We start from the raw sequence: 72,089 nt of genomic DNA, 5'->3' as shown, positions 1-72,089 counted from the left end.
GTGATGCTCGGCGTAGCGTTCGTTCGAGCCACCATAGCCCCCATCGGCGTACCGCCGTTGTCCAGCTCCGCCGTGCCACCATAAGCGCCGCCGCCGTGCGTAGCCCCGACGAGAGGTCCCACCGAGTGGCGCAGTAGATTCGCTAGGTCACGTAGATCACGTAGTGAAGGTGTCACCGCCGACAAAGCTCGCCGTCGATGAGCCGTAGCCGCGCAGTGCCAAGCAGCGCCGCTGCTCTGTTTTGTCTCGATGACATGTGGGTCCAACTGACGTGTAGGTCCCACCGGTCAGCGACAGCAGTGTTGAGGGCTAGTTCAAAAATTCCAGATTCAAGTGTGATTTGTGATTTTTGTATCTTCAGTTTGGTAGCTCCTAAATTTGTGAAATAAATTTTGTAGTGTTCATTAGGAAGTGTAGTATTTAGGGAAAATATGTTCTTGACTTGTACAGTAGAAATTTTTGGAGAATTAAATAGGGATTTGAAATGTGCTTTTGAATGCATTCAAATTTGTTTATTTTATATCTAGAGTTCCTGTGCTCCAAAAATTATGAAATTTTTGTGGTGAGCTAGTCTTAGCATATATGAGCTCTGGTAAAAATGTGAGGACCAGTGCATGTGTAGATTTATAGTTATAGATTTTTCTTTTATGAATAGTTAATCCTTACATGAATTTTTATAAATTATTTATGAGTCCAAAATTCATGAAATTTGTTGGAGGTAATCCTAGTACCATATGGATGCTAAGAAAAATAGGAAATCTGTTGCTTGACACTTTTCAATAGGATTTTCCATTTATGCTATTTCAAGTCTTGCTGCCTTATCATTTTTGTATAGGATGTTCTACTTGGTAAAATGACATGAAATTTTTATAGTAGTCCTTTGATAGCATTAGTAAGGCACTGTAAATTTTTGAGAATTTATGAAGTATATCTAATATATGTTTATTATTTAACCTAGATATCTAAATAAAATAATAAAGGCAATCTAATAAATAGTTTGGGCTTCATTATTATATTATCTTAAATGTATTTGGTAGGCTTAAACTGTTGGTAGATTCTATATTGTCAAATTTTGAATGATTACATGAAGTAGAAGTGTTGCATATTAAATAGTTTCTGGACTGATTCTAGAGTTTGATGAGTTGTATGTTGAAAATGATGTGTACTGTAAAGATGGTTAATAACAAAGTTGTAGAGAATTTGATAAGCTTTCCAAAAAGTCTAGGATCACTGTTTTTGGATTAGTAGAACTCCAGTTATGAGTGAAACAAGTAGCTACTATTTGTGGCATAGGCGATGCATTGTAGAAGTAGTTAAGTAATAATCGAGAAGAGATATGCACCTACTCAATAAACATGATGCACTTGTTAACATATATGCATTCGTAATACTTATGCCATACTCACGCATCTAGGATCAGAGGAAGAGATCACGTTGCTGGAATTCGAAGAAGCAGAGGAAGGGAACCAGCAGGAGGATCCGCAAGCCGCAGCTCCCGAAGGCGTGGAGCAGAACCCTGAAGAGCTTCCGGAGTGTCCTGACCACCGCCCTACTTCTTTTCTGCGAGGCAAGCCCCGGAGCATTATAAGTCTCCTAGTAATTTACAAATGTTTACTTACGTATTTATGATTGATGCATTAGGTTATAAGAGTTGAATGAAACCACTTGATGCATGTACATTCCTTGTCCAGATATTACACCTTTAACCGGTATAGGTCCAGGATCGAATAAATGCTTAGCCATGCTTAGACCGGTAGAAGTCGGGTGATATTCTGTCACCTGCGAGATATAGATGGATACCGGAGTATGGTTGGCTATATCTGCCATCATGGAACAGAACCATGAGGTAAAAGTAAATCAAGACCGGACGGGAGGTCGATAGAGAAGCAACAAGACATGGAGGTCTTGGGTGTGGATCTATCCCCGTCTATGTCGATCAAGGACCGTACCGTTGTTGGAACTTCTGACAAGATTGAACGCATGCCTCTCACTTAGCTGGCCGGATAACTCGTTCCGATCGCAAAGCTGAGTAATTCAACTCAGGCCGGGAATCGTTCTGTTGTGCGCTCCTTCCGGGGAACGATCAGACTGAGCCCAAGGGTAGGCTTGGCCTGAGCATCCTGACATCTAGTGTTCCAGATTGTGCGGCGCAGTACGGACCCACGAAATGTGTACCAGAGTTGTACCAAAGGTGACCTAAGGTTATCGTGGCTGGTAGACCTGGGTTTGTGTTAGGAATAAATTCCCAGCTGGTTGAAATCGATTCGAATCGCTGTCTCTCCCGGATAGTGAGAAACTTGACTAGATCCAACATCGTAGTAACTGTGTTATGGAACATGATGGTTCGGATGAAAATGGAATTACAATACCTGCTATGGTTACTATTGTATGCTTCTAAATGATATATCACATGTTTGGCACAGGATAGTTGCTAATCTAGAAATGGATAGTTATAGTTAACTTGATAAAGAAATTGTAACTATACCATGACTCATTTGCTTTTACGCAAAAATGTTGTCGAGTTACGTCCACTTATACAGCCTTGCATAATCCTTGGAGTCATTTTATTTCTGGTTCATGACGGGTAAGTCTAGCTGAGTACCTTCTCGTACTCAGGGTTTATTTTCCCATTATTGCAGATGGCACTGTGTATCATGGGTATTGCAAGAGTTGCTTCTATCCTGCCGTGGATGAGGAGTAAGCCTTGGGTAGGCTTCTTTAGTAATTCCTATCTTTGCTTTTGTGGACCGTGATCTGGTTTGGCACTGTATCAAACTATGTTGGAAACTTTATCTTCGAACTTATTTGCTTCCGCTTTATTTATCAAACTCGGTTTGTAATAACTTTTATTCGTACTATGATGATGAAAAGTATCTGTGAACTTTATGTAATATGTGGCATGTATGTTGAATCCTGTACGATCTTGGTTGTTGTAAATCGTTTATTGAGACCCGTTGCGGTACTCGACGGACTACCGGGTTTATATGGGTTCAAGTATGATAGTGTGACCGCTTGCGGATTGCCATTGTACTTGTATTCCTATAAATTGGTCAGTTCTGCGACAGTCAAGACGCTGAGGCTTCCTGATGACCCCACTAATGACTATGACCTTGAGATTAAAACACCTATCAGGATGTGTGTGATTGACGATAGCCCTTGGTATTCCGATGAGTATGATTCCTATAGAAACCGGCTACGCTCTCAAGATTACCTCAACGACTCCGACTCCGAGGATGACATAGATTTCTTTGTTGAGCCATTCCGCTACGAGTCACTACTACAGAAATGTTTTTTAGGGGCGGCTCGTAACCCTTTATAGTTGTGGTTTGGCCAGCCGCCCCTACCAAACCATCTCTACAAATCATGTATTTGTAGGGACGGTTCTCAGGCCGCCCCTATAATACCTGTTTGTAGGGGCGGTTCTTGAATGAACCGCCCCTACAGTACTTTTTTGCAAAAAAAAATTCAAATTTATAATTCAAATTTGACCAGAACACTGTTTGTTTCCACGTATTCCATCCCGTGTTCGCGTTGCCGAACGCCCCGCGACAAACGTTCCGAACCATGTTCGCGTTGTCGAACGCCCCGTGACCAATATTCCAAACCGCGTTCACGTTGCCGAACGTCCTGCGACCAGCGTTCCAAACCCCTTAGACTACAAGCACAAGAGTATTATATAAACTACAATGACAAGTCCAATTCATAAGAATATATACAATTCATCATTAAATAGACATAATTCACAAGGTAAAACCAATGTTAAATTCCATACATATTGTTATCAACGTCCTACAGCTAGCCTTTTAGTCTCACAAAGGTGTTGATACTGAGGATTACTACCTAAGTCAGACTCTCGGTCATGGTAGGTGCCTTTGACGTGTACAATCTGGTCCAATATGAAGTTGCAAAGGTCACCGATGAGCTCTAAGAGTTGGTCATCCTTGTATGGGTCTCTTTTCATTACTCTCTCTTCTTTCCACTACAAGAGAACAAGTTTCGGTTTAGTATTTCATACCATGTATGAAGTTTTTATACTACAGGTGAAGAGGTTCAAACTTACCCTTAAGGGGTGTCTCCTGTAGGCACCGATGTTACTCATCATAGAACATATATAGTATCCACAATGTACACTCACAGGCTTCTGCTTGGTGCACTGTGTGTTTTGCATATGAAAATGTTAAGTAATGCTTTTAATAGCCATGTAATGGAGTATTGAAGAAGTAAGTTATACTTACCGCACATAGTGTTTTTATAGCCAGCTTTTCCTTCCTTGCTAGATCATGCCTTCCGTGATGTGTAGTGACATAGAACCTAAATGCCATGTTTGAATTATTTTAGCAAATACAACTTGTTAGTATCCAAAAGTGAACGTTACAAGTATGTATACAAACATATAAGCTAATGAAGATTGTCGATATGTATACGTCTTGAGAATCGATATGAAGTCTTTGTATGTCACTAGGTCCCTATCTATTGAATCAAAGATCCATGCCATGCTCCTCCCGATATCGATGGCTATACAAATCCAGTGGTTGCTGTATGAATTTAATCATAGAACTAGATAAGCTCTTTTGCATCGAATAAAATATATCGAACAAAGCTTTAAGTATAGAGTTGAACTTACTCGACGTTGTATGATAGCCATATAGTAGAGTGTTGTTGGAGAATTTTGAAAGCTAGGGCAATGTATGCTGCAACCTTAAGGGACTCTTCCCTTAGTTTCGCCGTACGGATATGAAAGCTATGACGTTGGTTAGTTACAACAAAATTCAAAGATTACATTCATATCATATCGGGAGGACAAGGACTTACAGGCACCACGTGCGAATTAGATTCATCTCCATTGCTCCCAAGTGAAAGCATGTCTGCATGTCATTGAAGTCAAAGATAATTTTCTCGGCTGGGCTTCCAAATGTGCTGGTGGGGAAGCATGATTGTATGAGGTCTATGCTCGTTGGGAGAACACACAAGTACCAATCATGGAACCTTCTCATTCCAAGTGGTAGGCGCTGAATGTCCCGGTTTGGTAGGAAGGTCTTGCCTCTTTCATATGTTTTTAGGCAATCCTTTGACCATTTGATGGCATCAATATTTGGATACTGCTTTGCAATTTGGTGGAGTTTGCTAGTGACGGCCTCCTCAGAATCCTGTGATGGGACTTTTTTAACTTGGTTCTCAGGCTTGAACTGGTCATGGGAATACCACTTGGACACCGATGAGACGTCTTTCATTGGAACATAAGCTGGCCTTATGGTGATTGGATGCTTCTTTCAAAGTTCCCATTCAGGCACATCCTCATCTTCTTGTGCATCACCTTCTTCAGGAGGCACTCGTTGTTCATGTATCGACTGTGCTTGTTGAGAAGACTATGGCATCTCATCATGCACTTGCTCGATACGAGCTGGAGAAGATTGTGGTATCTCATCAGGCACATGCTCGCTAGGAGGCGGGGAAGAATGTGGCATCTTAGGAATGTGGTGGTCATGAGACGGTGAAAATATCTCCTCGACCTCAACAACTCGCTCCAAATTTTGGAGAGGGGGATACGATGAAGAAGCAGTCAATATAATGTCCCGTTTGTGCCAGAGGATGAACTACCCAATAACGTCTCCAAGTAACACCATCCCCTCGGGAGTTACGTAGTCTATCCTCCACTGCATGAACTCAGGCTTCATGGTATGTACCTCGACCCTAGTGTAGTACGGCGATATCTTATTATTATGGTGTAAGCCACCAAGAGGATGTGCCACACCCATTGCCACCTCCATCACAATGTTCTACCGGCCGCTGAGAAACACCAAGGTGTAACTAGTTGGTTCCTGTATGCGATCGATGGGGGTTGTGGCTGCAGTGGAACCTTGGCTGCTAGGAACTTTTGGAGGGCTGCCAACTAATGCTAGTTCTCCTGGCGGCATCACTAATATCCGTGGCTCCGTAGATAGTCCTTGCTCCTCCAGCGCATTCACAACTAGAGCCTTCACTTGGAGCTCAAGATTAGTCTCCCAATCTCTGCCATGTTTCTTGTACATGTGCCTATCCTCTTCGAATCCTTGCTTCTAGGTTGTCCTTTTCCCAAGCCCCCTGGTGCGGCCTATGTGCTCCTTATTTCCCAAGCCAAGGCTAAGCTCGTCCCTCTCTTTGGAAGGATTGAATGAGCCCTTCTCCTTGTCTTCAACATATTTTAGTATCCTTGATACTGCCTCTTGGGTCTCTGGCTTATCAAACTTAAGATTACCGCTGGATGATTCTGTACTCCTCGCATATATCTAATTCCTTGAGCGTACCTTCAAATTCGCCACATCGATATTCCCAGTAGTTGCGGCCTCTTCGTCCATCTTCCTAAACTGCTCTTCCTTGGCATAGTCGCCACCGGGGCCTAGATGATGGTGGTGTTTGTTCCTCTTCACTAGCTCGGTGTTACAGGCACTGAGCTCCAATGCCTCTGGTGAAGTCTTTTGAGCCACGAGCTCCTCCCATTGACTAGGAGTTATTTTGCCGAACTCGTTGAAGGGAGTTAACCCCTTTTGGATATACTTCGTGTTGAGCTCCGACCTCCAACGTCAGAATGACTCCCCATCATCCTGAAAGCATTTTTATCAGTTCATGCTTACCCTCTGGAAATCTAAAATTGATCTTTAGCTACCTATCCCATAGTTCAATTCTCTTACTAGGACCTCGATCGCATTACGGAATTGTCCTCTTAATTCCTTCGGCTCAAGGATCTCCCCTGCTGGCACAACCTCTGTTATCACATAACATGCCTTATCTGGATATAGATTTCCTTTTCTATCCCCTCGTTTCCTCTTAGGCTTGGTAGTCGTGGTTGTGTCTTGAGGTTGTGGAGTAGAGGCACCGTGATCCGTCTCTATGGCTATTGTCTCTGCTCTCCTTTCTTCTACTCCATCTTGTCCAGTGAGATGTCATGGACATCGATGTCATCTTTTCTGAGTTTTAGGAGGGACCTGTATATATGACAGGTCAAAGTGTTAGCAGAGGTAACACAGCAAAAGCTTTAGCAAAATTTACAAGCTAAGGCTTTTTCCCTACCTCCTCGTTTGGGTCAAAATCCTTGTCCAAATCTTCCTCCGTTGGCCTCCTTCTGGCTTCACGTGGGAAAGGATCCTCGGGACTTACATATCCCTCTTCATCATGATCATCCTCTTCTTCTTCCTCGCCTTCATCAGCCTCTCCTGCTCTTCCTTCTGCTCTCCATTCCTCCTCGTCACACTGCTCCTGAGTAAGCATCACTTCTAGATCCTTTTCTAACTTGTTATCAAACTGCTCCTGAGTAAGCTGGTCCTCTAGTGCTTGCTCCTCATAGGTTGGCTGTTCATCATGCTCGGGGCATTGGGCTATACTTTTTGGTGTCCGCGACATTATTTTGCACTTTGTTCTAATAGATACAAGATAGTGTGCTTTAGATATGTGAGAAGGTATAAGAAATAAAAAGGTCTATAAACCAAAGTAGTCCTATAAAACAACAATATAAAAAAATGAGTAGTAGCAGTAGTAGAGGCCTCAGAAACATGTCAATCATCATCTGATCTTGAACTTGGAGCATCAAGGCATCATAACAGAGAAGAGAGGAGAAGGTAATGTAGGGGCAGCTGCTAATGATGCCAAGTTCCTCACAAGTTCTTGATCGTCAGCTCATACTCCATATAATGTATGGACTTAGACAATTTCATCATCGACAAAACAAAGGAGAGGAGAGGAGAGGGGAGAGTTGGCAAAAAAGCAACAACTGCTTAACAAACATAGAGCAACAACTGATGGCAAAAGTAGTCAAAATGTTGCTTAACAGACATAGAGTAGTAAGTAGTAAGTAGCAGCCATAGTTTGGGCTATTGGCCCATGCATAAGCCCACCTAGTAGTAGGAGCAGGAGGAGGAGGAGTAGTAGGAGTAGTAAGAGGAGGAGTAGTTGGAGGAGGAGGATTAGTAGGAGTAGTGGTAGGAGTAGTAGTAGTAGTAGCAGCGGCGGCGACAGCCATAGTTTGGGCTATTGGCCCATGCATAAGCCCACCTAGTAGTAGAAGTAGTAGGAGGAGGAGTAGTAGTAGGAGTAGTAAGAGGAGGAGGAGTAGTAGTAGGAGTAGTAGTAGAAGTAGTGGTAGGAGTAGTAGTAGTAGCAGCAGCAGCAACAACCACTACACACGAGCAGTATATAAGCAAAAAAAAAGAGGAGTAGTAGTAGGAGCAGGAGGAGTACTAGTAGGAGTAGTGGTAGGAGTAGTAGTAGTTGTAGTGGTTAAGTAGAAGAGAGTAGATCTACATATCATCACCGACAAAGCTGCTGTTTGTCAAAAAAATAGAGAGGGGGCTGCATATATGGTCAACAACAGATAAGAGAGGAGAGCACACTGCTACTATGGTCAACAATAGAGAAGAGAGAAGAGAGCACCAACAAGTAGTAGGAGTAGCACTAGAAGAGAGAATAGAGTAGTAGCACGAAAGCCCTTTGCCTCAGATTTCAAGTCACATTATTCATCACATGAGAGAGGGAGGGAGGAAGGTTCCAGAAAAATCTCAGATTGCATTCTTAGTTGGCCTAGGACTACTAGGTCCTCCCCCAAACTAAAAAAAAGACAACTCATAGCAGAGTAGTAAATATAGGAAAGCAGAGTAGTAGTAGTTAGGTAGTAGTAGCTGCACAACAAAGCAAGCAAAAGAGAGGAATGGAGTATAGTACAGAGTAGTAGCAGTAGTAAGAGAGCAACAGTACTATAGTAAACTGACTATAACTGGAGATTTATAAATCCAAATGACATGCAACAAGACAATTTAAAAATCTTATGAAATTGCTTAAAATTCATTTTCAGACCTCAAGGCATGATTCCAAATTTACTAGGTCGAAATCACTTAACAACAGAAATCTGTCTTCACAAGACAGAGAGCAGCCAAAACTGGACTCAAACTGAGAACAGCCATATCTCCTAAACTACTTGGCCAAATGCCACCAAATTTTAACACAAGCTAGTTTAGTAAGTCAACTACAACTTTGGAATTCACATGATTCCCAGCAAACACCATTATCAAAGCCTAATTCACCAAGTGCTAGAAACTATCCAGAATTATAAAAATGCTAAAATTAAATATTTACTTATATGCCAAACATGATTTCTGACCAAACCAAGTGCATCACAAGTTCACACATGATATAAGATCACTAGAAAGTAAGGTGTTCACCACCAATTCATTTCTTTTAATGCCTTTCTTAATTTATTTAGTTATTTAAGTGGAATAATGAACATATATGAAAACTGCACAGTTTAATCTACAAAAATTACAGTTCATACTAATTAGGTATGGTCTCCTAATTAGGTACATAGCAGAGTAGTAAATATAGGAAAGCAGAGTAGTAGTAGTTAGGTAGTAGTAGCTGCACAGCAAAGCAAGCAAAAGAGAGGAATGGAGTATAGTACAAAGTTGTAGCAGTAGTAAGAGAGCAGTAGCATGGGTAAGAGAGCAATAGCAGTATAGTAAACTAACCATAACTGGAGATTTACAAATCCAAATGACATGCAACAAGACAATTTGGAAAGCTTATGAAATTGCCTAAAATTCATTTTCAGACCTCAAGGCATGATTCTAACGTTTACCAGGTTGAAATAACTTAACAACAGAAATGTGTCTTCACAAGACAGAGAGCAGCTAAAACTAGACTTAAACTGAGAACAGCCATATCTCCTAAAGTACTTGGACAAATGCCACCTAATTTTAACACAAGCTAGTTTAGTAAGTTAACTACAACTTTGGTATTCACATGATTCCCAGCAAACACCATTATCAAAGCCTAATTCACCAAGTGCTAGAAACTATTTAGAATTATAAAAATGCTAAAATTAAATATTTACTTATGTGCCAAACATGATTTCTGACCAAACCAAGTGCATCACAAGTTCACACATGATATAAGATCACCAGAAAGTAAGGTGTTCACCATCAATTCATTTCTTTTAATGCCTTTCTTAATTTATTTAGTTATTTAAGTGGAATAATGAGCATATATAAAAACTGCATAGTTTAATCTACAAAAATTACAGTTCATACTACATGCTCCAAATAGGCTACTGTAAAAATTTGACCCAAAGTTACCAATAGAAACATCCTACACAAAAATAACAAGACAACAATGCTGATTTTGGCCTAACTTAGAAACCCTATTGAAAAGTGTCAAACAACAGAAGCAATATTTTTCCTAGCTTCATATTAGTGTCATGGAAGAATGAAAATGAAAACCATAACTGTATACATTTGAAGATGGAAATGAAAAAGGTCAGTGATGAGATTAAGGGCAAGCAGCAACAGATAGCACATTTAGAAAGGCAGATTAAGGGGAAGCTTGACCAGTTAGAACATACACCGATATATTATCTGCAGTCAATTAGTTTTCAATTACCTTGTCTCTGAATTGGTCCATATTAAATTGTTGCAATGATTTTCCAGTCTCACACTAAGCTACTGGAGCAGGTCGATGAGAAAGCATTTAAACTTGAGGTACCTAGAGTAGAGAACTACGTGTTACGACAAGTTACAAGTTACGACGACTTCCACAGTGGATCGTCCCGGGCGTGCACTCCACCGGCAGCGTAACTACGTGTCGGTTTGTTGGGGCCTAGGTGCCTTTTTGGTTTGGTGGCAGCGATTGAGCGTGTTTTTGGCGTGTAAATGTGAGTGATGTGGCCGCTCTCGCTCTGGATCCTTTTGGGGTATGTGAAAGTGGAGGGGCTCCAGCTTTTGGGATGATCCACTGTGGAAGTCATTGTAACTTGTAACTTGTCGGCAAACGACGCTGCCATCCGGCTATCCAAGTTGGTGATGTTTCAACATCAGAGCTACTGTAATGTCGGCATAAGAAGTGCTTAAGGTAATAACCTAAGAACAGACAACCTAGTACAATGTATGCTCAAATCATCTGCAACATTGATGAGAGAGTTATACGAATGCTGTGTTAGCCTAAAGAACAGATATGGATCTACGTACCTACAATCTCTATTGCTCTAAGAAAAATATTATGCGGACACTACATATAGAACAATCTAGCAATAAGCATCTAAGACTAGCCCATGCAAGTAAAAAGATCAATCATAATCAACACATATCCATGGGGCTGGCAGCTCAATCAATCATCATCAAACCCTAACAAGGGAAACGGGCTGAGGAGAAGGGGATGGAGGAGGGGATGAGACCAAGGAGGACACAGAGGACATACCTGTATCAAGCGCAAGCCATCTTGGCATGCACCTGGCGCGTGACCCACGGCTAGACGAGCACGCGCGTCCGGCGCATGAGGTCGTAGAAGGAGGCTGCCCACACCCACCCGGCCACCGCCGCTAGCGCCGCCGCCTGCAACCTGGTTAGGCCTGCACCCGTGCCCACGCCCGAACCCACAACCCACCGCCGCCACCTGGTCATAGACAAGGGAACAAGGAGGTGTACGGCGCGCCAGGCGGAGGTGGAGGGCGGCGACCAGCAAGGAGGCAGGAGGACACCGCGCGCCAAACCCTAGGCAGCCGTTCGCGCCGCTGCGACCCGCTGCCTTACGTCATGCGGAGGAAGGGGAGTGGTGGAGGACCAGGAGGAGGAGGAGAAGGAAGAGGAGGAGGACAAGGGTGGCTGCCGCCGTGCGGAGGGCCAGCCACCACCGAGGAGGACAAGGGTGACTTGGGCAGCCTGACGACGTCGGGACGAAGAAAAGAGCGCCCAACATATTTTCACCCGTGCGCCCTTGTTTTTATACTCAGGACGATTTGTAGGGGCGGTTCCTGAACCAGCTGTCCCTAAAAATACATTTCTAGGGACGGTTCCTGATCCAGCCATCCCTACAAATTTATTTTTAGGGGCGGTTCCTGATCTAGCTGCCCCTATAAATGCATTTATATTTTATTAAATTATTAATTCTGTATTTTTTAAATCACAAAAAACACAAAGTCAATGTATATAATATTTTATATTATTCTATATATGTACAAATATATATAAAAACAATTGTAGTCATAAAAGTTGTAAACATAACTCAATCTTGTCATGTGACTACAATTTGAATTTTAAAAATTTAAATTTTAAAACTTTGACTACAATGTTAGGACATTAAATGACCTAAAATGAAAATATTGTAAACATAAAAGTTGTATAACTCATCAACATATACAACTTTTATTTTGGCCATCTTGTCATGTGACTTTGTTTAAACGATTCAAAATTTAAAATTAAAATAATTTCAATTTAAAATAATATTTTAAAAGAGTAAATGATTTCAGCTAAAAAACTCATGAATACCAAAGTTTTAGAACTCAGCAATATGTATAACTTTTATTTTGATCATCTTTTTATTTGAACAAATTTGAACAGTTGAAATTTTGTATTTCAATAAATGGCAACTTCAAACAAGATTTTAAAACCTTAAATGATTTCAACAATAAAAGTCGTGAACATAAAAGTTGTTGAACTCATCACTATCTACAACTTTTATTTTGATCACTTCTTCATGTGCCAAAGTATTAGTAAACATTGTTTATAAATTCACATATGACTCATAGTTTCATGAACTATACGAGAGACATGTTTACTTATGAACAATGTTTACTATCACTTTGTTAGATGAAAAAATGACCAAAATAAAAGCTGTAGATCTTGATGAGTTATACAACTTTGATATTCATCACTTTTTCAGCTGAAATCATTTAATGGTTGAAAATCTCGTTAAAACTTGTTATTTTTTTAAATTTGAAAATTTAAATTGCTCAAACTTTATCAAATGAAAAGAATGATCAAATCAACACAGTAACTTGATAGGGCATGATTTTAGGAAATTTTAGAAAAAAAATCATCATATTTGGAGCTAGTACGAGGGAGAAAGACTAGTTATAAATTTTACCCAGAGATTAAAAAGAAAAATCACAACTGTTCATGATGATCAATGATGAACAAGTGTGATTTCTCTTTTTAATCTGTGGCTAAAACTTGTAACTAATTTTTCTTCCTCATACTAACTCTAAATGTGATGGTTTTTTCCCTAAAATTTTCTAAAATCATGCTCTATCATTTTAGTCTAGTCATTTATCTTTGTCACTAATTTTGAACAATTCAAATTTTGAATTTCAGAAAATGACAGCTTCAAACCTGATTTTCAACCACTAAATGATTTCAGCTGTAAAGGTGATGAATATAAAAGTTGTTGAACACATCACTATGTACAACTTTTATTTTGATCATCTTTTTATTTGACAAAATTTGAACAGTTCAAATTTTGAATTTCAGAAAATGACAGCTTCAAACCTGATTTTCAACCACTAATTGATTTCAGCTGCAACGGTGATGAATATAAAAGTTGTTGAACACATCACTATCTCCTACTTTTATTTTGGCCATTTTTTCATTTCATAAAGTGTTAAGTGATTTCATAAAGTTTTAGTAGTAATAAAGTGGATGTTGAAATAGATTCATCTGGATGTTTCAAAGGGTAGTCTCACACATGCATAAATGTAGTCTCACACACATACATAAATATATAGTCTTATACACATACATAAATATATAGTCTCACATGCATGCATAAATGAAGTCTTATAAACACACACTTACACAAACACTCCATGTTCAACAACTAGTTAGCCCGCTGTAACGACTTTCCCCTTGACACCTTTTTATTTCCATAGCAATATGTCTTTGGGTAGGTTCTTTTCTACAACACTGATCTTCTTAGGAAAGTCTATGAATAGCGGCATCTCATCGTAGTTATTGTAAGCTTCAACATCGTCCACGCCATCAACTTCGATAATGTGTTATTTCCCAGAGGCAACCACGTGCTTTGTCTTCTTCTTTGAGGGGAGGTTACTTTGTGGGTCAGACATATAGAAAACTTGTGCGACACGTGAAGCGAACACCCAAGGGTCATCTTGGTAGCCTAGATTCTCGAGGTCCAGGACTCTCAATCCGATCTCGTTCAGTTGGTGTTGTTTGATCCAGCGGCATCGAAATAGGGCTACCGTTATATCCCTTTCATAGTCAAGTTCCCATATCTCTTCAATGATGCCAAAATATTAGATCTTTCACCCCAATCCATCGAGAGCCTCTATTTGAACGCCACTGTTTTGGTTCACATATTTACTTGTCTTTAAGAAGCGTCGGTTCCTTAGGTAAACTATCTTCTTGGATGCATCCAGGTATGCCCATGTAGTACCATCCAAGCAAATCAAGCATCCTGCCTTCCCTTTAATCTGTCCAGACAAAGCAAACAACATGGGGTAATCATTGGTACTAACAAATATTATTGCTCTACATATGAAGTCCTCCTTTCGGAACACATCGTACATCGGCTCCCCATGCCTCCATAGCCTCTCCATTTCCTGCATCAAAGGCTCGAGGAACACGTCTATATCAATGCCTGATTATTTAGGGCCAGATATAAGAATAGTGAGGAGAAGGTACTTTATCTTCTGACACAACCATATTGGGATGTACATGGTCAAGATCACTGGCCAAGTGCTATGGTCGCTTATCCTCTCATTGAAGGGATTCATTCCATCGGTGCTCAAGCCAATCCGTACATTCCTTGGGTCATCGCTGAATTCTTTGTGCTTCTCATCGAACCTTTGCCACTAACTACAATCAGCTAGGTATGCAATCTTATCATCATCCACCTTGCGCTCATCATCCCACCATGTCATGAGTGCAGCTTCTTTAGGGTTTAGGAAGATATGTCTCAAGCGGTCGGTCACTGGCAGGTACCACATTACTAAGGCAGGAATTCTTCTCTACTTTGCATCGTTGCCTAATGGAGTATCCTCTGAGGGCTGAGATTCTTGTACCACCTTTTTTGTACCCTTCTTATTCCTCTTTTTTTCCCGTGGAGGATTCTTTCCCACTGCAAAGTTGTTCTTGTACCAGCTGGCCCCACACCGGGGACATTTACCCAGTGACTTGAACGTTTCATCACGAAAAAGTATACAGTGGTTGGGGCATGCATGGATTTTTTCAACCCCATTGTCAATGGACTTATGACCTTCTTCGCTTGGTATGTGTTGGCGGGAACTGAGTTTGGTTGTGGTAGCACCCATGATAGGAGATGCAATAGATCATTGAAACTATAGTCTGACCAGCCGTACTTAGCGTTCAGGATGAGTAGCTCAAGCACAAAACGTAGCGATGTCCAATGTATCGGACAACCCTTTTCAACACCATGCACAATCTCCTTCGATGCTTTTGTCACCCTTTTCAAATTTTCTAGACCTTTCGGGCTATTTAGTAAAATCTCTGGTCTAAGGGCTCAAATTATATCCTCCAAATCATCTGCATCCCCGACACGTACTCCACCATCATTATTGGCACCACCTTTGTCGTTACCATCCCAACCACCAACATCACCACCTTGTTCATTGTCAAACTCTGAATCCATTCGTGCATCAAGCTCTGCTGAATATTGTGACAGGGATTCTATGGTTTCGTCGTCGTATTCCTCCTTATCCTTGTCGTTAACAATAACCATTTCACCATGATGAATCTATACTGTGTAGTCCTCAACAAATCCTCGCATAATCAAATGTGATCTGATGATAGTCACATATGTCCATGCCATACGGTTCTTGCAATCTTTACAGGGACAAATAATTATATCCTTATTCTTTGTTAATATCGTTGCATGCTTCTTTGTGTCCTCAATAAATTTATCCACCTCTTCACGGAAACATGCCTTGAACCTTAACGAACCATACATCCAAGAGTTCCTGTACTCCATCTTTTACAGCAACAACAAAACAAACATTAAGGACTACTTATTCAGATATATATAAAAATGAATCAAATTAATAATTACTTGAGAATAATTATATATACTATGAATATAAATCAAATATAATTACATGAAGCATACAAACACACTATGGTAGAAGAAAATTAATTAATGGCCTATTTATCCATAAATAATTAAAATACATATTTATTGATTACAATAAACAATTTCAAAGACAACAATTAGCAACAATTATATTTTACCCAATATCTTTCATGCATACCCTAGTCTAATTTCATCAAACACAAATTTACAAAACCAAAATTAATAAAAAAACCAAACCCTAGATCTAGATCTACATGTACATGAAACATCCATAAAACTAACTAATCATTCACTAGAATCAAGAAACATGGACCAAATAAGGGTATGATATTTTCCCTCTCTAATTTACCCTAGTACATTCAAAACTTAGGTCTAATTTGCTTCATAAGTAGCTTAAGCACCATAGAAGAGAGAGAAAAACAAAACTCTAATTACTCACTAACCAACCATTAAAACTTCAAAAAAGTGTGAAATAGCATTTTCTTACTGTTTACAACATCTCCACCAAAGGATTTGAGACCAAAACCTTCCCCTCTTAGTAGAACAATTTTTAGGAGGTGCCCAAGGCCTCCCCACCTTTCTTTCACGGGTTGGAGTGAGTGACCCGAGGAGAAAAAAGGTGCTCCAGTTTGCTTTATATGTGGGTCATTTGTAGAGGCGGCTGGTGATAGAGCCGCCCCTACACATCGAAGGTATTTATACGCGGATATTTGTAGGGACGGCTCAATCACCGGGGGCGGCTGGTGAGTGAGCCGTCCCTACAAATCCGACTTATTTGTAGGGGCGGCTCGTATGACCAGCCACTACTGCTGTTCCATTTGTAGGGACGGCTGGTCTCTGGGCTCCCGAGCACGTCACTGTAGGAGCGGCTCCATCACCAACCGCTCCTACAAAAAATTTGTCCCGTTGCTACGAACCGTTTTTTACGTAGTGTGACCTTGACAAGTATGACAGATGCTTCCAATGAGCACGCGCACGTTCCTGAAATAATAGGCGATCTGCATACTGAATTGAATTTCATGGAAGCGCTCAGATGTTAGTATATCTCTCTACAGGCAGGCCCGTATCCTTTGGGTTTTTTGTTGTTGTTTCTGCATGACGATGAAATCTGTCTCCGCTTGAATCGTTAGTCTCAGCTTTCATGTTTGTCTATTGATTGATTTTGTGTGCGTTAGTTTCACAACAGGGTGGTGAGAAGTTCTCCTGTAAACTTTAGTTTGTCCGTCGTGAAAAGTGAACTCACTCTGAATGCTTTAAAACTGAAATAAGTGCCAAGTTGTTGGCCTATCTTTCGAAAGCACCTGTCCCTGTGTACTGTGGTTTAAAATCAAGGGATTCCTAGATGCTCCCATCTCTGCCGACGTGGACAACCAAGGTTTACTCCAGATGTTCCACATGCGCCGCCTCGTCACCCCAGCTCCCGTTCACCCCATCTCTGCCATGTGGACAACCAATGTTTCCTTTCCGTAGCATCGACAAGTAGACATGCTGCAATCGTTTTGGCTAGGATTGGCAATCATTTTCGTTAGGACTAAAGGAAAAATGTCAAATCAGGATCTGTTTGATTTGCTAAGACTAATTGTTAGCCTTGGATATGATCTTGTGCATCATATCATCCAGTGGCACTGATATTTGAGGGCTTCAATTGTGCCAGCTCTTTGATGTTCACAGGATGATATCCTCCAAGTGATTATTCTTCAATTTATTATGTGGTGGGCTCTGTCTTCTCATGCTGACTTATTGGAGTCCATTGCATGATGCGGTGAATGCTCCGGTGAGGAATCTTCACAATTTCTTCTACTTTTCAACTCGAATCTTGATCAAACCTTGTTCTTGCAACCCTAGACCTATTGTAACATGTCTCTAACACATCTTCAACATAGAATAAGCAATAGGGGCGTTAGGCCTAGGTCCACCCTTGAACAGAGCTATCGGTCACTCGGTCAGTTGCCAGAAGCTATGAAAGGCATGTAGCTTATTGGTCACAAGAGGAGCAAATATTCCAAGATTTAATGACTCTGTACTTTCAGTGGTAGGCGATATTCTTGTCAACAACGAAGCACCTATGATGATTTCGTCAGTCTCGTCTCGAGGATTTGCTACCCAGTCTTCGATGGTGCTCATAAGGGTAGGGTTTGCTTGTGTGCGTTCATAGGGGTGAGTGTACGTGCAATGTGAGCGTCTGCGTTGTATACTAGGTAATCTAAAAATAAAGTTGCGAGCAACTTCGATGGATATTTCACAGATTATTGTATTGTCAAATGCCACACTCGGTTAGTTGCCAGCAGCTTCATGGATACTTCACAGATTATTATATTGTCAAATGCCACACCTTAACAGTATGCATAAAAAAAATTGGTGCTATGAATTATGCATTTATGCATTGTGAGCATACTGAACCTGGCGCAGTTTTCACAATGGTGCGAAAGAAAATATACATCGTTACCAACACATTGTTTAAGCACTCTCATAACGTAGCATAAACAATCTATTGCAAACTAATTCTATTAATACGCTGTTCCATATGAAAGATGGTAAAGTTGTACAACAAAAGGTACATAACACGGTAGTATATATGCAGAGTGAACCTCATAACTCTTGACCACTCCTTAACATGATTTCATTTCCATTGACCAGACACGTCAAAAACCATTGCAGCAAAAAAGAAGATCGGACATTGCACACTGCTTGGATATCATTCAAGGAAGAAACCCATAATTTATAGTCTCAGTTTGTCAAATTAAGATGGTGATGACGATGATGAGGCAACTGTATTGATATCCCCCACATCACTACACTTTGGAGATTTCTAAAACAATGCTACTGCTTTCAATCATTTAGCCATGGATTGAGTATTTTGGAATACTCAAGTTCCTCACTCTATCACATTTTTTCTGTAGCACGTCATCCATGTTGTAGTACTCAAAAGAGCCAGTGATGTGTAGAGATTGTAGTATTGGGCAGTTGTCAAGGATGGCCATCAGTCCCTTTGTAGTCAGATCACATTCAAACAATTCTAGTGACTGTAAATTTAACATCATTGGAATTTCTCTGTCAATAATCTCCAATACCAACTCCTCATCGACACCACAGTTATCATTACAGGATGCGCTGAAACTAAGTTTGAGTTTCATGAGATGGGGACAAGCAAACAGATTTCAACATATCCTCACTGGGGATATTAACATAGACAAGTTCGAGATCCTCAAGGAGAGGGTGCTTCTTGAATGCCACATTCAATACTTCATTGGGTATATCTAGGCATAACAGATGGAGCCACTTCAAAGAGTTTGCTCTGCAAGAATGTTTTAAAATCAATTAGAATGAATATATGAGTTAATAAATGTTAATGCATCATATTAGTGGTATGTAACAAATCATCTATGCAAGTGAATATTACCGTGCTGTGCTCTGGTGAGAATGAGAAGAAACCAAAAAAAGATATACAAATAAAAGATATTGTAAATGATGGTCTTTAGTTATTCAAATATGAAGATAAAGAAAAGACTTAAACATAACATCAATAGCCGAATGGTGGAAAATGTTAAGACAAAAAGAATATACAATTGGGTTAGAGAGTTAAATAGGTTTTATCCTACACTACCCCAGATCTGGACATCACTGCCGGTTCAAAAACCCACTTCACTACCGGATTTTAAACCGACAGTGGCATACCGGCAGTGATGAGGGGTTGACATCACTGTCGGTCCTTAAAAACCGACACTGATCTACAGGAAACAGTGTCGGTTCCTGGCTCCACCCGGCAGTGTCTAGTTGAACAACACTGCCGGTTTGTAGAGCCAACCGACAGTGACGGTTGCTTCAAGAGTGTCAGTTCTTGGCTCAAGCCAACAGTGTTGAGCAAGCCTACACTGTCGGTTCATGGATCAAACCAGCAGTGTTGTAGTAAATATCAGTGTCGGTTCATGGATCAAACAGACAGTGTTCTCGTAACTATCAGTGTCGGTTCATGGTTCAAGCCGGTAGTGTTGAGCAAGCCAACATTGTCGGTTCATGGTTCAAACCGGCAGTGTTGTAGTAAATATTAGTGTCGATTCATGGATCAAATCGGCAGTGTTCTCATAACTATCAGTGTCGATTCATGGTTCAAGCCGGTAGTGTTGAGCAAGCCAACACTGTCGGTTTCCTTCTAACCGGCAGCGATGGTTACGACAACACTGCCGGTTTGTTGCTAACCGACGGTGATGGCCCGTTCGTATTTTATTGTTTTATAATTTATTTTAATTTATATTTTTTCGTGGAATCGGGTTTCACTTTATATACGCTACGTAGACGACAGGTCCATCAATATTAAACATTACAAATGTTACGATTACAATTCAAATGTTCTTATCTACATCTCGATCCCTCAAAATAAAAAAGAAATGTTCCTGGACTTCACACATGCTTCTCGGACTTCCTACAATAATCTGGCGAGCTGCTCTAGGCCGTACTGGTCCTTGTACCTCACGGATTGTGCAATGGAAAATACTCCATCTTTTTCCAATACCTCGGCTAAGATGAATTTTGCCAGCTCCGATTGTAGTGCGACGATCTCCATGTCTAGCAGCCTTTCGTGCTTAAATTTCTTGCGTTGTCGTTCAAAAAAGATGATATCCAAAGAGGAACAGTAAATCATTTTGTTGAATTATTAAGAGACATAAATAAAATGGAGATTATACACACCAACTTATCGGCTTCTTCCGATTTCGCGCCGATGTAGCAAAGCATTGTCCACATTACATAAAACCCGCATTCATTGTTTCCCGACGACTGTGATAGGTACTTCCCCTCCATTTCGACAACCTTGAATGGGACCGGTGTCCCACCGATATGTCTTCTTCGGACACTGAGCAACATTAAAAGGAGAAACATTAGAAAGCGGTATGTGTGACTAGAAAATAATAGTTATTAGGATCACTTACTAATTCAGCACTGCCACCGGTGCATCCAGATGATGAAATGATTTTTTCTTTGAGTCCCACACCTCGATCAGATTTTTGGCAAGATTGACACAAATGAAGATAAAATGGTTGCTGCAATCACAGAATCCTAATTATCGAATAATTTTACCGAAAAAAGAAGCATAAAATTAAAAGCCAAAAACATATACTGGCAGTTGTAGGCTAGAAGTATGTGGGTTTTCTTCTTCATCGTGAATTCATCGAAAACAACAATTGATCTCTGTTTCAGGTCTTCCACGTCACATCCATAGAGGCCTAGACATGTCCTCTCATTGACTCGCAAGGGGTCCAAGAAGCCTATGTAATCTCATTTGCTTTTTACAATGCAAAATTTTGATATACACCTACATAAAATCATGAGAAGTGCTCAAAAGTTAACAATTTGTCTCGAGAGAGTAGTTAATTGTAATATCATGCGTGTAGGGTACTTACATAGTCCACAGCATCAACATTTGAACATTGAGATCACATTTCTGGTATAGCTAGAACAAGCACTCCCACTCGACATCGAACTTCTCTTCTTCGAGATAATGGAAAACATGTGGCGAACGGATAATAACCTCAAAACCAAAGTCGTCCGTCTCTGTTGCTTGAGCCATGTAATATTCATGCAACTGGCGCATATATGTTGTCAGATTTTTATACTCGTCATCAGGAACCAAAAGATTGCCCCTTTCATACTTCATTGCTAGTGTTCCTGTCCCTTGTACATCATAATAGATGTTCACGGCCTCTTCCATGGTTAATCTTGGGTTGTCTTCGACGTACTTCTGTATGTTCCTCAAATCTTTATTGTGTATTTCTTCGTCTCTTGTTATAGCATATTTATTCTGTGTTTGCCTTTCAAATTCGGACTTCAACATATACGAAGGCAATGAGGCACAGAGATTGAAGAAACTAACACAATCTTCCTTCGAGATGTGTGCTGTAAATTTTTCTTTCATCAAGGTGGTAACGCTGCCACTGAATGGCCTTTTTCTTTTCTGTTGGTCCACTTTGGGAGCATTAGCGACCGAATCCAAGGACCTTTTCTGTGACTACGAGGATGTCCTTGATCTTGTTTTGGGCTGAGGTGGAGGAGGATGACAATGAGAATTATGTTTTCTCGACGCTGATGAAGATGGAGGAGGGGGAGGAGGAGGAGGAGTCTCTTTTCTCAGGGCTGATGAAGATGGAGTCGAACGAGGAGGAATAGATGGAGACCTCTGTCTTCTCGGGGGTGATGGCTCTGGATGAGGAGGGGAGTGATATCTGTTGGGAGATGGTGAGTGATCATCGGGGGTGGGCGAAGACTCGCAGTCGTCCTCATCATCAGAGGACAATTGATGGTCAAGCTTAATGAAGCGCTTGTGTTAGGCCACTAGAGAGCCCTTGTTTTGACCAAGTTTCGGCCTGCCTTCCGCTATGGGGTACTCAATGGGTATCTTGTTAAACTTCTTATCAAGTATTCTGTCAATGGTGACGCGAGCATACCCCAGTGGAATTGGGCGGCCATTAATTGTCCCGTCTCCCGTAGGCCAGGCCTAGCCGAGCGCCACCTTGTCCTTTGTCCATTCCTGACGGATGTACAACCTGACATTGACGGGTTCAGTGATGTTGTCCACTGGATGAGGCAGATTCGCCTCTTCTTTGTCGAGCAGGGTCGATCCGTAGCTGTTGCGACCCCTAAACTGTGGGATAAAGGCACTAGGAGTAGGGTTTTGTGGTACTACTGACCCCTTGGACAACAAAATTTGCTCGACTCACGCTTCAACTGATGAGGACATGACACCCATGCATATGACCATGTTTGGCGCATGGGATGGAGGGGAAGGAGGCCAGCAAGGGTCTCCAAGTCAAGAAGGAGGCCCGAGGCTAATTCAGTTCGAGTCCCCGAGGTGGAGGCCCAAAGCAACTCAAGTTTGAGTCTGCCTCGGAATCTAGGACCAGTCTACCTTAAACTGGTCATCTAGGACGCATCTGGACTCCAATTTCGATGATCCACATATGGATGGAAAGATATTTTGATAAGGAAGCCAATCCAAGTGGTTTCATGTCAAAAGCTCTTCGGAATCAACGGGAATCATCGAAACAAGTCAGCATCTAGAATCTGCCAGGGTGCTGCGACACCTTCTTTTGGTCCGTTGGACCGTGTATCGTGTTTGGGCCCATTAGGGGGCACGTCCAGGGTAGGCGACGACCCTAAGACCTTTATAATCATACACCGCTGCCATCATTAGGTTTTGGGGTTTTGCTTAGATTATTCTATCAAGAACAGTTTCGCCGTTCATCGGTTTATGAGACCCCAACTTCGTGAGATAATCATTCATCTGCAATTTGATTGCGTTCTTTCTTGTTCTTGCTTGTGTTCTTCCTTGCACAGGTAGGGATTAGCCTTCTTGGCGAGGTCAACCCGGTCCGTGACTTGGTTGATAACCAGAGAAGCTATGATGCTAAGATTGCAGGGTTCGATCTTTCGATCTGAAGCCGGATCGGTGTGTCATTCTCCGCCACAACGATAGTTACCATCACCTGATGGAAGATCGGGATCCCCATCCCCATTATCAATGGTCGCCTCAATCCATGCTTCTATTCTATCTTCCATCTCTTTTAGTCTCCTCAAATACTTTGCCTCATGTTCCGCTCTACCCCTCGAGCGGCTCCGGTAAGTGTTAGATTCTTGGGGGAAGCTAGTTTCCAAGAAACAACACCGGTTCCTCTAGTGCGACCAGAGTGCTCCTTGGTTCCGAGTGCTTGGGTGATCACGTCTTTCTCCCTATTAGAAGTGCGAGTCCCTTGCCTCACCTCCTCAGTTACCTGGGAGATCCTCTGGATGAGTTCGCTCATGGGTTGATTTGAGGAGCTAAAGCTCCCATCCTCGGTGTGTCGTACATTTCTCCCCATACAGTATAATACCGATCTGGGCTCCCAATCGGTGGTCTCAACCTAAACGCCTTCCTTAGCAAGGCGATCCATCTTTTGAAGTTCTGCTTTAAATTCTGGCATCTTTTTGGCGTAGCCACAAGAGCCGAGATGATGATGATTCGTCGCTTTCTATGAATTCTCCTTATTCTTCCTGCTCAGGTCTAAGTACTCCTTAGATAACCTGTATTCCTTGAAATCCTACCAGAAGTCCTTCTGCTTGCTAAACTATCCACCATCGAAATCTGGCTCTTTATTTTGGAGGACAAAATTCTTGTACAATGTCCCCTTGAAATTCTTGAAGCATGTCCCCATGATTTCTTTTGCTTTTTTCTTGACTAACTCCCTATCATACTCGGCTGAGAAAGTGAGATACTCTGGGATCGTGACATCCCATATGTAATCCTTCTGGCTTTCGGGAACCCTCCACCGGTCATCATCTTTCCCAATCCACTTCCTGTACTTAATCGAGATGAAGTCCCTAACAAGTAACCCAAGGATAGTCTTGTATTTGGTCAAAGTTATAGGTGGTGAGAGTGGATCCCTGAATTCATCGAACTTAGTAATGTGCCAGTGTGTATTCCTACCAATAGGAATCTTTGACACGCCTCGCTTGGATCTGGCCTTCCTGCTACCCGAACCCTCTGGCTCCTCGGCCGGCGGAGGCTCCTGCTAGAGACACTAAGTAAGCTATGATCCTCTCAATTGATTAGCATGTGTGGGTACATAGTGACATGATACCAAAGTTACCTAGCCATCTTGGTCATTTTGACCCAGATCGAGTAGGCCGGACGGGGTCCATGGCTGCTCATTCTCACCGACCTGATTGACACCGTCACCATTTGTCAGATCATGTGGCTCTCCTGTCCCAGCGATATCAGCCGCTTCTTGTTGCCGATCAGTTCTTCGGCGATGGGGTAACATGCGACGATGAGTCATGGCTGTGACACGATCATGGTTAGTTTTGGCCGCGGACAACTACTAATAGCATATGTTCATATATATAATATGTTTAATGCAAAGTCTAATAATAAGTCCACATACAACAAAGTCAAATAATAGCATATGTTCACCTAGAACAAATTCATTGCTTGATTGACCACATACAACAAAGTCCACCTACTCTTCTACGAAACTAAGCCTACATCAACTTCCAAATAAGAAAAGCGATGACCATAGCCATAAATAAAAGTATGACATCTTTCCAAGACCAAGGAGCTATTCTCCTAATCTTCACATCTCCGGCGGGTGGCTTCTCTTCGATCTCTAGTGCCAGCGGATGGCCATGGTTTGCATTCATTGGACCATAGTAGGCCGGTTGCCCATGGTTTGCAAGGTAGGCCGGATAACTATAGTAGGCTCTCAAAGCTTCAGCTTCTGTGTTGTATTTTTTATGCAAATTACCAGTGTAGCGATTGACTTGAGCATAGCAATCTTCCCAGGTTCGATAAATCCTAGGCATGTGACCAACATGCACTACATACCATGCCATGGTTGCCTATACATTTAAGTAAATTAGGTTGTCATTCAAACATGATGTATTCTTATACAATTTAATATATTTACGAATAACACACGACCATTGCATAGATAGGAGTGTTTGGAAAATAGCTATTCACGTGCCTTAGTAATAGTTGTTAGATGTAGGAAAGATATAAAGAATATTTTTTATTCGTTAAAAACCAAATGGTGATTTAGAGAGCCAATTTAAGACTTTTGGATATACTCCTAGAGATGTCTAAGAGTCTTCAGTCTCACTATAAATCCCCCAACCATCGGCGCGAGGTTCTTTCACAAGTATCAGTGCAGGTAAGCATCTTTCCAAAATAGTGATACTTTGATCTAAAACTTACATGGTTGGTAGGGGCAAATATGCATCTCGTACTATCCCAGGAAAGTGACATGCAAAAACTCATAATAAGATAGGATTGTTGGAAAATATTCCCAGTTTAATGCACAAGGCTACATAACTATGTATTACTTGTAATCTTGCATAAGTTAATAATTATGCATCTTTATGCTGATAGCATGGAGAATTCCATGACAAGTTTGGACATATATTAGTTCTATAGGTCTAAAGAATTCCATGACAAGTTTGGAGAATTCATAAAGAAAATTCAAGTACTCCGAAAACAAACTACCATTAACGTTCAGAGAGCAATTTCTGTCAAGTATTACGAGTCCCTGCTATGTTTATCCTAGTAACCAAAAATAAAATTACGCTTTTGTTCTTATCAGTATACTGATGAATAGAGCTAAGCAACATGCTACTAAGTAATAATGTACTACTTACTAGCAATGCATCCAGAAACACAAAGAAATAGATAGCACACACTTTGTGGCAAACCTAGGTTCTAGCATTCACAGCTGCATGATCAAACTGTATGACAGCACACACTGCATGATCAAACTGATTCAAGTAAGCAGCTGTGGGACATTTCATTAGACACATAGCGGGCAGTGAGCCACGCACTCACCATGGGGGGGGGGGAAGCAGCTGTCTACGCGCTCCTGAAGGCCTCGGTGGTGGGACAGATGGCGTGGTGCTCTGGCTTGACACGGACGACGTGGTGCTCCGGCTTAGGGCGGTGGACGGCGTGGGGTGGTGCTCCGTGTAAGGAAAATGGACCCTAGGCCCATTTACTTTGGATTTTGGTGTTTGATAACTAACACAACCAAATTGGACTAATGAATTTGCAAGTGTTTGTTTTGTAGTTCAATAGGGTGCAAGACATAACTTGGATGAAGGCGATGTGATGATCCGATGATCAACACCTCAAGCAAGACCTTAGGAGCACAAGAGAAGACCCAAGAGATCAAGCAAAGTCCAAGCATGGAGATTGGAACCAAGCCATATGCAAGATCGCGAAGAAATGAGCTCACTGTGGTGACCGGATGCTAGATCGGACGCTGGACAAGCGACCGGACGCTACGACTGGACGCTGGGCAAGCAGCTCGGTAGACAGGCGACCGAATGCTGGTGGCAACCGACCGAACATAGGATAGCAGCGTCCGATCAAGTACAGAGAGGTTCTAGAGCGGCAAATCTGCGACCGAAAGCGTCCGGTGGTAGGCGACCAGACGCTGGCCAGCGTCCAATCAACACATTGCTGGCTCAATGGTCAGGACAACTGAATGTGTCTGGTCAGGACGATTCAGCATCTGGTCAGTAGCAGTTTCGCGGGAATTCAACCCCAACGGCTATTTTCTCAGTGGGGCTTATAAATACAACCCCCAACCGGCCATTTGAGGAGTGTGGAGCTGAGGAAATATACCAAGGGTGTTGATACATCATTTTAGTGATCTCCACTTGCATAGAGCTTAGTGATTCATTAGGTGATTAGCATAGGTGCTTTACGAAGTGCTTAGGTTGATTAGACCACCGCTCATGCGCTTGCTCTAGGTTTAGGCCTAGTGTTTGGTGAGGTTTGCATACCTCTTACCACTCGGTACTTGCGAGCACCATTGTTGCACATCAGAGGGGCGTGAAGTCTTGTGAGATCACACCAATCGCGTTTGTGGTGTGCTGCCACCATGTACCAGAGGGAACAAGGCCCGCGGCGTTTCTACCAGAAGCTTGATAGTGAAGACGGCGGGGAGCATCCGGGAGAGGCTTGCCGGAAGGCACGTTGGAGACCCACTTGCACGTGGGGAAGGCCCAAGGCAATCCATGGAGTTACCCGACCGGGAGCTTGGCCCTTGTGAGGGATTCCTTGCGAGGGGCTCCAATGAGGACTAGGGGGAAGCTTGCGCACTTCTCGATACCTCGGTAAAAATACCGGAGTCATCGACGGGAGTTTGCATATCTCTACCTTGCTCTTTAGCTTCCACATTTACAATGTTTACATTACTTGTTTTGCAGTAGAGATAGCAACTCACTAGCAAAACCGTAGTTGCACATTTGGATAATTTATCTTTTGCATAGGTTTTGCTAGAGTTAGAAAAAGAGGCCATAGTTTTTGGAGTTAGAATTTTAAGTCGCTTAATTCACCACCCCTCTTAGGCGTCATGGTCCCTTCAATTGGTATCAGAGCCGGTTGGCTCATTTTAGACCTTTGGTTTAACCGCCGTTGAGCCGACGCTATTTAGAGTGGTTGGGATGGATACCGCTAGCCTTCCGCACTTTGATGGCACTAACTTCCCATACTATAAAGCTAGAATGGAGAAGATGATCCAAAGGCTCAATGTCAAGGGTGTGCCCATCCAAATTCAAGATTTCATTTTCACAAATCAAAGAAAGGAGCAAAGAAATAGAGGATGCTATGGATGCGGCGAGTTGGGGCACTTTGTGGAAGTTTGTCCAAACAAGCCCACACCCAAGACAAAGAAGAAGGCATGCAAGAACCAAGCCCTCACATCAATAAGATCATGGGATGATTCTTCAAGTGAAGAAGAACCCCATCACAAGAGGCGGGGCTGCAAGCACTCATCATCAAGCTCTTCTCGTGTGTGCCTTATGGCATGAGGTAACGAAAGCTCTTCCTCTAGTGAGAGTGATAGTGATGATGATATGCCTTCTTATCATGAACTTGTGCAAGAAAATCTTAATTATGCTAAAGCTTGCACTAGTCAACAAAAGAAGCTCAAAAGTTTAAAAGAAAAGCTAGATAGTTCACAAAAGGCATACAAAATCTTGCTTGAACAATATGAGAACTTTGCTAATCTCAATGTTGAACTATCTACTAAAATTGAGAAACTTGAGACTAGTGGAACAACAAATGCATGCACAATCAATGATGAGCAACTCTTAAAGAAAAATGAAAAATTAAAAGAAAAGTTAGCTAGCTCACAAGAAGCATATAATAGTTTGCTTGCTAAAATGGAAACCATGTGCAAACATTGTGATGAGCTAACTAATAAACTTGCTAATCTTGAAGCCTTTAGCACAACCCCCACCAAGGCATCTAAAAAGAAAAGTTCTATCATTAACATGTCTAAAAAGGATGCCTCTACTTCTTGTAATGATTTATGTTTAGACTCACCTTTGTGCAACCAAGTTTGTGTTGAGAAAGTTGTTGATACATGCACACAAGAGGTTGCAAAAGAGAATGAGCAACTCAAGCAAGAAGTAGCTCGCCTCACCAAGGACTTGACTCAAGTGAAAGGCAAGGCGAAGCAAACCCAACTTCATCAAGATAACACCATCAAGGGAGTGAAGAAGCTTGATGAATGACAAACCGTGGTTTGTTACGTGTGCCACAAGGAAGGTCATAAGTCCTATGAGTGCAAGGTGAAGAATGGGGGAGGAGCAAAGAAGAAGGAGAAAAAGCAAACAAGCAAGCTCTCCAACACCTACACCAACAAGGTGGACAAGAAGGCATCCACACCTTATCTCTTGAAGAAGAAGAAAAATGACAAGGTGGTGGCCATCAAGGTGAACAAGCAAGCCAACTATGGGGTCAAATGCTTTTGGGTGCCAAAGGAAATCATTTCAAACTTGAAGAGCACCAAGAAGGTTTGGATCCCAAAAGGGAAGTGAGAAGTCCGTCGAACGTTAGGGAATTTGGAGACTTGGCAAAGTATGGGTGCATTTCATGGGGTGCATCATGATGGACAAAATCATTGCCAAGTGGGTTAGTGAATACTATAGACCCAAATTCCCCTTCCCATGTTAGGTAACTAGATGTTATTACTCTTCAATTGGTACATCTTGCAATTAGGTTTTCCTACAATTGGTATCTTTAAGCATCTAGTTACTCTTCATGCCTAGGTTTACATTTGCATGCTTATATCTTTTATCATGCATACACTAGGTATATCTTATGGTAGGCTTGCTCGGTCTCATTTTTAACCCTTGGAGCAAACCTACATGGTTTAAAATTGCTTAGAAGCACGGCACATAGCTTGTCTTACTTTTGTTCATCTAATATGTGCCAAAGTCCAAATTGTAGATAATCTCTCCTAGGTATCTTTTTGAAAATGATTCTCACATTCATGAGATGTCATCTTTCAAGTGGTATTTTTGATTCTAAAATCAATGTGCATAATTTCTACAAAGTATTCTATATTTGTGTGCACATATTTAGGGGGAATATTTCTACAACTTGGATGCTTTGAGACTAACACTTTTTCAAATGGTATCAATTTTTCAAACCTATCACATGTGTAGTAGTCTCATTGTAAGGAAATTGGAGTCCCCAGAGTTAAGCATCATTCTTCAATTGGCATCATCATGTTGATTTCATTTCATATTTATATGCTTTCTCCATACATTATATAGATTAAACTCTCTTGTGCAATAAATTGCAAATTATGCATATGCTTTGCTTTCTACCATATGTATGCATACATTTAGGGGGAGCTTAGTCTATATAATGTGAGAGTCAAATTTTGTGATCCATTTCACTCTATACACAAAGGATCACGAAATTTGACCCTCCCTTGTGCTACTAATGTCTTCCTTTTCGGTGTTTGATGCCAAAGGGGGAGAATTTGAAGGACCAAAGGCAAGCATCAAGTTGATGTCTACAAGTGGTAATGGTCCGAGAAAGGGAGGAAAGTGGATTATGGATTAGTCTAAGTAATGGTAAAATTTGTAGGAAGCAAGGCTTAAATCCACAATGCCACATGGGGACATTTGCAAGGGCAAGATGGTCTTCAATTGGTATCTAAGTAGGATATTCTAGCATCATATAACCTTGCCCTTTGCATTGCATCCTAGCAAGTAGATAGTTTTTAAATTTAATTTTTTTATTATTTGCTTGCTTTGGTCGTGTTGGCATCAATCACCAAAAAGGGGGAGATTGTAAGGAAAATGGACCCTAGGCCCATTTACTTTGGATTTTGGTGTTTGTTTTGTAGTTCAATAGGGTGCAAGACGTAACTTGGACGAAGGCGACATGATGATCCGATGATCAACACCTCAAGCAAGACCTTAGGAGCACAAGAGAAGACCCAAGAGATCAAGCAAAGTCCAAGCATGAAGATTGGAACCAAGCCGTATGCAAGATCGCGAAGAAATGAGCTCACTGTGGTGACCGGATGCTGGACCGGACGCTGGACAAGCGACCGGACACTGGGCAAGTGGCTCAGCAGACAGGTGACCGGACACTGGACCGGACGCTGGCGGCAACTGACCGGACATAGGACAACAGCATCCGATCGAGTAAAGAGAGGTTCCAGAGCGGCAAATCTATGACTGGACGCATCCGGTGGCAGGCGACCGGACGCTGGCCAGCGTCCAATCAGCACATTGCCGGCTCAACGGTAGGGACAACCGGACATGTCCGGTCAGAACGATTCAGCGTCCGGTCAGTAGCAGTTTCGTGGGAATTCGACCCCAACGGCTACTTTCTCAATGGGGCTTATAAATACAACCCCAACCGGCCATTTGAGGAGTGTGGAGCTGAGGAAACATACCAAGGGTGTTGATACACCATTTTAGTGATCTCCACTTGCATAGAGCTTATTGATTCATTAGGTGATTAGCGTAGGTGCTTTGCGAAGTGCTTAGGTTGATTAGACCACCGCTCATGTGCTTGCTCTAGGTATAGGCCTAGTGTTTAGTGAGGTTTGCATACCTCTTACCACTCGGTGCTTGCGAGCACCATTATTGTACATCGAAGGGGCTTGAAGTCTTGTGAGATCACACCAACCACGTTTGTGGTGTGGCCGCCACCGTGTATCGGAGGGAACAAGGCCCGCGGCGTTTCTGCCAGAAGCTTGATAGTGAAGACGGCGGGGAGCATCCAGAAGAGGCTTGCTGGAAGGCACGTTGGAGACCCACTTGCGCGTGGGGAAGGCCCGAGGCTATCCACGGAGTTACCCGACCGGGAGCTTGGCCCTTGTGAGGGATTCTTTGCGAGGGGCTCCAACGAGGACTAGGGGAAACTTGCGTGCTTCTCGATACCTCGGTAAAAATACTAGAGTCATCGATGGGAGTTTGTATATCTCTACCTTGCTCTTTAGCTTCCACATTTACATTATTTACATTACTTGTTTTGCGGCAGAGATAGCAACTCACTAGCAAAACTGTAGTTGCACATTTAGATAGTTCATCTTTTGCATATGTTTTGCTAGAGTTAGAAGAAGAGGTCATAGTTTTTGGAGTTAGAATTTTAAGTCGCCTAATTCACCCCCCTCTTAGGCGTCACGGTCCCTTCACTCCGGCATGGGGAGATGCTCCGACGTGGGGCGGTGCTCCAGCGTGGGGCGCTACTCCGATGTGGGGCGGTGCTCCGGTGTGTGGCGGTGGACGGCGTGGGGCGGTGCTCTGGCGTGGGGTGGTACTTCGGCGGTGCGGGGGGAGGGGTTGGCACAGGGTTGAAATGAATTGGGATAATTTCAACCCGTGCCACTTTTATAGCAGTAGCTCATCACTGCCGGTTCTGCTTGTAAACCGATAGTGATGGGGCACATCACTGCCGGGTCACTCCCCAAACTGGCAGTGATGTGCTGTAGCAGTTAGGTGTTAAGTAGGATAAGTTTTCATTTTCTTTCGAACTCCTCCTACTGGCGCAACAGTTAGGACCCCTCAACTTAGCCCCCGAGACCCGTGTTCTAGTCCCAGGCGGCCCAAATTTTTTTGTTCTATTTTATAAATTATTAATTTATTTCAGGAAATAGCTCATCACTGTTGGTTTTGCTTACAAACTGATAGTGATGGTGTACATCACTGTCGGGTTATTCCCCAAACCGGTAGTGATGTTGTGTAGTAGTTAGGTTTAACTTAGGTGTTAAGTAGGATAAGTTTCCATTTTCTTTTGAACTCGTCCTACTAGTGCAACGATTAAGACCTCTCAACTTAGCCCCCGAGACCTGTGTTCGAGTCCCAGGCAGCCCAATTTTTTTAGTTTAATTTTATAATTTATTAAGCGGTCTAAAGGTCAAAAAGATAAAATAAATGTGTTGCATCCCTGAATCGAACCAAAGCCTACAAGTTCCAGAGCAGCAGACAAACCATTGAGCTATCACCTGATTTTGGAAAGTTTGAAGGAATTTATTCTTTTGAGTGATTATCTGTCCCTGCTTTGCGCGTAGGCCCTTCAACTCCCTAGCCACGCTGGTCGCGCGGTTCCCATATGAAGAGCCGCTGTTTTAATTACCCGGTCCTTGAAGCGCAGTTCCCACGAAGAGACGCCGCATTTACCCATCCATTGGCTAGCTGCTCTCGCCGGTTCCCAAATGCAGGCACGCTCTGTCTTCCCAACATAGGTGCGCTCGGTCTTCCCAACGCAGGCGCAATGGCGGTTCAACTGTTCCCAATGCAGGCGTGCTCCATCTTCCGAGGGGTGCGAGTTATTGCACCGTGATCAGTTCCACCACCGACACGCCTATATAAGCCCCCCATGCACATAGTCAGCCGCCACACCACCGTGCGTCAAGAAAGCAAAGCACCGCCCTTCCCACGCACACCTCACCCCGACCGTTGACCCATCGCCACGCATAATGCCTCGCCGCTTGAAGACAACATGGGCGAAGCTGAACCCATCATCCTCATGTCGCCCCCAACGCCTCCACCGACGCCGTTGTTCGAATCAGACCTCGAGGTGAACCTCGAGGATGATCTGGACCATGAGGCTGCATCGGAGGAGGAACCAGAACCTCTTTCGATGGAGGAGGTCGTCTTCAACTCATTGGAGATGGCTCGGAAGGAGGAGGAGGACCGGCACCTCCGCGCCATCACATAGAAGGAGACCGACGACTGCATCCTGAAGCGCATCGTCGAGATCTCCAAGGAGGAGGAGCGCCACCACGAGGAGGAGGAGTGCTGCTGCCAGGAGGAGACCGAGCGGCGTCTCGCGATGGACGTGGAACGGCACCGGCGCAGGGCTGAGCGCAAGAAGCGCGAAGAGGACCAGTAGCAGGGGGATGACGCATGCGGTAGGACCAACAGTAATTAGTAGTAGCACTACTGATTAATCAATGCCTTAGGTCGATGTAATAATTTACTGGTGCTGAAAAAACTGTGTCGTCGAATCCTTTGTTTGATCATCACCACCTTGGGTTGATACTTTACATTGCATATGATCTCTCGTTTTATTTGCTTACATATTGGATGTTGCATTTTGTATGACCTTGTTTTGCTTACCTTATTGTCACGAAGACCATAATATATGATATGCTACGTACCAGAGATCAAGGGGGTCAATAGGACTGTTGCTCTTCTAGATAATACCGTGTTGCAGCATGTCTGTCATCTGTCACATCACTGCCGGGCCATTTTTTAAATCGGCAATGATTTCCATGTGTGGTTACAGCATAAGTAAATTATCTTTTCCACATCTTTCGAACACCTTCTACTGGCTCAACGGTTAAGACCCCGTAACTTAGCCCCCGATACCCGTGTTCGAATCCCGGGCGGCCCAATTTTTTTGGTTTAATTTTATAATTTATTAAGCGGTCTAAACGTCAAAATGATAAAATAAATAAACTATGACACACATCCTATACTAGCGCAGCGGTTAAGTGTCTGAACTCTGTAGCCCGAGCCCCGAGCTTGAACCTGAGGGCTAGCACAATTTTTTTTAATTTTTTATATATCACTGCCGGTTTTCAAAATAAACCGACAGTGATAACAAGCATCACTGTCGGTTTCTTCTCATCACTGCCGGTTTCTTGAAACCGACAGCGATGTTTATATATATTAAAAAAATCTTTTATATACTGAATAAATAGAAGCATATGTATTCCTATGTCAAAATGGCTTGAAATTTTTTGGCAAGCGTGTACACCCAAATTAAGACCCCACATAGGATCTTAGGTTTTTCTGTTCATTTTTTTATTTATTATATTTTTCTCCGTGCCAAATGAGACAAAAGAGGGTGAATTTCATCTTGGACCCAATAGATTTTTTCATCCACATCCACAAAATTCTTATCCCTAGGGCACATTAGAGCCTGTGTATAAGTTTGGTACCATTCTGGATCTTTTCGTGGGTAGACTCAGTTCAACCTATAATTAAACGGCGTCGTCGCGTGAAAATTCAATTAAACCTTAGTAAGTAGAAAGCCATCTCCGGAAAATCCTAAACTTGGTGTTTCCTTCACACGTGGCACGTGCAAACCTGAGAAAAAAATTTGAGACCAATACGACACTGGAATGCCTATGAACCACAGAAACCTTGATAACCTATGTGTATAGTCATGGTTCGATGAAAGGGCATATGTACCTCTGTAAAGCATGTATACTCCGCCTATGTCGAAATGACTTGAAATTTTTTTGGCAAGCATGTACACCCAAATTAAGACCCCACACAAGATCTTAGGTTTTTCTGTTCATTTTTTTATTTATTATATTTTTTTCGTGCCAAATGAGACAAAAGAGGGTGAATTTCATCTTGGACCCAATAGATTTTTCTATCCACCTCCACAAAATTCTTATCCCTAGGGCACATTAGAGCCTGTGTAAAAGTTTGGCACCATTCTGGATCTTTTCATGGGTAGACTCAGTTCAACCTATAATTAAACGGTCTCGTCGCGCGGAAATTCAATTAAATCTCAGAAAGTAGCGAACCATCTCCGAAAAATCCCAAACTTGGTGTTTCCTTCACACGTGGCATGTGCAAGCCTAAGAAAAAGTTTGAGACCAATACGACACCGAAATGCCTATGAACTACAGAAACCTTGATAACCTATGTGTATAGTCATGGTTCGATGAAAGGGCACATGTACCTCTGTGAAGCATATATACTCTGCTTATGTCGAAATGACTTGAATTTTTTTTGGCAAGCATGTACACCCAAATTAAGACTCCACACAGGATCTTAGGTTTTTCTATTCATTTTTTTATTTATTATATTTTTCTCCGTGCCAAATGAGACAAAAAGAGGGTGAATTTCATCTTGGACCCAATAGATTTTCCATCCACCTCCACAAAATTCTTATCCCTAGGGCACATTAGAGCCTATGTAAAAGATGGGCACCATTCCGGATCTTTTCGTGGGTAGGCTCAGTTCAACCTATAATTAAACGGTCTCGTCGCGCGAAAATTCAATTACACCCCAGAAAGTAGCAAACCATCTCTGGAAAATCCCAAACTTGGTGTTTCCTTCACACGTGGCACGTGCAAGTCTGAAAAAAAGTTTGAGACAAATACGACACTAGAATACCTATGAACCGTAGAAACCTTGATAACCTATGTGTATAGGCATGGTTCAATGAGAGGGCACATATACCTCTGTGAAGCATGTATACTCCGCCTATGTCAAAATAGCTTGAAATTTTTTTAGCAAGCATGTACATCCAAATTAAGACCCCACACAGGATCTTCAGTTTTTCTGTTCATTTTTTTATTTATTATATTTTTCTCCGTGCCAAATGAGACAAAAGAGGGTGAATTTCATCTTGGACCCAATAGATTTTCCATCCACCTCCACAAAATTCTTATCCCTAGGGCACATTAGAGCCTGTGTAAAAGTTTGGCACCATTCTAGATCTTTTCATGGGTAGACTCAGTTCAACCTATAATTAAACGGTCTCGTCGCGTGAAAATTCAATTAAACCTCAGAAAGTAGCAAACCATCTCCGGAAAATCCCAAACTTGGTGTTTCCTTTTCACATGGCACGTGCAAGTCTGAAAAAAAGTTTGAGACCAATATGACACCAGAATGCCTATGAACCACAGAAACCTTGATAACCTATGTGTATAGTCATGGTTCAATGAAAGGGCACATGTACCTCTATGAAGCATGTATACTCCACCTATGTCGAAATGGCTTGAAATTTTTTTGGCAAGCATGTACATCCAAATTAAGACCCCACACAGGATCTTAGGTTTTTCTGTTCATTTTTTATTTATTATATTTTTGTCCGTGCCAAATGAGACAAAAGAGGGTGAATTTCATCTTGGACCCAATAGATTTTTCCATCCACCTCCACAAAATTCTTATCCCTAGGGTACATTAGAGCCTATGTAAAAGTTTGGCACCATTCCAGATCTTTTCATGGGTAGACTCAGTTCAACCTATAATTAAATGGTCTCGTTGCGCGGAAATTCAATTAAACCTCAGAAAGTAGCAAACCATCTCCGGAAAATCCCAAACTTGGTGTTTCCTTCACACGTGGCAAGTGCAAGCCTGAGAAAAGTTTGAGACCAATATGACACCGGAATGTTACACGAATTACATGCATGACAATAATTAAACACACAAAGCCGTACATATTAAAATTAGAACCCAATTAAACTACGACCTTGAAAACCTAGCTAAATAAACATTAATTACTATCGGAATCACTGCCGGGATCGATCGGGCCACGCACACTAACATGCCTCTGTAGCCATATATGGTAATTGATGTCACGGATTATGTATCCGCTTGTATCAATGAAGTCTAATGCCCTAATGAGTGCACTCTCTCGTGCCTCACAATACCGAAAAAATGGTCGGCCATAGATGTAACCTACTGAACGACCATTGCCTCTGTTAGTAATCCTTATGCAGTACTGGTGTCCTTCTATAGTGAGCTGGCCGAGGTTTCCATTGCAGAAGTCCCAATCATACCCGAGTTGCTACGTAGCTTGGTCTAGAACGGCCCACAAGCCACATGCAGCATAGGTAAGGTCCTATAGCGCAATCTGCATGTGGAGAAAAAGAAAAAAATAGAGAATGTTATTACAATAATAAACAACAAATAACCACGACTCAGGTATAAGTGACTATTTTACCACATCCGCATGGTTGTAGCTAGCAAACCATTCGCTTGCTTGCGGGACGGGGATATCACCAGCATTTAAAGCAAGTGCCTTGAAGTGCGAGAAATCAGGCACATCATAGCAAATACGTCGAAGTGCCTCTCAACAAATGCGCACGACACTTAATTGGGCGCTTATCACGTCCGGGCTCTGTATTCCCATCCCGTGGATATGGTTCCGATGATTTGAACCCCTCACAGGGATGAGAAAACTGAGTTCACACGTCCATAGCCGGCCACTTGCATTAGATGTCATGTTCTCGACGATGTCCGAGATAAAGAACCAGCTAAGTGCTGTTCGCAGCCAATCTATTGGGGATATAGTTTGCAACATATATGCATGCAACAATGATATTAAACTAATTACAGTTATTTATTAGCATCAAAAAATAAAAGATGTTGGAAAATATTTCATACAATAGCTGGAACAGAGAACCATGGAATGGCCACATTAGGAGCGAATGGCTCATCGCCAGGGTGGAAACCTGGTTCTTGTGGTGGGGGAGGTCCGTTGTTCATACCACCTGATTGATAAAATGCAAAAAAATGAACATAAAATATATGCATAAAAAATTCTTGCAAGTAAAATGTGGCAACATAATTAAATATAGATTGAATGCAAGGAATAAGAATATATATAAATGTAGAATGCAAAGAAACATGAATACAAATATAGATCAAATGAATATAGATAGAATATTGGAGAAGACAACATATCAATACCATTGAAAAATGCAGCAGCCATGACCAAATCACGTAGAGAGAGAGCGGATGTCTTGAGAAGTGAGAGTGAAATGTGATAAATGAGACTGAGAGAGTTCATGGGTGGGTGGGATCGATGTATGTGGCCGACAGTTTGTTTTATATAGGGGCCATGGACATCACTACCAGTTTTTAAACAGAACCGACACTGAAAGTTACTATCACTACCGGTTTTTAAATAGAACCGACAGTGAAGGTGACTATCACTATCGGTTTCTAAATAGAACCGACAGTGAATGTGCATATATGTGAAGGATATATTTATTTAGATACTACAGTGGGAAAGTTTTAACAACAACGATATATTTATTTAGATAGTAATGAAATACATCAAAAAAATTAGAAATAAGTTACATATACGATAACAAAGACCTTACACTACAATTACATATACGATAACAAAGACCTATTTGCATATAGGTTAATGTTACCATCAATGTGTATCAACACATTATAATTTAACCACCTCAGTAGCATTCTTCTAGCACCAACTAGGGTCAAACAACAGCACCGAGGTGGTCTACGAGCTATACCGGTTGGAGATGATAAGTGACATCGATGAATCCATGCCTCTACTGTACATGGCCTTTTTCTTGGTATAGTCCAGAGCACATCGGATTTAGCTCGGCACCACAGCGGATGGCTCTGTGAATCTCGTGGCATCTCCAATCTTCGGCATTGCTCTATCTTCAGTAGCATTCTTCTAGTACCTCATGTGTGCACCATTTTGGTGGACTATGATGCATAATGATATCTGTGGTTTGTTGTGAGAGGAAAACATTGTATCATGGTTGATAAGGCCTGGCTGAAACCAACATGCATGGAGAGGCTAGCTCCTGGCCGAGGGCCATTTTATAGGGGCTAGCAGTCGTGGTTGTGGTCATGGGAGCACTATTGGCATGTGAGGAGCATCTACATATCACTGTCGGTTTTAGTTTAAAAACCAACAGTGAATGGGGCCTTCTGTGTCGGTTTGAGCAACCGACTGTGATAGAAACTATCACTGCCAGTTTTAAAACCAAAACTGGTAGTGAAGGGCCTTGCCACCAACTTTAGGTAAAAAAATATAAAAAAACAATGTCGGTTTGGAGCCTGCCATCGTAGCCTTTTGTGAAAAATATAAAAAAGTTTGGCCTGCCTGAGATTCGAGCGTGGGTCACGGGGTCGAGAGTGCGCGGTCTTAACTGCTGAGTTAGGATAGGGAGTTCGGTTAGAATGGTTTTATTTTTTCCTTTTATCCCATTGTAATGCACTACTAAATAATAAATGCAAAATCAAAAAGTTTGGCCTACTTGGGATTCGAGCGTGGGTCTCAGAGTACAGAGTGCGCGGCCTTAACAACTGAGCTAGAATAGGGAGTTCACTTATTTTGCTTTTCTTTCTTTATTTATTAATAGAAATAATGCAGTTAGTTTATATTCTAAAATAACATAAAAATTTGTGTCTTGAATATTTAATTCTATGATAATGAATTAATGGTCTATAATTATCAAATAATAGTGTTTGTGAACATCATCTTAATATTTGATTACATAGTCAATAATTAACTTGTAGAGATGCGCACAAAATATAAATTAAATATTCACTGCGAATTACTAATACAACATCAGCATAATGATTACATAGTTAACAATAATCTAACTATCTTTAGGAACATCAATAATGAGGGCCTCATTGTGATCAATTCATACGTAAGTAGGTTCATCACCTTCTTGAAGGATAGGTAGGGGTACGTTCGCCCCGAATGGAGGCATTTCCTGATAGCCCCTGTAGTCTTCTTCACCCGTCACTCCATCGACACCGACAATCTTCCTTTTCCCTTCTAGGACTACTTTTAGCCTTCCTTTTGTCTTGTTGTCCCTTGCATAGAAGACTTGTATAACATCTCTTGCAAGAACGAATGGGTCGTCTCTGTATGCGGTCTTAGTGAGATCAATGGTAGTGAACCCTTCACTGTCAGTGTTGATTTCCTCGAGCTAGACCCACAGGCAGCGAAAAAGAGCTGCCTTCAATGGACCGTATGCTAGCTCCCATATCTCCTCTATGAAACCATAGTATGTCGCCTGCACGTTGCCATTCTTGTTGCGAGCATCAAAACGAACACCACAATTTTGGTATGTGCTCTTTCCATCTTGCTTTTTGTGTAAAATATGAATCCATTGATCTCATACCCTTGGTACTTAAGATATGTACTCGAAGGTCCCTTGGCTATGGCATCCAGTTGATTACCCAACTTTATTCCAAGCAAGCGACGTCGCAACCAGCTGACAAATTCCTCCTTATGTTTTTTATCCATCCAAGCCCATGACCTGCTTGGATACAGAGTTTGCAGCGATTGCCTGTGCTCATCAATGTATGGCATCACACCCTCAGCTTGCTGGAGAACAGTGAACTATGCCTGTCTGAAAGAAACAGGGTCGTCTACTGTAACAGATTTCTCCCCGATCGTTCCTTTGCCACGTAGTCTTCTCTCATGACGAGATTCTAGAACTCCGACCCTTTTGATGTCTAGATAATATGTGCAGAACTCAATGGCCTCCTTTGTTGACCATCCTTCAACCATGCCCCCTTCTGGCCTGAAGTTGTTCCTAACATACCTCCTAAAAACTTTCATCAATCTTTCGAAAGGAAACATCTGATGCAAGTACATTGGGCCAAGGGCTCTAATTTGGTCAACAAGATGAATGAGCAGATGCAATGAGATATCAAAGTAAGTCGGCTAGAAATGCATCTCAAGCCTAACGAGAGTTTCGGCTATATCCCGCTGCAGCTGCTCTAGCGTGGACACATCAATGACCTTTTTTGAGATCGCGTTGAAGAACGAGCAAAGCTTTAGGATTGGGGCGTAGACCTTTGGGGGGAGGATACCACGTAGGGAAATAGGGAGCAGCTGAGTCATAATGACATAATAGTCATGGGCCTTCATAGGGCCATAGTTGAACTTGAGTTCTCTCATGTTCACTAGCCTCTTTGGGTTCACACAGTAGCCCGTCGGGACTTTGAGTTCATTGAAGAAAGAAATAAGCGCACGCTTTTCTTCCTTCTTCAATGTCCATAACGCAACCGGAAGTTCGAACTGGCCATTCTCTAGCTCCACGGGATGCAGCTCCTTCCTGATTCCCAAGTGTTGCATGTCCAGGCATGTGGCTAGTGAATCCTTCGATGCCCCCCAGTGTTCATCAAGGTGTTAAGAGTGTTAGCGCACACGTTTTTAGTGATGTGCATGGGATCAAGACAGTGGCGTACACTCAGAAATGACCAGTAAGGTAGTTTCCAGAAAACCGATTTTTTCTTCTAAACGCTCCCATCAGGCGCTGCTACTGCATTGTCCCCCTTCCAAAGGACAACCTCTAGTTTGTTGAGTTCTCGAAGTATCATAGGCCCGTCTTGATATTTTGGAGCTAAGCGTTTCTTAATAGTACCATTGAAATCTTTTCTGTTCCTGCGGTAAGGGTGATCCTTTGGTTGGAACCTATGGTGTCTCATATAAACTATCTTTGAGTTATTTGGTAGATTTACCGCATCGGTGTCGTCCAAGCACTCGATACATCTAGTATAGCCTTTTGTCTTTTCTCCGGACAATGAACCTCGACCTGGCAGGTCGGTGATTGTAGCGATAAGTACTCCCTTGATCGTGACATGTTCCTTTTTGTACTCATCCCAAATATTCGGCACACCCTTTTCAAACATCTCCACTAGTTCATCGATCACTAGTTCCAGAAACACATCGATGTTATTCCCAGGCTGTCTTGGTCCTTGGATCAGTAGTGGCATCTAGATGTATGACCGCTTCATACAGACCTAAGGTAGAAGGTTATATATACAGAGCATCACTGGCCAGGTGCTATGATTGCTTCTAACCTGGTCGAAAGGATTCATCCCATCTGAGCTCAAAGCAAACCAAAGGTGCCTTACCTCTCCACCGATGTCCTTATAAAACATAGTATTGACAGTCCTCTAGTCATGCCCATCGGCGGGGTGCCTCATCATTGTATCTTTCTTACGCTCTTCGCCATGCCAACACAACAGCTTGGCTGACTTTGCACATGCAAACAACCTATGCACCCGGGGAGCTATAGGGAAATACCAAATGACCTTTATGGGACCTCCTCTGGTCTTGGTACCCTCATCTGACGGCCCTTCCTTGTACCGTGGAGCTTCACACTTGGGGCACTTGTCCAAGTCTTTGTATTTTTCTCCACGGTACAATATGCAATCATTGGAACACGTGTGGATTTTTTCAACCTCGAGGCCAATGGGGCAGATCATTTGCTTGGCTAAGTATGTCTTTTCTGGCAACTCATTTTTTTCTAGGAGCATTTTCCTTATTATACCTAATAACTAATCGAAGCCTTTATCGCTCAATCCGTTTGTCGATTTGAACTCTAATAGCATGATGTCGGCTTCCAGTTTGCTCATTGGACAATTCCTATACAATGGTGTTTTGCCATCTTGTCTCATTTTCTCTAGCTTTCTTTCACTAAGACATCCGGTCTCTACATTACGTAGCAGCTGAGAAATGCCATCGTTATCCTCGGTGTCGTCAGCTAGCTTGTTCCTAAACACATTATTAACTGTGGTCATTGGTTCCGTGTTGACACCGGGTTCCTCGTCAGCATCGTGGATGGCTACGTCAGGCATGTCCACATCATCATCGTTTTCCCGCAGAATATTCACACTAACCTCGCCATGCATAGTCCATATTATATAGTTTGGCATGAACCCCCTGGTAATCAAGTGCGATCGTATAGACTCAATTTGATGAAAGTTCCTATGATTCTTGTAATCTTTGCATGGGCAGAAGACAGGGTTCCCATTCCCAGCATGGGTTTTGGCATCGGTGATAAACTGGCTGAGGCCATGCATGTACCGCTTGTCTGTTCGGGACAGATGCATCCACTCTCGATCCATCTCTGCACAAAAAAATACTGAGACAGTAATTACAAAGAATTAATAAGAAATCGAGCTTCATGAATAACAATTGTAGCTCGAAAGTACCATTTTTGGAAAACATTATTGTACACTCATTATTGAAAAATTGAAATTGGTAGCTCCAGCCCTGTAAATTGAAAATTGTAGTAAAAAACAATTATTGCACAATATTGAAGAACAACTATTCTACTCTACTTCTAAGAACTAATTATAGCATCACATACTAACAATGATGATCTTGACCATCATGGAATAATCAGCTAGGAATTTAAATGTATTCATAGACACCAACCTTTTGGATGATGGATTCACCACAATTTGAGCCTGACACAAATGTCCAATTGGAAAAGTGCTCTCTAGAATGAAGAAAGAACTAGAGTGAGAATCAAGCAATGTAGCCATTAAAATGAAGCTAATTAAGTAACAAAATCAAAGGAGTCGATGTTTGTTACTAACCTTAAAGCAAAAAGATCAAGCCATTTTTCAAAATCCAAGCACTAGCTTCATGGTGAAGAGCAGCCACAACAATGGAGGGAAGGGTCCAAACGCGCGCCTCTGTTCTCGGGATGGAAGAGAGGAGAAAGGAGAAGACGGCTGTAGCCTTTTTGTGTTAAACCGGCAGTGATGAGTGCCTGCCAAAACACTGCCGGTTCAAGTGACAAACCGGCAGTGATGTGGTCCTTCACTGCCGGTTTTAGCCCAGCCCCAAATATTTTTTTATTTTCAAGCTCATAACCAGTAGTGAAGATACATCACTGCCGGTTCTCACAAATCCAGCAGTTATAAGGCCGGCAGTGATGTGCAAATCTGGCGTAGTGCCATCAGATTTAAACTCCGTCGAGTGACACAAAACTCATAAGAAGTTATGCTGCCAGAGGGGTGTCAGATAGTGAAGATGGTTCAGGTTTTTGCATATATTTGTCATTTTGTGGCAAATTGCAGGGAACATACATATGGATATTTTGTGATTTGTCAAGCTGCTATCTTTGATGGTAACCTAACATCGTCCACTGATCTGATATGATTTCTGAAGAAAATGAAAACTAAATGATTGTGCACCGACAACTTTCAGATGCATTTATCTCATCCACTACTTTGTGAAATAAATGTTTTCTAGCATCCAGTGCCTAAATGTTGTTGAAACTCAAAACACATTGAAATTATCAACAACTTATGTATGCAGCAGTAGACCTAAACCAAACCAGTGGCATACTCAAATGTGTAATAATAAGAACAATTCAGGTCACATTTCCACATCATGTGCTAGAGGCCAGAGGCCGGAGCTACCTTTAGCATCACAAATTCCTACGCACAGTAACTCAGTGCTTGGGGCGGGCGCACTAGGTGTGCTCAGTATCGAACTGCATAAATGGGTACTGAATGCAATTGACACGGTGAGAATAGTTGGGTTTGGTTAATTTGTTTCGACGAACGAAGAAACTGAAAAATACTACTTGGTTCGTTGGCAAATCGGTACCTTTCGACCAGATAGAGCAGCAACTCCTCGTCGCAGGGTCCTGAGAAGGATTCGCAGCGGCCTGCGCCACGGTCCACGGCGGTGCGCGCCATGGCACCCCACCCCTTGCGCAGGCCCGCGGACACCAGCGCTTCCACGTCGATGTCGACGCGGCGCCACAGGCCGGGCTCCTCGAGCGCGGCGCGCCGCCACGCCGCCACGCCGCCACGCCGCGCACGCGAGCTCCGCGCCCCGCATGATCTCGCGGCAGGGCCCCAGCTTGAGGAATATGGTGGACAGGATGTCGCGGGGCAGCGCTGCCCAGTCCCCTCCGCCTTGCGGCAGGTTTCGAGCGGCAACGGCGTGGGGAGGAAGGCGGCATCACAGTTTTGTGCGCCCGACAGGGAGATTTTGAGTATATAAACTCTCCGAATAGTGACCATCTTTGACAAAAGCAACCGTGGACAGTCCCCGATGATATCCTAATGCCTACGTTTGTGGACGGAAAAAAAAAACTCATTCCATAAGAGTCCCTATTTCGGTTTAAAAAAAATATGAGGCCCTCAAATCTTCCTCTCGAGCCCTCGTTTTACCAGAGAGTTTGCAAGGAGCCCCTACTTTTTTTTTGTTTTGATGGTTCATCTCCCTGCACCCGTCGGGATCCCGCTCGCCCGAGCGTGGCACGCTGCTGCCCCGATGCCCTGCCTCATCCCCAAGCACGATTGTAATGCCCGAGCCCCGTCCTTCACCTAGATCCCGTCCCCAGCTCCTCTAGGCCGTTGGGCACGGTCACAATGCCCGAACCCCCACCCTTTGCCTGGATCCCGTCCCCGGCTCCTTTGAGTGGCAGGGGCGCAGTCGTGATGCCCGATGCCCCCACCCTTCGCCTGGGTCTTGTCCCTGGCTCCTCTCAGCGGTAGGGCACGGTCGCAATGCCCAACACCTCTGCCCTTACCTGGATCCCGTCCCTGCCTCCTCTCGGCAACATCGTGGATCCTGTTCCCGGCTTCTCTCAGTGGCGTCGAGATGGGTGGCATCCTCGCCGACTCCCCGCTCCCGCTCCCTCTCTATCTCCGGTGGTTGATGCTCTTCCTTCCCCCTGGGCGAGAAATAAAGTCAATGAAAAGCGGGCCTAGGTGCCATTCTCTATTAGAACGAGTTTGAGGGCTCTATTTTGAAGGCCACTGCTAGAGTGCATCCCAAAAAATAGGGCCCTCAAAAGTGGGGAGCCCTCAAATAAAAAGTAGGAACCCTGTTTTGATGGTTATCGTTGGAGTTGCTCTTAGCATTCCTTACCCATGCCACAGGTTGCGATTCCACCATCTATGTTGCAACCACATTAGATCATAAATTATTTGCTATGTATCAGGTATCAGTATTAGGAATACCTGTAAGAAGGAAGCTGATGGCCCCGAACGTTAACTTGCCCGGAAGGTCAAGAGCGTATTTTAGTCTCGCCCGACCCTAAGGGTATAGGCTCCATGTCACCCGATCCCGAGGGCGCGGGCTCCATCACGCCTGATGTAACACCCTAAAAATTTGCATATTTTTAAAATAGGAGAAAATGTTTAATTATGCATTTTTGTGGGAACTTAAACTTAGGATAAATAATAAATTTTATTAAATTAAAAACAAATATAGGTCAACAACCATGATTGTGCATTCATGCTGCTGCATAATAATTTTTGAGTTGGTGTGATTTGAAATCAAACCTCAAATTGTTTTGAATTTGTATTTGGAAATTGCTTTGGAATATTGGAAAAGAAAAATAAGCTTCTTTCTCCTTCCTCTGTTTCGGCCCATAGGCATGCTTCTGCCGCGTGGCCCATTTCTTTTCCTTCCCAGGCTGCCGCTCTCCCTTTCCTTTAGCTCGGGTCGAAGCCCAGTTCGGCTTTTCTCCTGGGCCGCACCGCAGCAGCCCAGCTTCACCCGGCCCAGCCTGGTAGCGCCGCGCTCCTCTTTCCTCCGCCAGCTGACCGCCCGGGTCCGGTCATCAGGCCTTCTCCTTCCTCTCGCCCGTGGCCGGCTCGAACTCTATCTCGCGGCGACGCCGTGTCCGCCTCCGCCATGAGCCGCGCCGTGCCTCTCAAGTAACCCCGCCCCCATAAATAGCCACCTCCGCCGCCTCCCTATCCCATCTGCCGCAAGCTTTTTCGCCCACGCAAGCCACAGCCGGGCCTCGCCCTAGCGCCGCCGCGACAGCCACCGACCACCGAAGCACCGCGCCGCCTCCGTTGCTCCTCGCTAGCTCCTCTTGGGTTCGGTGAGTTCCCCATCTCCTCCTCTATCTCCCGGGCTTCTCCGTTTGAAAAACCGGGCGCCGTAGACCGGAAACCGCGAGCTCTAGTGAGCTCTCCCATGGCGCCGCCGTCGTTTTCTCGCCGCCGACACTGTTCCGGCAAGGCTGGCTCTCTCTCTCTCTCTCCCCGCTCGGATGAATCTCGGCCGTCCATCTCTAATCCGACGGCCCAGGACGAAGGATACCCCTTCATTCTAGAATTTTGCATAAGAGTCCTTATAAATATTTTAGTATTAACCCATAGTCCAAAGCGCGTTTTTAGATTCCGTTTCTTTCTTTTGAAAGCGTATTTTGGTTTGGTTAGATTGAAAATACGTTTTAAGTTATTTACAGTTTTGCCACTCAACTTGTTTTAGCCATAAAATCTCTGTTTTAATTCAGATTTGATCTGTTCAAGTTGCGTTAGGTTCATAATTAAGTAATCTACATGTTTATACTACTATTAAGTAGGTTTTCAACTTTTAAAATTTGAGATTAGATTTAATCTATTATTTTACTAAAGGAAAACTTATTTAATTCATAACTTCTTCGTTTTAGCTCTGATTTTTGTGATCTTCGCGTCTGTGTGTTCGTAGTGAGACGTAGATTCGTTTTTTAAACTTTTCATCTTGATTCTATGCTGTTGGTGTACTGTTCTAATCTATAGCTTTGTTTGCTTTGCATGATTGCTCCTGGATACTTGTATGTTGCTGTGATTATCGAATATAGACGGTGAGCATTTCGTGGGAGATCAAGAGTACGACTTTGACGAGCAGGACCAGCAGGAGTACTTTGCTCAAGGCAAGTATAGCATGAGATCATCCTTATTTCCTATTCACTTTAATTCATTAAATTCATGTTGCATGTGTCACCTTGATAGGGATCCCCTAGAATTGAATTTTTACCTTGTTACCTACGGATTATGCATTGGGTAGCTTTGCTAGTGCTTAATTAAACCATGATCTGGTAACTTGACTAATGGTATATGCAATAAATATTAAAATATAACTTTTTAGCAACTTGAAAACATGGGGCTAGAGTATTTAGCTACTTTCTAAATGCTTCAGATTCCTCTCCCTAAGGACTTATCTGTAAGTGATCATTCGGGACTTACAGCACAACTATGAGGGCTACATGGCTCTAGCTTTAGCTCAGTATGAGGATCTTTTCTAGCTTGTTAGTGGTTACCTTTATTGGCGTAAGAATGGCTTGCCGAATCGCATATAGTGTGGCTTCTGTCCCTATGTATATAGGCTGCGTGTCAATGTGCCATCGGAAAGGGAGGCTCTACATCTGTTTGCCGAGTGAATCTAATGACCCTAACTTGTTAGACGAACCTTTGAAAGGCTTCATAGTGACCCCTGCCTGCTCACCTTGGAAGTGTTTTGGGAGTAATTAACCCGGGCATATGGTATTCATGACTCACAGTGAAAGTGTACAACATCTGCAGAGTGTAAAACTGGTATATCAGCCGTGCTCACGGTCACGAGCGGTCTTGAAACCCTTATGGAATAGATGAACACTAAGTATTACCTATTTGTGCTATTCATTATTCATGTTTACATTTGATCATGTGTTCTGCATTGGAATTGAAACAACTTGTTGCTACTCTTAAGCTAAAATTGTGACAACTAAAAACTGAACGCTGTTAAACCTGTGTCAAGCCTTTTGAGCCTCATGAACCCCGTGTTACACTTGTTGAGTACGACATGTACTTACACTTGTTTATTTTCATTACTTGGTTAAAAATCCCGGATGGGTAACAGATGGCTTTGGGTATGATGATTTTCCTGAGGACTACTAGACTTGTGGTCAACCAGTCGACGTCCCTATGAAATGGAGCTTCCGCGAGAGATCTTTTATTATTTCCGCTACATTTATGTGATAAATCCGTCTTATTCGTGATGTAATAAACACTTGTGATGATACTATTCATAATTTGTCAACTTATGTGTGTGACTGATCTCTGGGCGCACATAAGATTTTGCACTCCATTTTATCCTTAAAATTGGGTGTGACACCTTACCACGAGGGCGCGGGCTCCGTCTCGCTAGACCCCGGCGCGGGCTCCGTCACGTCTGACCCCTCAGGCGCGGACTTCGCCTGGCCAGACCCCTCGAAGGGGGATTCCGCCTCACCGGACGGGGGTCCGTACCGCCCCAACCACTACGGGTCTAAGAGTACGAAGCCAGGGTCAAACTTTTGACATCAGAAAGGGAGTAGGCGCGTGTTGACGTGACCCACGGCCACGACGGGCCATACCTGAGGATTCACGTTGCCAACAATGTCGGGCGTGCCGGCACTATGCTACCTAATCCCCGTACGACTTCCGACGGGGGTATCTGCTAACCATGCCGCCCAACGGGACAGAATGGAGTGCTACGACCGGCTGACGATGCCCGCGTATAGCGCCAGTGATGAACAGGGTCTTGACGTGGAGCCATCCCCGTCATCATCTATAGGACCAGCCAGACCCGCGTAATGGAGATGAAGGGCGCCGCGACCCCGGAGGCCTTCTTCCTCCTCGCTTTTCTTTCTCTCTCTCTCTTTGTCTTGTGTAACCTGCGCCTTCCCCTTCATCAATAAAAGGGGTAGCAGGATGCCCCACGAAAGGCAACGGCTAAAATGGCTAGAAGGGCTCAACGAGTCCAACGTGACTCAACTTCGTTTGACCTTTTCGCTAGAGACTTGGGACCTGCTCCCTCTCTCGCCCGTTTGTAACCCCTACTACAAACTAATGCAGGTAACATGAGCAGCTGCAGACTGAATGTAGGGACATTCCGCCTGAACCAGTATAAATCCTTGTGTCCTCAAGCACACCATCCGGGCCAGTCACTCAAATCACAAATTTGCTAGTCGATGATTCGAAACACCGACACTATGTGCATCAATTCAACTTAAGAGTTCATGATGATCTAGATGCTGCAACATATGCATTTGTCATAGTTGGATTTCCCACTTTCGGTGGGACGTTAGGGGTGGAAACCGATCGAATATGCTTGGAATCGAATACAAATATTACTATTTATCATATTTTTTGTCAGAATATGGATACAAATCTGAATATTTTTGAACTCTAAAACAAAACTTTGGATATGTTTGTGGCACTGGCCTGGGCCAGCAATTTTGCTAGGCCACTATAAGCGGCCTGCCATCTTCCTCTGGATAGTTCCTCAAAAAAAAAAAAAAAAAAAAAAAAAAAGAGAAGAAAATCTTCTTCGGGATATATTCGATGCAAATGAGTGTTGAATTTCCAAATATACACATGTGTGTGGTGTGGAATAACAAACGTATCGACACGCTGGTATCAGATGTACTTCAAGATGCAAACTTGCATAGGTCTCCAGCAGAATCTCTGTCACGTAGAGCAATCTCTTCATTGCATTCTGAAATTCTTTGGCACATGACTCAGGTACCAACATGTGAAATTACAGTATTTTGTCACTCTAATAATTATTATGCTATCATACTTTTATTGTCTAATCTCTTGGAATTATTTTGCTAAAATTGAAAAGGTACATATGTACTCTATCTATATCCTTAGTATTTGTGTACAGAGTTGTTTCGGTGTTTCATGATCATTTCCTCTCTTATGCCCATACAAGTTAGAGCAACATGTACATTCATGGCTAATATGGAGTCTGATTTGAAGACGAATTGATCATGGTATAAATATAGTACAAAGTCTGATCATAAGAAGAATTAGTACACATGATGCAATCGACAAAAAAAAAAAAATCACGTCAGTTGACCGTGCAACAATACGTACTTCAAGTACAACGCACGGACACACATTTGCTAGTAACGTAAATGATTAAAGGCTGATCAGACCTATTCACGTTTGGCTTTCATTATAACTTTCATATCTATATTTGTTTTTGTCAACGATTGAACTTCAGTTGCTTGATAGCTTGCTGGTTGTCCGCCCTTCCTCCTCCGTGCCAGAGAACCTTTTCCAGAACCAATGCTGTCCCCATAGCTTTCCGACCTGCTCAATCGGCTTCCCCTTGGTCTCCGGCAGCAGCAGGTACACAAAGGTGGTCATGATTGCCAGCCAGGCCGCGAAGAAGAAGAAGATGCCGGACTTCATGTGGCACAGCATGACCAGGAACGACTGCGCAACGAACGTCGTGAGAAGAAAGTTGACGGCCACCGTGATGCCCTGCCCAGCAGACCTCACCTCCAGCGGGAAGATTTCGCTCGGCACTAGCCACCCCAGCGGGCCCCAGGACAAGGCGAACGCGGCCACGTAGGCCGCGATAAGGACGATGAGCACGAGCGCGACAGCCTTACTCACCTGCCCTTGGTCTCCCAGCTGCGTGGCCATGATGGCCCCGATCATGAGCTGGGACACCAGCATCTGAGCACCGCCGACAAAGAACAGTGTCCGCCGCCCGACCCTGTCGACGAGAGACATGGAGACGGCCGTGGACGCCAAGCCGATACTGCCCGTCACCACCACCGAGAGCAGAGACGCGCTCTCCCCCATGCCGATGGTGCGCAGCAGCACCGGGGCGTAGAATGAAATCGCGTTGATACCTGTCACCTGGCCCCATACACAGTGAACACAAACGCAGAATTCATGCATGCATGGAAGTTGGAACCGAGCTAGACTGCTTGGTGCCGGTAGATGTACAGGTGACCGACCTGCTGGAAGAAGGGTATCATGACGGCCATCACGAGCTGGGGGCGGTACCGCCGCTCAAACAGGATCACCTGCAGGCCGCGGCCTGCCTTCGCCTGCTGGGTGGCGGCGACAATGTCGGCCATCTCGTCACTGACGTCGTCGACGCCCCGGATCCTCTTCAGAAGCACCCTGGCGTGTTCCTGGTCCTTGCCTTGCTGCACGAGGCTGTTGGGCGTCTCTGGCAGGAAGAGCGCACCGAGGGTGAGGAAGCCGCCTGGCACGGCAGCAAGCGCCAGGGATACCCGCCAACCCCACCCTCCCTTGATCTTTTCGGCGCCGAAGTTGATGAGGTGCGCGGCAACGGCCCCGATGCTGACGCAGAGCTGGAAGCCGTTGCTGAAAGCACCTCGGTACACTGGAGGGGCCATTTCCGACAGGTACAGCGGTACCGCCTGCGGAGTCACTCAAAAAAAAAAAAAATTCAAACCCCACGACTCAGAGTCAGACAGAGAAATTCCGGGCACGTGTAGCAGGCCAGTCCATGTTGCGAATTCGTTGTGTCATCTTGTTAAACACTCTTAGGATTTGGATCATATTGATAGACCTAATAAAGAGTTTGGAGGTCTCGACTTTGTAGATGTGAGAATTTTATGAACTCATGTTTGATGTGCAAATGGATTCATAAGTTAGAAAGGGGTGATGACAGCATTTGTTGTGAGCTGTTGAGGAGGAAGTATTGGGGAAGAAAAGTACTTTTCAAATCAGAAGGAAGAGTGGGTCTCAGTTTTGGAGGAGTTTGTTACAACTCAGAAATAAGTACTAGATGGGCAGAAGTATCAGATTGAAGAGTGGTCAAACAAACTAGGTTCTGGAAGAATATGTGGTGGGGTAATCTCTTAAGGTTGACACTAGAGACATCGTAAATTGGATGTATCAAAAAAAGTAAAACCGACTTATAATTTAGAACGGAGGGAGTACACGTAATGATGCAACAATATTATTCCTAAGAATGTGCCGCACCAACGCGTGGAGTATTTTTCTAGCTATTATAATTCTATAATAATCAATCTCAATAAACCTACTAACGCGATATTACATACGTTCAAGAGACTAAATTCTATAATGCAAATCCAAAACAAATAAATTATTACAATTCAAAATCAAAATCTATATCTATACTTTGAGAAAACATTTCTTTCTCTAAATTTTTCTCCGGTGCAAGTGTCCAACCATCCACCGGCCTTTCAGCCCAACCGCCCGCTCGGCCGATTGCCACGGCCCAACACCCGCTTTGCCCCGCCTGCCTCTTCCCTCCATAAGAGGGGTTGGGGAAGCATTGTGCCATCCGTTGCATTGTGTCCAGGACTCGGTATTGGCAGCCAAGGCTGGGATGGGTTGGCCCGGTTAACCAAATTCTGAGGTAACGTGTTTGGGCCTCTGCTTGTCCAAAAGTTTAAGTTAAAAAATCTGCGACATCGATGCTGTTAATTTAGGCCCCGAGGCGAATGCGCCATGTGGTCTAGTGGTAGGACTGTCAAGTAGGATACTACTCATCAGGGTTCAAATCTTGATACAGTGGTACTGCGTGTTTCTCATACACCGAAGGCTAGAGAGCCTCTCAATCTTTTCTTTGCGTGTGTACGAACGTTCAATATTGTACCCGATAAAAAAATAGCCCCGGAGGACTAACAACTTGTTGACTAATTTATAGACGGCATGAAGCTCGAGAACGCCCATGAATTTTTCCTTTTTTTTCCTTGTTATGGAACATGAACAGAAAGACCGACAGATCAAGATTAGTGTTGTAACCTGGTTCCCAAAGCCGAGCCCGACACCAAGGAGCACGCGTCCGAAGATCACCATGTAAACATCGACTGCCGCTCCTCCGATGACCCCGCCAGCGAGAAACGCGGCCCCGGCGATGATCATGGATGGGCGGCGGCCGCACCTGGAGGTGACCCAGGACGCGAGGAAAGTGGTGATGAGGCCGGCGACATACAGCGAGGATGTGAAGGCGGTGAGCAGCTGGCTGTCGAACTTGCAGTAGTTGCTGACGCTTGTGCCCTTCATCCGCCGATACACCTCCGGGAAGAACTTCCTCAAGAACGGGTCCATCGACGTCACGCCACCTGCACGCCATAGCTCGATTAGTTTGATGCAAATATTCTCCATGTCGTCGTTCAAGCGAGCGGTGCGCACCGGAGATTCCAATATCGTAACCGAAGATGACCCCGCCCATGCCAGCGGTGATGCAGGAGAGAACGACGAAGGTGGTGACACGCCCGCCGTAGTGGCAGCACTCCTTGCCGTCGGGGCCGACGACGCTGCTCGCCGCCATGGCTTCGAAGAGGGTAGCAATCCAGGAGAGTAATAGGAAAGTAGGAATCAGGAGCTCGCCACTGGCCTGTAGCTTGTAGAATAGCGTGGAGATCAGGAGCACACACCAAGTCTGGGTATCAATAATACAAATGGTTGACTGACCTGCGCCGACTGTCCTAGTACTGGCTCCGCTCACCGTAGACAATCCCTCACTAGAGAAACGACTTTGATCTAGCTTAAAATTTGGTTTTAGTCCTGGTATTTTTCGTGTCCAGGACTAGATAGATCTTTAGTCCCGGTTTGTAGCTCCAACCGAAACTAAAGGTTCTGCCCAACAGCTACTGCAGCAGGCTTTTATGCTACATGGGACCTTTAGTCCCGGTTGGAGCTAGCAACCGGGACTAAAGGTTAACTTTTACTCCCGGTTGGTACCTCCAACCGGGAGTAAAAGTCGACTCCCGGTTGGAGGCTCCGTTTGGGACTAGAAATAGACCTTTAGTCCCGGTTGCTATCTCCAACTGGGACTAAAGGTATCCTCCTATATATCCCTTGTTCCTCCCCGAGCCCGAGCCACTTCGAGCTCAGTGTTCTTGCTTCATCGCCGGCCTCTCTTTTTCCTCATCACCGGTGTATCACAAGATTTCTTCCATTCCTCCATCGGTTCTAAAGGTTACCAACTTTATACTCTCGTGTTTCATCTGTAGCTTATTTCATTTTATGGACTAGATATATGTGGTTTTTTTATGGTGGATTTTTTTATTTGTAAGCCATTTAAGCTCAAAACCACTTTAAAGTTTGCGTATTTGGATGAGGAATGTTAAAGTAGTTATTCAAAACTAGTATTGAGCTTTCATTTCTAGCATGCATAGCACACTTCATGCTTTAGAGATATAGAGAATTTTAGAGTTTTTTTTTTAATTTTATTTGTTTATAAAATGAGAAATTTATATTATATTAAAAATGAGTATAGAGAGTAGATGTCAACTGCTTCCGGGTCCTCGGCCTCTCATCGGTTTACAAAGCGACTGAGGCCGGACCTTCCTCTCATTGCATGTGGCAAGTGTGAGGAGAAGATTGTGATAGAGTACCGGGTGAGGAAGGAGTGTCCCAATAAGGGCCGTATCTTCTACAAGTGTCCGGATCGCAATGTGAGTTATTTTGTCGTATTTGATGATTATGGTTAATTTATACTTATTTTCATGATGATTGTAATTAAAGTTCTAATTTTTTGTTTTAATTTCAGTGGGATGGCACTGGATGTTCAGGCTGGTACCGGGAGGAAGAGTATGTTGAACACGTGCAAAACTCTCTTGCACAGGCGGCTACAGTGGCTGATGAGGCAGTGATCCTGCGGAAGAAGCCAATAGATGTTGAACAAACGCATGATCTGTCTGTTTTAGTTGGGATTAGTCGCGAAATCCTTATGCTGCTGAAGTGTATTTTAGCTTTAGTTTTTTTAGTGGTAGTTGGGATTGTCTACATTGTAGCGAGACTTTCATAAATTAATACCTTGTGTGGTAGCATGCATATTGTATAATTAACTAATTATGTTCTAGGTTTTAATATAAAATGTATGTCATGTAATGCAGATGAGCCGGCATTGGATGTACAATGCTGATCGCCGCTCCCAAGAGTTCATTGAGGGCGTGCATTCTTTCTTACGTGTGGCCAAGGCAAACAAACGCGATGGTTTCATATGCTACCCATGTGTCATGTAAGAATTTGAAGAAATATGCTAGCTCAAGGAGTCTTCATTCACACTTGTTGAAGTCGGGTTTCGTGCCAAACTATATTTGTTGGACGAAGCACGAAGAAACTGGGGTTGTAATGGAAGAAGGTGAAGAAGAATAATGGGACGATGATGACATTATTGCTGAATATGGTGCCTTCAATGACACTGCAATGGGGGAAGCTGAAGAAGAGGTAGTGGCAGAAGATGAGCCCGCTGATGATCTTGGTTAGGCCATTCGTGACGCACAAAGAGAATGCAAAAGTGAAAAGGAAAAGATCAAGTTTGAGCGTATGCTAGAAGATCACAAGAAATTGCTATACCCAACTTGTGATGCGGGACAGAAAAAGTTGGGTACCACACTGGAATTGCTGTAATAGAAGGCAAAGAATGGTGTATCTGACAAGGGATTTGGGGAGTTACTGAAAATCTAAAAGAAGATGCTTCTAAAGGATAATGAATTGCCCGTCACTACGTACGAAGCAAAACAGGTAGTCAGCCCTTTTGGATTAGAAATCCAGAAGATACATGCATGTCCTAATGACTGCATCCTCTACCGTGGCGAGGAGTACGAGAAGTTAGATGCATGCCCAGTATGTCATGCATCATGGTATAAGATCAGGCATGATGACCCTGGTGATGTTGAGGGCGAACGTCCCACGAAGAAAATCGCTGCCAAGATTATGTGGTATGCTCCTATAATACCACGCTTGAAATGTCTGTTCAGAAACAAAGACCATGCAAAGTTATTGTGATGGCACAAAGAAGACCGTAAGGTAGACAATATGTTGAAACACCCTGCTGATGGGTCCCAGTGGAGAGCAATCGATAGAGAATTCCCGGAGTTTGCAAATGACGCAAGAAACTTAAGGTTTGCTTTAAGTATGGATGGTATGAATCCTTTCGGGGAGCAGAGCAGTAGTCATAGTACTTGGCCTGTTACTCTATGTATCTACATCCTACCTCCCTGGTTATGCATGAAGCATAAGTTTATTATGATGCCAGTGATCATCCAAGGTCCAAGGCAACCTGGCAACGACATCGATGTGTACCTGAGGCCACTAGTTGTTGAACTTCTACTTTTGTGGAATAGACCAAGCGTACGTGTGTGGGATGAGCACAAACAGGAGCACTTTGACCTGCGAGCATTGTTGTTCGTAACAATCAATGATTGGCCTGCTCTAAGTAATCTTTCAGGACAATCAAACAAGGGATATAATGCATGAAAGCACTGTTTCGATGACATTAAAGGTATATTCTTGAAAAAATGTCGAAAGGTCGTGTACCTTAGCCATCGTCGATTTCTTCCTGCGAATCACCCCCTAAGAAAGAAAGGCAATCATTTTAAAGGTAAGGCAGGCCACCAGTCCAAGCCGGGCAACCGAACTGGTGAGGATGTACTCAATATGGTCAAGGATATGAAAGTAGTATTTGGAAAGGCACATGGTAGCGAACTTGTTCTGAACGACACCAACAGTCACACACCCATGTGGAAGAAGAAGTCCATATTTTGGGAGCTACCCTATTGGCAAGTCCTAGAGGTCCGTAGCGCGATCGACGTGATGCACCTGACGAAGAATCTTTGTGTGAACTTGCTAGGCTTCATGGGTGTGTATGGGAAGCCTAAGGACACACTTGAAGCACGATAGGACCTGCGATATTTGAAAGAACGAGACAACCTACATCCAGAGAAGATAGATGATGGACGCCATTACTTAAGTCCTGCCAGCTACACTCTTAGTAAAGAAGAGAAGGAAAGCATGTTTGAATGCCTAGCAAGCATCAAGATACCATCTGGATTCTCCTCAAATATAAAGGGTATAATAAATATGCCAGATAAGAAGTTCCTAAACTTAAAGTCCCATGACTGCCACGTGCTCATGACGCAATTTCTTCCAGTTGCATTAAGAGGAATTCTACCTCCAAATGTACGTCTAGCCACCGTGCAGCTATGTGCATTCCTCAATGCAATTTCTCAGAAGGCAATCGATCCAATGGATCTAGCTAAACTATAGAATGATGTGGTTCAATGTCTTGTCAGCTTTGAGTTGGTGTTCCCTCCTTCCTTCTTTAATATCATGACACACCTCCTAGTTCACCTGGTCAAGGAGATTAGCATTCTCGGTCCTATGTTCCTGCACAACATGTTCCCCTTTGAGAGGTTCATGGGAGTCCTAAAGAAATATGTTCACAACCGTGCTTGGCCAGAAGGAAGCATCGCCAAGGGCTATAGAACAGAGGAGGTCATTGAGTTTTGTGTTGACTTTATTCCCGACCTTGACCCGGTTGGTGTTCCTGAATCACGACACGAGGGGAGACTAAGTGGAAAGGGGACACTAGGGAAGAAAACATATATTGGTACGCAGGACAATTATTTTAATAAAGCACACTACACAGTTCTGCAAAACACCTCCTTGGTGGATCCGTATATCGAGACATATAAAGAGTTGCTCCGATCTGAGTTTCCAGGGAAGTCTGAAGCTTGGATTACGCGTCAGCACATGGAAACTTTCAACGACTAGTTGCAAAAAGAATGTTAGGGTGATGAGAGTATTGATGAGCAACTATATTTGTTGGCTAGGCAGCCATCGTGGCATATCCTCACGTACAAAGGGTATGAGATAAATGGGAATATATTTTACACAGTAGCCTAAGATAAAAGGAGCACCAACCAAAACAGTGGTGTCCGCATAGATGCCACCGACCCTAATGAAAATAAGCAAACATATTATGGCCGCATAGAGGAGATATGGAAACTAAACTATGCACCTACTTTTAAGGTACCCAAATGTAGTATATATATAAGTATAAACGATAAACAATTATTATGTGTGTACACTCCCATTCTTCTGTTAATTTGCGGAAATATCATGTGAATTACTTACCTGCCGCAATAAAAGACGAGAACACAATGACCATAGCTATGGCCATGAAAAATGCCAACGACACAACACTAGCAACCTTCTTGGGAAGCAGAGTAGTGTTAAACGCTCTGGAAACCTTTAAACCTTGTCAGTTAAGATTTTCCCTTCAAACAAGCTAGGCACTTAAATAAGGCTTATGCTAGATTCTATCACTAGTATAGATACAGAAATGATTTTTACAAATGTTACTATCCTTGAGGTGGCACGTCTTGCAGGAGTTCATTTTATAGATATTGTTTTTATTTTTTATAGATATATTTGGTGGTGTAAAAGCTAGATGGCTGCCCCGAGAGACAACATGGATGAAGAAATGATGAATATTATCAATACTGGCACTCAATTTGCCGATGGTGACCAGCAGGATGTAGATGACGGGAGTCAATACCTGCATCTTGAAGATAACCAAGAAAATATTGTGCAAGAAAATACTAGCGAGGTATATATATTTATATATATATTTGAATATTATATATATATATTTGAATATCTATCATCTGTTATACGTAGCCCTCTAGATCGACGACAACAACGGCGAAAAGCAAAAAAATTCGAGGCCCGAAAAAGCCATTGGAGGGGCGCTACATAATATCAGAATTCAATATCGAGACAGACGAACCACTTGGTCCACACGCAAGGAAATTCATGCAACACTGTGGGTGCCTTGTAAGGGACAGACTTCCGATCAGTGCCCATGAATGGATGCAAAAGATCAACGAGCCTAATGTTAGTTTTGTCTCTGATCTTGATAAGAATTTAATTTGGGATGATATTCTTCAACATTTCACATTGCAAGCGGATGATTATGATGCTATCAACGATGATGAATTGAAGGAACTAGTTCGAAAGTGGGCTATGAAGAAGATGGCCACATAATTTCAGACTTGGAAGAAATCCCTATACACAAAATACATCAAGAAGAACGTAACGCCCAATTTCAATACTAGTGGCCCGCTCGCGAAGTTGAGGCCCTACTAGAATGATTTTGTACAGTACAAGACATCGGAAGAGGGTGAGGAACGGGTGAGAAGGAACCAAGATAATGCTCGATAGAAGGTATACCACCATGGCATGGGATCTGGTGGCTACGCGACTGCCATTCCCAAGTGGGAAAAAATGGAAGTGGACATTCTTGCCAAGGGTACCACACCAGAATCACTCAATTGGCCCAAACGTGTGAAGAATTGGTTTTTCGCTCATGGGGGAAGACTGGACCTAGAGACCGAGAAGCTGGTTCATGGCTCAAAACTCAAAAGAGCAACACAAAGATTATCTTATGCTCTACAAGCTAAAACTATTGGTGCGTTCAGGCCCAATAGAGAGAAGGATGAACTGACGTATGCCCTTAGGACCGCTGAACACAGTGGCCGAACGAGAGGTTTAGGACGGAATATTTCTTGGGAGCATGGTTTCCCTAATGATAGAGATACCTATAGAAGCCAGCAGAGAAGGAAGGATGAGGATGCAGCGCGGATCAGCAGGTTGGAGGAATTGGTTCGTGAGTCACGGGAGGCGTTGCTTCAAGCACAGGAGCGCGAAAAAGACATGCAAGCTAGAATGTAGGACGAAATCATAAAGCAAGTGCAAATAGCAAAGAGTGCCTAGAAGCAGGCATCAGATCCAGGGATGAACATTAATATTAGCCCCCCTGATCAGTTGAAAAGCAGCTGCGCTTCTACGGAGTTGCCAAATCAAGATGACGCAATGCTACGTTTCCCCGTGGATGACATCACTGCACCATTTACATCATGTGAGCTACATATTCCAAAAGAGAATGCCACAATCATGGTGGCTCTCGGTGTTTTTTCTCCTCCAGATCCTACCAAGACACCAAGAATCCATGGGGCAATAATACCACCTAGATATGTTAGCGTCTCAATGGATAGAGTTAACAAAGGTTTTAGTGATCTACCTCTTGACATTCCAGGAGGTGATGGGGAGAAGACTCTAGGAGAAGCAGAGAAAACATTCATACTATGGCGCAAGCGCTACATCATTATTCCTGGGGTCTCTAGTCCACCGCCGCTCCCTCAACTCCCAGACAATAGGTGCGGACAAAAGTGAACGAAACAATTTTTTCACAAACTTTCTATTGACATGCATGATTAATAATAACAATTTCTTATACCTAATTATTCTTTTTTGTAATCACACAGCAGGGCCTCCGCCAACCTAAGTCCAATTATTCAATCTCCAGATCATCATAGTACTCCGGGCAATTAGGTGGCAACGTCGCCACCGCCGCCACCTCCAAGGAGGTCTCCAACGCCTCTAAGGAGGTCTCCAACGCCTCCAATGGCTGCCCCGCCTCCCTTGATGACTAAGAGGAAGCCAGCTCCTAAGAGGTCCGCCCCGCAAACAAAGTCATTGTCCCACCAGCCGGCAAAGAAGAAAGCCTCATCTAATCTAGTTATTCCCCAAAAACTATCTTTCAAGAAAAGTGAAAAGGAATTAAAAGCTGCAGTAAAAAAAGATGTGGATAGTTTCTTCGAAAAAGTATAAAAGCAACGAGAAGAGAGGGAGAACCTGGAGAAATCATACTTCTACCTACCTCTAGATCTTCTAAGAAAGAAGGTGGACCAGAAAAAGCGGAAATCTCAAAAGACCTAGCCAAAATCGGACTACGACCGCTCTCTCACCAAGTTATTTGAGGCGGCGCAGAAAAAGACTAGACCAGGGAAAGGTGTTGCACAACTCAGAAAACAATCGCAACAATCAGTCCCCCCTCTTGTCATTCGTAATGAATATGGTTCGAACTTAGACTTAGACGTCGATTTTGAGGAGCTGGCTCGGTTTTACGAGGAAACTGGTTTGGACCTTGCCCAAGTGCTCGCTAAAGGACCATCTGCTCCGAAAGTGGATCCTTGCAAGAAATTTGAACGTGGAAAGAGTCTATACAACTCTGAGGCCTTAGGTGAACTAGGTACGCAAATGTACCTGCTAAACAAGTGGTACATGGCAGCGTGTGAACGGGGAGAGGCCTTTGTTACTGTCAGAGTTAGAAACCAACATTACTTCCGTGGTGATGACGTTATATATGTCGAGTTTGAAGAATTACACCAACTATGCCACCTGGACTCTCTCGACAAAAGTCTCATTAGCTGCTATTATCTGTAAGTGTGATTATTTTTTACTATTAAAGTATGTATATATAAAGCTACATGTATATATATACATTATATATCCTCACACTATATTTTTATATATGCAGATATGAGATGACAGAACTCAGAAAGAGAAAGGATAATGATGTTGGTTTCGTTGATCCAAATGTCGTATTCAAACTCCCTAATCCCCTGCCTCAATGGAAAGCTAAACTCGAGAAAAATCTCATGAGGTTCTTAGTGAACCAACAAAACAAGGACATACTCTTCCCCTACAACTTCAAGTGAGTGTTAAATAATTAATGTCGATCATATGGACATTTGTTCAATTATTTGCTTACTAGATAAGCTTCTCCCACACACACACACACACACACACACACACACACACAAACACACACACACACACACACACACACACACACACACACACACACATATATATATATATATATATATATATATATATATATATATATATATATATGTTGACTCTAGTTAATGTCGATCATATTTGTGTATAAAAACATATGCAACAATCACTGGATATTGATGGTCATCGATATGGCCAATAGTCGGTTGAGAATCTTAGACTCGTTAAGAAATAGCAAATAGAGTACCAAGACATGATATATATTATCCAAGGGTAATATGGTCTCTCTAGCAACTATATATACCCTGATCTCTTAACTGCAACAATTATTAAAGACCAAATTAATGTTTTATTTTATTGGGCGTAGTGTTTGGAAAAGTTTCATTGAGAATAACCACATGAAACATTGCAAAGCGCCACTGGATGTAATCGCACACAAAGTAAGTACTATCTACATTTATATATATATATAATTCAATTAACACCATGCATGCTTTCAATTCACCGGATCTTTTTTCTCGTAAAAGTGGGTTCTGAGGCAAGAACAGGGGAACAACTACTGCGGATACTATGTTTGCGAGTTTATCGGGGCGTACACAAAAAGAACTCCTGAAGAGATCCTCAAAGTATGTTATATAAATATATTCATATATTCACAATTTCTTTTGTTGCTCATATATATAAGTAATCAAGTGACCAACACACACACACACACACACACACACACACATATATATATATATATTAATACTTTTCCTTTAACTTTTATTGAAGACTCTATGGTTGAAAGAAAAAGTCATACGACGTGACCAACTGAAAGCAATTCAAGAGACCATAGCAGGATTTCTTAATGACCAGGTCCTCTACCCCGCCGGCAAGTTCTACAATGACGTCAACGAAACATGAAAGCCAAATTAGATGGAGTGATTTTGTTATCCCAAGGATATGATAGAATATACAATGCAAGCTTTATTTGTAATATATATATATATATATATATATATATATATATATATATATATATATATATATATATATATATATATATATATACATACATACATACATACATATTATATGTACATAAAATAACGTACAATATATGTATATGCATGTAATATATATGTTAGTTTCATACTTTAGTTTGTACAAAATGTTCGAACATTATAAACGTGTAGAATACGTATATTATTAGCAGCGTAGAATGCGTATTCGAAAACCTTTTTGAAAACCAAAACGAATCATCAATTGAAAATAGAAACAAAAAAAAAGGAAACCTTTAGTCCCGGTTGGTAATACCAACCGGGACTAAAGGGCCGCCCCATGTGGCCAGGCCGGGAGGCCCTTTAGTCCCGGTTGGTCTTACCAACCGGGACTAAAGGTGCACCTTTAGTCCCGGGCGCGAAACCGGGACTAAAGGAGGGGACCTTTAGTCCCGATTTCGTACTCCCGGTTCCAAAACCGGGACTGAAGGCGGTTGAGAACCGGGAGTACAACCCTTTTCTCCACTAGTGTCTATGGTCCAGACAGCATGTCACTGAGAGGTTAAGATCAACGAGAACCAAACAAATAAAGATATCTTTTCCAGAAATATAAGCTTGAGCTTATATTGGACTAAAGTACAACGGTTGTTGCGTCATGCTCTCTTACCACTGCATTTAGTGCGACGTCATCATGTGATCCAATTCGTTTTGGAATTGGACTAGATACCTAATACCTTGCTTGAACGGCAGTGCACTAATTCGTATGGGCGTTGAACGCTTTGACAGTATTCATCAAATGATTGCCTGTGCATTCCAATTTGTCTTGAGATCAGACTTCGAATAGTGTTTGAGATTGTGTCATATGTTCAAATTAATCTTTGAATTGAACTCTATGTCGTGCTTGGACATATGTTGCTCTAACTTGTATAGGTACAAGAGTCTTGAAGATTTATCCAATGATCGAGTCAAGTATTCCGATTTGTCATCCTGGATCGAACATTGTGCCATACCTTAACAAGTTCTATCTTAACATGTTGTCTGGACCATAGAGTTGATCTTGGGTGGACTAATGTGTTTCGTATAGATGAATAGGTACTTAGTCCATAGGTACACTAGTGTGAGCAAGACATAGAGCCATGGTGGAGAAATAGCTTGTGCATGATGCAAGTGCTCAACTAGTGAAGGTTAAAGGAGCTCATTGTGTACGACACATGACATGCTGACATATGGCTAGGTGGAGAAGATCAAGAGGCAAGGCTTGGTTACAAAGAACCGTGTTGCCGGGGTGAAGAAAGTTCTAGGGCACTCGATGCTGATGGACCGGGGTAATGGTGAATGGCAAGCGAGGTTGCAATCAATGAATGAATAAGACCATGTGAAGCTATAAGTGGATCATACATCATTCTTGAAGTACAAGCCAAGTGTTGATTATACACTACTATAGATTAACCAATCACCAACACATCTATCACCGCTGGTATCATTAAAAACGATGGTGATAGCTATCACTAATGGTTTGTAATATGAACTGTTGGTGATGAGAGTATCACCGCCGGTTCGTAAGAATGTCCGGGTCGATAACTATCACCGCCGCTTCGTCTTACCAACCGATGGTGATAGTCCATCATCACAGCTGGTTTGCTCCACCAGCCGGTGATGATGATGTGCTCCTCATCACTGTCGTCTCGCCATATGAACCAGCAGTGAAGACATTTTCACCGCCAGCACGTTGTATGGTACGACGGTGATAACTATGCTGCAGTATAAATAAATTCATAAAATTTTTAAATAAAGTCACATGAAAACAAACTTTATATCAAAGTTGTAGATCTCCACGCAATTGACAACTTTGTAGTTGATGAATTTTTCATTTGAGACCATTTACGGTCCCAGAATTATGTTTGAAGCGCTCAAATTTTGAAATTCAATTTTTTCGAATTGTACAAACAACCCTAGATGGAAAAATGACCAAAACCGAAGTTGTAGATCTCGATGAGATATAGAACTTTGTAGTTGACAACTATTTCATTAAAAATCATTTATTGTCTCAAATTTGTATATGAAGTTTTAAAATTTTAAAAAACCAAAATTTTCAAACAACCTCGGATGGAAAATCGACCAAAACCAAAGTTTTAGATCTCGATGAGAACAACAACTTTGTAGTTGATGAGTTTTTCATTTGAAATCATTTGAGGTCCCAAAAGTCTAGCTGAAGTTTTGATGTTTTGAAATTCAAATTTGTCAAATGACCTCAAATGGCAAAACAACCAAAATCAAAATTGTAGATCTCGATTAGAACAACAAATTTGTAGTTTATGACTTTTTCATCTGAAGCCATTTAGGGTTCTAAATATTTATTTTAAATACTAAAAAGTGAATACTAGGGGAATGGATATTTTATATAGATACAAGTGACTTAGAGGTGGAGTGGTTAGAGGAGAGTGGTTAGAGGAGCTAAGGACAAAGGTCTCAGGTTTGAATCCCAGTACCACCGCGTACTAGGGCTTCCTAGGATTGAAACAAATTTTTTTTGCTATTTTTTGGTCTGTTTTTGAGATTTTTTAAAATTCAAATCATTGTCGGCTGGTAATACGAACCGACTGTGATAAGCTAGTATCACTGTCGGTTGCAAACCGCCTGTGATGAGAATATCATCACCAACGACAGCTTATTGCCGGCACCGAAAACCGTTTGTGATGGGCTTTACGAACCGCTTGTGATAGGTCCGAAATGTAGTAGTGATATTACAATTGGCTTGGTGATGGGTGACGAAGGTTGGATGCTTTTGTGTGCCAAACACATGATCATATCGCACCATCGGGCCTTGAAAAGATGAATGCCATAGGACAATTGCACTATAGCGCTAGATGCTTGAACTGTGTGGAATGCACGGACTAGACAGTCGGTGGTGATCTATGTGCACCAAACTATCCGAGACTCTATATTGGACAATCTCTAAGCTATGGGTGGATGTGGGATTATGTTTAAGTAAACATCTAGGATTCTCTATGGGAATTGATCTGTTGGGACACCGTTATGAGTCGCGGAGACTGGGGACCAAAACAGTAATGAAAGCTAACAATTGATGAATTTTTATGAATGACGTGCAGGAAAAGAAGATGACAGCCTCCACCTGATCGGTCGATCAGGGCGAAGGACCGGATGCTGCGGCGAAGGCTCCCGAACACGGTCCAAGGCGGAGGCTCCGACGACCAGAGCAAAGGCGCTCGGATGCAGCCAATGGTAAAGGCTCGGGCAGCACCTGCGGAGGTTATGGGGGCCGGTGCACAGGTACGGGCGAAGGTCGCCCCAAACGAAGGCTCCAAGAGGTGAGGGACTTCCTGAAGGGCGGTGATGCCGGGCTGTGGGCAGCAGATGGACTCACGGTTGCGGCCCATCAAGCAAAGGCGGTTGAAGAAAAAGGCACCCAAAACACCCTTAGCAGTTTGTATTAGTATAGGAATATTCCGAGGATGTACTGTAACAGACAAGGAGTAGAACTGTAAAGAGTAGCCTTAGTAAGCAGTGCCCTATAAAAGGAGAACAAAAACTCTATACAGAGGGAGATGGTTGAAAGCATTTATGAAACCCTAAATTGTCTTGGACCGACTCTCCTTCTGACATGCCTTCGTCCAAGGCACTCGACCGAGCGAAGGCCTCGGCTAACTCTCTCTAGTCCCACCTGCTAGAAACCTTCACTTTCCAACATTGGCGCCCACCGCATGTTAGCCAAGCAAGACCCACGATGGCAAGAAAGAGAGCAGCCTCTGCTAGGGTTCCTACAGAGCCCTCGACGAGAGGACAGCCTAGGCGTAGTGCCCGCAACACTTACACTACGGCCATAGAAGATCAAGTTGAAGAAGAGCCCACGATTGAAGACCAGCCTCCAGCATCCGAGAAGCAACAAGTCCCATGTCCCACTCTAGAACAAGAGCTTCAATAGCTACAAGCCCAATTGCAGAGCATGCAGCAAGAAAGAGATAGGATCGCAGCAGCCTTCGCCGCAAATCAACGTGCAGCCCAAGCATCAGCTCAGGCAACGTAGAGCAGGCAGCAGCTAGCCATCTTACAGGCCGAAATACAAAGTATGCAGCCTTCGCAATCTAACTTCAACATGTCCAACCAACTCCACTCAGCAAATCAAAGCCAACCCAATTCCCTGCCATGTACCATAGCACAACCAACCTTCGGCATACCCTACGCTTCACCACAAACCCATAGAACCATCAATTCCAAATCACCACTATCTGAAGGTATCTAGAGCTCACCCTGGCTCCCCTCCTACAAACCCATCACCTTGCCCAAATTCAATGGAAGATCAGACCCACAATAATTCATCATGAGCTTTGAAGCAACAGTAGCTTCCGTTGGTGGAAATGAAGTGGTGCTAGCCAAATCTTTCATCATTGTAGTTGAAGGCGATGCGCTAGCCTAGTATTCAATGCTAAGGCCAAGTTCTGTCTATTCATAGGAAGACCTTCACGACAAGATCTTAGCAAATTTCAAGGGGTTCACAAGTGAATCCTTAACTTCCATGGACTTATTTCAATGCAAGCAGAATCTAGGAGAAGCCCTAAAGGACTACTTCTAGAAATATATGCAAACGAAGGCAAAAGCACCCAATGTCCCAGAGGACGTCGCTATCAAATCAGCAATCAAAGGCCTTCGCATTGGCACTTAAAGGCTTTATATGTAAAAAGTTTCATTGAGGGGAAGCCGATGAGCAAAATATTGGTGGATGGAGGTGCTTCTGTCAATCTTATGCCTTACACCACTTTTCGTAAACTTGGCAAGGGACCAGGAGATTTGATTGAGACCGACATGATGCTTAAGGATTTTGGGGGTAATGCATCTAAGACCAGGAGGGCAATGGACGTCGAATTGACAATCGAAAGTAAGACTTTGCTCACCACATTCTTCGTCATTGATGGAAAGGGTTCATACAGTCTACTCCTTGGTCATGACTGGATTCATACAAATTGTTATGTACCATCAACCATGCATCAATATTTGATTCAGTGGCACATAGATGATGTTGAGCTGGTTCGCGCTGATGAATCTGTGAGTATCGCAACAGCCGATCCAATATAGTGGGAGCTAGAAGACTTCAAGTGTTTTTCTAGCAAGCTATGGGAAGGATGCTTTATTAAGATCAATGATGAAAGCCACCAGCCGATCCAAGCAATCGGCTCTGAGAGTTTGTTTTAGTGGATAATCCAATAGATGGCACATGTGGTAAATTAGGACATGGCTTCGCGTCAGCCGATGGATGAAAGGAGATAGACCTTGGTCCTAGAGATAGGCCTAGGATGACATATGTGAGCGCTAAGTTGGATCTTGAGTACAAGCCAGAGTTGATAGATTTATTAAAGGAAATTTAAAGATTGTTTTTCTTAATGAGATGCTTGGTCTAGATCGATCAGTCGCTTAAACTTTGGTCTGAAGAGTTCTGGTGCAACCTATCAAGAAGTGATTGATGGAAAATGTTTAAAGGAATATTATCCTAGCGTTTGGATCAACACTTGATAGCTAATTTACTCAGTCATTGGCTCTAATAGCCGATACTAGAAAGGTATCGCCTTTAGCTCAAAATTACCCCAAAAGGGGAAAAGCCGATATGAGACGTATCGCCTAGAGTAAAAACAAACACATAAGCAATCATGATGTATACAAAGATGTTGTAGAAGAACGCTGAGATACAATCATGGAAAAAACAGAGACTTTATTGATTAGTTTGCCCCAAATAAAATCTAATAAAAATGTTGTTTATCATATCCTGAGCAGATGTGATGTCCACGATGGCCTCTGCTGCATCGATGAACTCCTCGGGACCATCACCCATCGAGAAACCGATCTCCATGGTATGGAGCTCATAACCGGTCGGGACCTGTGCAATGGCCAACCGATGTGCCATGATGGACGCCATGAAGCGCGATCTCCTAGACGCGGTCCAGAACATCATAGAGGCGGGCGTTGATGAGGGGGGCCCCGGGCGTTGATAGCCGCCATAGCCACGTTCGCTGCTAGTTGGAGGGACTCCAACTACACTGTTAGGGCTAGCGATCATAGAAATAGAAGAGCTATCAAGATAAAGACAGTGGAAATCAAAATAAAGGTGCTCCTAGAATCCATCTTACCTGCCACCATGGCATCGGACTCGGCCAGCCACGCCTGAGCGGCGCTGGCCTCTTCCTCGATGGAGTGAAGGGTGGCTTGAGAGACCCCGAGGCAGATCTCAAGCTGGTCATTTTCCTGAGTTGCCTCAAAATAGCAGTCCTGGGCTGCCCTCCACTCTCGGAGGAAATGCCAGGCGTCATCGCTGTTGTAAGAATCGGAGGAGTCCGACGATGAGTCCGGCACAGAGGCAGCATCAGATATGGCATTGGAGGGATCGCCGGCCTTGGGAAGAGGACGAAGGCTGTCATTCAAGACAAACCTATAAATAAGTTAGAAAAGCTCATTGCTATGAGCAGAAAATATCGATTTCACCTCATGCGTCGAAGGCGCTGGCTCACCGGCATGTCCTCTTCCGAAACCTCCTTCACCACACATTTGCCTCGGTTGTGCTCACCGGCCATAGGGTTGATTGGATCTATGAGAAGGGGAAGAAAACCGCTACAGAGTTTGTAAGGGCGGAGAAGTGCAAAGGAACAAGAATAGTTGCGAGTGTAGATGTGTTCGAGGCCAGAGCCCTCGACTGGTATTTGTAGCCACGAAGCGAGGTGGTGGATGTCTCGGGACGTGCAAAAGGCAACCACAATTAATAGGAGGTGAAGCGCCACCGCACTAATGCCGAAGAGAATGTAGCTAAGGACAGAAGGTGGAGGGATTCTCTTAATAGAGGCCATGTTTTCAAACTTAATCGAATTGAGGTTAGAAGTCTGGAATTGGCTATTTTCAAATTGGCTCTTTAGCCGAAACAAGAAATACAATAAGGCAACAGAAAATATGATTATCGCTGGTTCTACACAAAACACATGTTGATTTACAGATTACAAGCCTAGAACATCCTGGATTGCTTTCAATGCTTCTAGCCGAATAGCATCGACTTCTATGATTTGTTGCTTGTCTTCTTTGGCAGATCTTGGAAAATATCCTCAAGACTGTTGTAGATGGCCCTACCTTCTCTGACCTTGGCCAGCAGTTCTTGTTTCTTATGCTTAATGGCATTGGGTATTTGAGCTAGGTTGGACTTATGGCGGTCGATGGCAGCTTTCACATTCTCTAGTTCCTTCTCAAGTTCTACACGCCTGGCTTCTAGTTGGGTCAGCTCTGGATCGATCCTGAGAGAGGAGTTTTTCAAATCATTGATCAACTATGTCAACTCTTTGGCCTCTTGCCTATTGAAGTTCTTCTTGGCCAGTAAAGCTTCACGGTTAGACAGTCTCCTCTGAGCCTTTTTCACCTTTGGAGCTTGATCTTCAATGACAGATAAAGATGACAAGACCTTGGTGAGAACCGGGGATGAATTATCCTTAAAGGCCAAGGAGACTCTTTGCATTAAATCCGCATCTTGGACCAAATTGGCTATATTCTTCTCAAGCATTGGCAATATATCCCTTAGCTAATTTCTAGCCTTTTCTGATAAAGCTTCTTTAGAAGAGGCGGCTGATGAGCTGATTTTATCTTCATCTAGATACTCTTCAAGATTGAAAGAGTAGCTCAGAGCTGGAAGATTAAGTACCTATATATAAAAAATCTTATTAAGAGGATTGAATCAGTTGATAATAATATAAATGGTGAGGCAAGTACGATACCTTTTCTGGGATAGCTTCTATCTGAGAAGAAGAAACGACTGATGATGCACCAATGGTATCTGGTTGAATCGTCTCTAAACTCTCAATATTGGTTTCTGCGAGCATCAAGGAAGATTTTTAGTTCATATTTGTTGCAGAGAGATAAACTAAGCATGTGACTTCCTTACCATTGATTGTTTGCTGGACTAGAGATTCAACAGTTTGAGTGTCAACATCAATATGATCACCTTCAATGGGTAGACTGTTAGACTCCTGCCCTTGCGTGAATGCTTCTTCAGGGAGTGTCTAGCATGGTAAATGGTGAGAGAAGGGTAAAAACTGAATGAAAATCAAGAATTTTGAGAAAAATACCTTGGCAACATCAAGTATTGAAGTGGAAGGGTTCTCATCTTCTATAGTCTTAGAAACATCTTCTGCTGTTTCAACCGGAATTGGCTCCTTTTGAGGATCAGCCGATGAAGGTTTAGTTGATGCTAACTTAAATGCCTATGACAACAGTTTCGCACCTAGAGCAGGTTGAGATGCAATGGTCGATAACTGTAAGGAAAGAATCAGAATTAGGGATTGAATATCATTTTGGGAAGAGGATGAATTATTTTACCTGAGCAGTTGATGGTCTTGTTCTACGAAGTCTTTTCCCAGTAACGGTTTCTGGGTTGTCCCTTGGGCCGCCTTGCGCTTTGAAGATTGATACGTTACAATTGTAGAGGCAGCATGAGTTTTCATCAGCTTCTTCAGTGGAGGTGCAGCTGATCCTATTTTTGAGGCTGGGCATGGTGGCTGATAATCTATAGGATGTCCCTTCTTGTCCAAACTTGGGGGATCGAATTCGGTGTCCTAAAAAGGTCTGTTAGAACAGTTGGTAGGGGGATTCATCAAAGAATTTTTCTAAAAAGGAATGGTAAGTTACCTCACTATTGGAAACAAACTCTCCATCTAGAGCTATACATCTAGGATGAGGCGACCCATAAAAGAGATGTAGTGCCATTCTTGCCACCAAGAGTCAAAAAAGTTGGAGGTGAAGTTGCCTCTTGTCCAGTCATGCAAGCAATAAGAAGGAAGATCTGATCCTAGCTAAAAGACTCTGGAGGCTTCCAACACTTCACTAATACCCTCTCTTGGCTTCAGTATATTCTTGAAGAACAGTTGAGGAGGCAGTTGACCAAGACCAAACTAACGAGCTACAAAAGAAGGATTATAAAACTCATAGGTTGGAAGGTTGCCTGGAAGGAAGGAACCTATGGACATTTTGCCATGGACATGATGAAATTCGGCTCGAAGAACACAAGGTTTGATGAAGGAATTAAAGATTACAGCCACCGTTTTATCTGAGCAGCCTGATTCAAATTAAAATTTGAATGGGAAGACCAACTCATTGTTCTCGTCCTCATCATAGGGTAGCCAAGTCAGGATACTTGCATCAAACCCTCTATAAAATTTCTTGAAGAGATGGCCAACATTGATAGCAATTGTTATGGCCGATGCAGCTTCACCATAGTTCATGCACTGAGGGGTT

The 72,089-nt window shown here is 43.0% G+C and overlaps 2 protein-coding genes, 1 long non-coding RNA gene and 1 pseudogene across 4 annotated transcripts; 1 reads left to right on the top strand and 3 right to left on the bottom strand.

The window, feature by feature from the left end:
* Positions 1–3,319, top strand: part of LOC136499648 (putative F-box/LRR-repeat protein 9) — a 6,767-nt pseudogene extending 3,448 nt beyond the window's left edge.
* Positions 3,320–18,431: 15,112 nt separating this feature from the next.
* LOC136499647 (uncharacterized) lies at positions 18,432–44,925 on the bottom strand. The gene is made up of 2 exons (XM_066495228.1): positions 44,504–44,925; positions 18,432–19,132 (listed from the first exon to the last, which is right to left on the bottom strand). The coding sequence occupies exons 1-2, from the start codon at positions 44,923–44,925 to the stop codon at positions 18,955–18,957; spliced, it is 600 nt and encodes a 199-aa protein (XP_066351325.1). The 3' UTR covers positions 18,432–18,954.
* LOC136501923 (uncharacterized) lies at positions 42,453–44,360 on the bottom strand. The gene is made up of 4 exons (XR_010770386.1): positions 43,483–44,360; positions 43,319–43,382; positions 43,093–43,153; positions 42,453–43,007 (listed from the first exon to the last, which is right to left on the bottom strand). It is a non-coding gene; the product is annotated as an uncharacterized lncRNA (long non-coding RNA).
* Positions 44,926–50,386: 5,461 nt separating the features above from the next.
* On the bottom strand, positions 50,387–53,890 carry LOC136500594 (hexose carrier protein HEX6-like). Of its 2 annotated transcripts, none has more exons than XM_066495980.1 (5): positions 53,587–53,854; positions 53,197–53,516; positions 51,408–51,839; positions 51,058–51,306; positions 50,387–50,874 (listed from the first exon to the last, which is right to left on the bottom strand). In XM_066495980.1, exons 1-5 carry the CDS (start codon positions 53,723–53,725, stop codon positions 50,656–50,658), a joined length of 1,359 nt encoding a protein of 452 aa, XP_066352077.1. In that variant the 5' UTR covers positions 53,726–53,854; the 3' UTR covers positions 50,387–50,655. The 2 variants fall into 2 exon arrangements, with proteins under 2 accessions (XP_066352077.1, XP_066352076.1); XM_066495979.1 differs by adding an exon at positions 53,869–53,890 and having other exon boundaries at positions 50,389–51,306; positions 53,587–53,791.
* Between the last annotated feature and the right edge of the window lie 18,199 nt (positions 53,891–72,089).

The sequence above is a fragment of the Miscanthus floridulus genome, chromosome 13 (genome assembly GCF_019320115.1).
Source record: "Miscanthus floridulus cultivar M001 chromosome 13, ASM1932011v1, whole genome shotgun sequence".
Lineage (NCBI taxonomy): Eukaryota > Viridiplantae > Streptophyta > Magnoliopsida > Poales > Poaceae > Miscanthus > Miscanthus floridulus.
This window is presented reverse-complemented; position numbering and strand designations above follow the sequence as displayed.

Bases quoted from the DNA above. Each gene is read 5' to 3' on its own strand.
- LOC136500594 (XM_066495979.1), bottom strand. From the start codon at position 53,725: ATGGCGGCGAGCAGCGTCGTCGGCCCCGACGGCAAGGAGTGCTGCCAC. The intron at 53,517-53,586 runs GTGCGCACCGCT...TATGGCGTGCAG, and splicing joins TTACGATATTGGAATCTCCG to GTGGCGTGACGTCGATGGAC. The intron at 51,307-51,407 runs GTCGGTCACCTG...GTATGGGGCCAG, and splicing joins TGATACCCTTCTTCCAGCAG to GTGACAGGTATCAACGCGAT.
- LOC136499647 (XM_066495228.1), bottom strand. From the start codon at position 44,925: ATGGTCACTATTCGGAGAGTTTATATACTCAAAATCTCCCTGTCGGGC. The intron at 19,133-44,503 runs GTACCGATTTGC...ACATTCTTGCAG, and splicing joins CTGCTCTATCTGGTCGAAAG to AGCAAACTCTTTGAAGTGGC.